This window comes from Lolium perenne, chromosome 2, assembly GCF_019359855.2.
Source record: "Lolium perenne isolate Kyuss_39 chromosome 2, Kyuss_2.0, whole genome shotgun sequence".
Lineage (NCBI taxonomy): Eukaryota > Viridiplantae > Streptophyta > Magnoliopsida > Poales > Poaceae > Lolium > Lolium perenne.
The window spans coordinates 304,988,980-305,061,068 of NC_067245.2; the positions used below are offsets into that span (position 1 = coordinate 304,988,980).

The following is a 72,089-nucleotide window of genomic DNA, read 5'->3' on the forward strand; positions in this document are numbered from 1 at the left end:
CGGGTGGTTCGGTAAGCTTCTTCCAGAATGCGAATCGGCACTTCGCGGTAAGTCAGATCCTTGTTGATATCCACCGATCGGTGATCGATGTTCTTGAACACTTCGGTCTTCTCCGGGACTTCAAGGCACTTCCGGAGGAGTGAGATATGAAACACGTCGTGCACAGCCGACATTTCTTCCGGAAACTCCAGTTGATAAGATACTTCGCCTCGGCGGCTGAGGACTTGGAAAGGTCCGACATACCGGGGTGCAAGCTTTCCTTTCAGCTGGAATCTCTGCATTCCTTTCAAGGGGGATACCTTGAGATAGACAAAGTCTCCGATCTCGAAGGTCATCTCCCGACGTCTCTTGTCGGCGTAGCTCTTCTGTCTGGATTGCGCAGTCTTGAGGTATTCACGAATCTTGTGGACTTTCTCTTCGGCTTCCCGAAGAACATCTGGGGCAAAAACTTGGCTTTCTCCGACTTCCGACCAGTTCAAAGGGGTACGGCATTTCCTTCCGTACAAGGCTTCAAAGGGGGCCATCTGTAGGCTGGCTTGGTAGCTATTGTTGTAAGAGAATTCTGCGTAAGGTAAGCAGTCTTCCCACTTGGATCCGTATTCCAGTACGCATGCTCCAAGCATGTCCTCCAGTATCTGGTTTACTCTCTCAGTCTGTCCGTCGGTCTGAGGGTGATAGGCGGTGCTGAAATTCAGACGGGTTCCTAGTCCTTCGTGCACTTTCTGCCAGAATCTTGAGGTGAACTGTGATCCTCTAACTGACACTATCGATTTGGGGGTTCCGTGCAGGGCGACTATTCTGGAGATGTAGAGTTCAGCTAACTTGGGGCCTTGATATGTGGTCTCGACGGCGATGAAATGGGCGACTTTGGTCAATCTATCGACAACTACCCATATTGAATCATTGCCTTTGCTGGATTTGGGCAGTCCGGTGATAAAGTCCATTCCTACGGAGTCCCATTTCCATTCTGGAATCTGGAGTGGCTGTAACAGTCCGGCGGGTCGTTGATGTTCTGCCTTGACCCTCTGACAGATATCACACTTGGCTATGTAGCTACCGATCTCTCTCTTCATTCCGTGCCACCAAAATTGTTCCTTCAGGTCTTGATACATCTTAGTACCTCCGGGGTGGATTGAATAAAGGGTGTCATGGGCTTCTTGCAGGATGACTTGTTTCAAGTCAGAGTCCGATGGTACGCAGAGACGTTCTTTGTACCAAAGAACTCCGGCTTCGTCTACAGTGAATCCGGGGGCTTTTCCTGCAGCTATCTGCTTCTTGATTCTTTCGATGCTAGCGTTGTCCTTCTGGGCTTCCTTGATTTGACTAACCAAGGTGGGTTGCAGTTCTATGCTGGCTAGGAATCCTTCGCTAACAAGTTCAAGTCTGAACTGTTCAAACTCTTGATATAGGCTGGGCTGTTCGCTTGCGAGCATGGAGTTTAACTGACACGGCAGTCTGCTTAAAGCATCCGCTACCACATTGGCCTTGCCGGGGTGGTAGTGAATCTCCATGTCGTAATCCTTAATCAATTCGATCCATCGACGTTGTCTCATGTTTAGCTCCTTCTGGGTGAATATATATTTGAGGCTTTTGTGGTCGGAGTAGATCTCGCATCGATTACCCATGAGGTAATGACGCCAAACTTTCAAGGCTAAGACCACGGCTGCAAGCTCGAGGTCATGGGTTGGGTAGTTCTGCTCATGTTGCTTTAGCTGTCTTGAAAGGTAGGATACAACCTTGCCTTCTTGCATAAGCACACATCCAAGACCAACCTTGGAGGCGTCGCAATATACATCAAAGGGTTTGGTGATATCAGGCATGATCAGGATTGGGGCTGTGGTCAGTCTACTCTTGAGCTGTTGGAAACTCTCTTCGCATTTGTCGGTCCACTCAAACCTTCTGTCCTTTTTCAGCAATTGGGTCATTGGTCGAGCGATGCTCGAAAAACCTTCTACAAATCTGCGGTAATATCCGGCTAATCCAAGAAAAGCGCGGACCTCGGTTTGGGTGGTTGGGGCTTGCCATTCCATAACAGTTTTGATTTTGGCGGGATCTACGGCAATTCCTCCTGCAGACAAGATGTGTCCCAGGAATCCAACTTCTTCCAACCAAAACTCACACTTGCTGAACTTGGCATACAACTGGTGCTGTCTAAGGGTTTCCAAGACAATCTCCAAGTGCTGTTCATGTTCCTCTTCGGACTTGGAGTAGACGAGAATGTCGTCGATGAAGACAACGACAAACTTGTCCAAAAAGTTCATGAAGATCTTATTCATGAGATTCATGAAATAAGCGGGGGCATTGGTCAGTCCAAACGACATGACGTTGTACTCATACAACCCATATCTGGTGGTAAAGGCAGTTTTTGGAATGTCGGTTGCTCGGATTTTCAGCTGATGGTATCCAGTTCTAAGATCTATCTTGGAGAAAACTCTGGCTCCGGTCAGTTGATCAAACAAGTCTTCTATCTTGGGTAAGGGGTATTTGTTTTTGATGGTGACATCGTTAAGCTTACGATAGTCCGTGCACAAACGATTTGCACCATCCTTCTTGTCCACAAACAAGAAGGGGGATCTCCAGGGGGATGCACTAGGTCGAATCAGACCTTTGGCCAACATATCATCTATCTGCTTCTTCAGCTCCACAAGCTCGGTTGCGTTCATGTTGTAGGCTCTCTGGGCTATGGGTCCAGTTCCGGGGATTAACTCGATGATAAACTCGATATCCCTATCCGGGGGCATACCGGGTAGATCATCCGGAAACACATCAGGGTAGCGACAAACGACCCTGATTTGATCCAGAGTTGGCTTGGATACACTTTGGTTGCAGGTGAATTTTCTGGGTAATCTTTCAGAGACGTGAGTTTGGATCCAGGGTTATCATGATTCCCATGGCCTTGGTTGGCAAGGTTCTACAAGGCTGCGATGTTGGCTTGGCGTTCAGCTCTCTCGGTCTCCCGGTCAGCTAGCAAGGTTTGCAGCAGTTGCATCATGGCGTTGTTGTTGCGATTGGGAGGGGCCATCTGAACATAGAGAAGATCATGAGATAAGGGGGAAATTGCTACGGTTTATTTGTGAGTAAGTTCATAATATTTGAAACTTGAAATCTTTTCATGACAAACATAACATTCATTCATTCATTCAACACACATTACAATCTAACTCTTAACACTTCCAATGGTTTTAAGAACCATTCTCATGCTACGATACAAAGGATGGATACAACTCACACCTACATAAGTGATCTAGTGCAACTACTCTGCAGCGTCGACATCAATCGGATAGAAGACGTCTGGGGCTGCCTCCAGAAACTCGTAGTCCTCCTCCTCAGTGAACTCGTCCTCCTCAAAGTCATCGTCGTCGCTCAGGAAGGCTCCTCCTCCCTGAAGGTCAATACCTCCATCGTCCTCCTCCATCTCCCTCAGCTGGTCCTCCTGGGCCTTGACAGTGGCCTCAAGAGATGCTATCTTGGCGCGAAGGTGCACAATAGTAGCGTCCCTCTTGGCACGCTGCTGGCGGAGTGTCTTGCGGTCGTTGTTGAGCATCTTGATCGCCTCTCCCTGCTCGGCGATGTGAGCGTGGGTCTGGTTCGCGTACACGCGTGAGGCGTCGAGGTCCTTCTGAGTCTGGTAGAGCATGAAGTCCAGGTGCTCAGCGTGGTGCCTCAGCTCGGGGTGGGACTGCAGCTCCATGGGCACTCCCATGGCATCACGCCTCACAAGGTGTGCGAAGCGCGACGCAAGGATGCGCACCACGTTCTGTCCACAGAGACGCGCAATTGCCTCCTGAAGGCCACGTGCGAGTCCGTCGAGCCAGTTGCTCTCACGGAAGGAGAAGAGGATCCTCTCCGAGGTGGGAGGCTCCATCTTGCCCCTCAAGTCAGCGGTGATGATCCACTGCAACTCTCCTCCAGGAGTGTCGTCCACCTGAATCCCGTGGAACTCAGGGTGCGGGCGCTCGAGGAAGTCCGAGAGGGCGTTGAGGTCGTGCTCAAAGATCAGGCTCCCTCCGTTCCCAAGCTGGTAAAACTTGGTGTTGATGGGTTCATTCGGTTCCATCTGAAAGAGAATTGGATGAGTAAGTTAGAGGGTGCAAAGTGTGGCAAAATTTTAAGTTGATTCAAATAAGATAGAACATGATTCAACAAACTTTGAAAAAGTCTCCAAGACAAGAGTGTAAGTAAATTTTCACAAATATTCTCTTCATTTGATTTCAAAGTTAAGTTTTTCAGAACGCCCATTCTAACTAAGGTCTTCTAAGGTCAAACAATGGCTCTGATACCAACTTGTCCAACTTCCGGATTTTTAAGTCCGAATGCCTATTATGTCATACATCGCAATCTGTTATCACCGGAATTTGACCAAGTCAGAGGTGGGCCGCGATCAGAGATGGATTTGAAGATTATTGAAGAATGTACGTGAATCGGCCTTGAATAGCAAGTTTGGGCTAGTTTGCCCTTGTATCTGTAACATAATAGGATACGTGTCGGTTTAGTTAGAGTTGGGTCCGTGCCCGGTTGGGACTATTCCCACGATTAGAGAGTCTACGGACTATAAATATGTATCTAGGGTTTATGGAATAAACAACAACCAACGTTCAACCAACAAATCAATCTCGGCGCATCGCCAACTCCTTCGTCTCGAGGGTTTCTACCGGTAAGTGACATGCTGCCTAGATCGCATCTTGCGATCTAGGCAGCACAAGCTCCACGTTGTTCATGCGTTGCTCGTACTGAAGCCTTTTTGATGGCGAGCAACGTAGTTATCATAGATGTGTTAGGGTTAGCATAGTTCTTCGTATCATATGCTTGCGTAGTGCAACCCCTAGCATATCTCGCCGCCCTTACACCTATCTTAGGTGTAGGTGCACCCCGCTTGATCATGATTTAGTAGATTCGATCCGTTACGGTTGCTCCTTGATTCTTCAAGGATTAGTTTAATATCTGCAATAGTTAGGCCTTATAAGGGGCTGGAGGATCCAGCGGCACGTAGGGTGTCGTTCGCAAGTCCTAGACAGGATGTTCCGGGGATCAACCTCGTGTTGGTTTTTAGGCCTTGTCTAGGATCGGCTTACGATCACCGTGCGTGGCCGCGAGGCCCAATCCTGAGTAGGATGTTCCGATTATGCGGTGAAAACCCCAAATCGTCGTAGATCTTATTAGCTTTATCTTGATCAAGCAGGACCACCATATATTCGTGCACCTCGTACGAATCATGGGTGGATCGGCTCCCATGAGCCGATTCACAGGATAACCTGAGAGCCGATCGAGGCTCGTATTTAATGTTTACGTGTATGCCATGCAGGAAACTAAGCGAGGCATCTCCATCACCTTCCTGACCAGGTATAGGTCAGGTGGCACGCCCTAGCATTAGCATCGGACGTGTGACCAGAAAGCTTTGCGGGCCGTCGCTCGGAGGGACCAGGGCTAGCCGAAGCCCTAAGTTGTTCCCGGCTCTACTGTGTTGCCTGTCGCTACCCGCCGGTGGGTTTCTGACCGCAACACATTCTGGCACGCCCGGTGGGACGAGCTTCTACATCAACCACATCGCCATCTACATCTGAGATGGCAGACGGCACGCCAGTCACATACGAGGATCTGACCGACGAACTCAAGAAGAAGTATGACGAGATCAAAGTCATCCTCGAAGCCGACCTCATCGGCTCATATCGCAGAACCCGTTCACATGGCATCAGGTGGAAGGGGTTCTCACCGGAAGGCGCGCTCGATGGAGTGGACCTATCCGTCCCGTCAGAAGGACGAACCAGGGCCGTGCGCCAGGAGATTAGCGGCATGGTGGCTCACTCGTTGCGCCTCCATTCTGAGAGCCTGGTGAATACTTTGGAGCATGTCGCCGTTCGGATGATCAAGGAGGTCGTGAAGCATCAGCACTCTCTATCAGAGCCGGCTCTCGGGACCTACCAAGGAAAAGTACCTGACGCACCGTCAGGCGCCGTTGACAGGGTTAACGACACTTACCCTGGGAGGTGCCAGTCAGAATACTCATTCAACATCAACATGATAGAACTGGGGCACCCCCTTGATGAGGGTGGAGGCGAGGGCAACTGCTCTCGCAGTGAAGATAAGGAGGAAGCTGCTCCACGCGATTGGCCCACGACTGCAAAGCCGATGTTCCGGCAGAATCCTATCAACAAACCGCAGAGCCGATATCCACAGTTACCTGACAGATTCGGCTCGAGGGGGTACATGAGCAGACAGACACATAGGGGCAATGAAGTATTAGGAGCCGGTGGAAAACCGGCCAGTAAAAAAAAAATTACAACGAGTACAGCCGACCAAGATGAGCCGATACAGATGCACCGCCCTAGAGGTACAAGTCTTTGACAGAGTTCACGCAGGTAGGCTCTACTGAAGAAACGCGCTAAGGGCGTGAAGGGCGTCGGCACGGATGCGACCTACCTCGGCGATCTCAGCCTCGTCGTCTTCGTCTTTGCCTGTCACCAGCTGACTACTCAGGGCACGAATTTCAGCCAGGTCGTTTTTTAGATCGGCTGTGAGGCCCTTGGCTTCCTCTTGAGAATGGGCAATAAGGGCTTCCTTATCTTTGATAAGCTGCTTGGTCACCCGGACCTTCTCTTCGAGGTTCTCCAGTTCCTTACGCAGGGTCTCGAGTTCGGCGTTATTGGCAGAGGTGTCAGTTTTGGTGTCTACAGTAGCCTTCTTCTCGTTGAGCCGTTGACACCTGTCCGCGATATCGGCTCTCAGTGGAAGCTGGGCGTGGCGAAGATTAATCCTCTGACAAGCCGATTGCACCCTTGACTTAAAGGCCGACAGAGTCACAGCTGGCCAAAGCTTCACTTGCAGTGCCATAGGAAGATGGGGCTGGATACCTTCGAAGATACCTTTGACTTCCTCAGAATTTTCAAGCAGGGTCTCAATTGAGGAAGAGAGCAGATCCTTGAGGCGCTGGAGTGTGCCATGGACCGTGCTAGGGCTGGGCTCTGCACTTGCCTTGGCAGTAGTTGGTTCGATGGATTCGGGATCGAACGTCAGCAAGCTCGAGAGATCACAGCCCTGACCAGACGAAACTGTGTTAGTACGCGACGGAGAAGATGATAAAACCAAAGAAGCGGGGCGTACCTGTCCCAACGTAGGAGGAGCAGCCGATGGTGTGGTAATCGGCTTTGTCGTAGACTGAGCCATGTTGGCCACTGGGCCAGCCGCGGTCGTCGGGGCGACTAGGTCTAGCTGGGGAAGCGGCATCAGTACCTCCTCAACGTCGATGCTAGAGATATCATTAATCTGCAGAAGAAAATGGTTAGCCGATCCAAGCGACACTGGATAGCAAGGAATATAAAACCAGAGAGATGGTTACATTTGAAACCTCCTGGCTTGAGAGGGGGGCTTGCGAGCCTTTGCGAGCCCTTTGGACGCATCGGCGCTTCACGCGCGACCCGGACTTGGTCAGGACTTGGGGAGGAGGAGACTCGGGAATCGACTTTTTCTTCGAAGCCGGCGTTGGCGAGGTCGTCTGGCTCTGTGTGGAGGACCTCTCTGAGTTATCCGAGCTCGAATCCCTCTGGCTGGGTTCTGCTTCCCCGCTGGAGTCCTCTTCGGTGGAGGTCTGAAGAATGCAAGCACAGATACGTTGCGGAAAAAAGACAGATAACTGGGAAAACTGAGGAATGTGGACAGGGCAAGCCAACTTACGTGGGAGCTTTCTTGAGCAGGGGCTTTACACTTCAGGGTCTTCCTGGCAGCCACTTTCCTCACTCCCGTCCTCGCCTGAGTCGAGGCTCGGGGGGCAACCGGCCCCGAAGACGCTTTGCTCTTAGGAGCCGATTTCGGCAAAATCGGCTGACCCTGCATTATGACTTTCTTCAAGGGAGGCGAGCTCTGACAGTAGAGAACCACTGGAGCCGGAGGAAGGAATACGAAGGGAGAGCCATCGGCCTGTGCAGGATCCGGGCCGTCTTGTTGCTGCCAGGAAACGGAATCAGAATACGAATAATTACCTGAAGCCATGGTGGAAATTATGGGAAAGGGTACCTGGTCTGCGGGGACGTCATATTCACCATCAAGCTGTCTCAACAGCGGTCCCAGAGCTCGTCTGAAGGCGTGGGTCTTCCACACGAGCCACCAAGCCTCAAAGCCATCGGTAGTGAAGGTGAAACGAAGGTTGTGAGGGATCAGGATGGCCAGATCGTCGAAGAAAGTGTAGCACCTTTGGCCAGTAAGGATATCAGGCAGTTCAGCTCTGCTTGCTGTCAGGTGGTGTAAGAAGAAGTGTGGAGGCACTTGCCCGAGACCAAGCTGCCGGGCTACTACTACCGGTTGGTAAGATTCATAGCCGGGCTTGGTGATCCGGTTGGAAGTACTCATGCCAACTGGAAGAAAACAAGGGCGAAGCATGATAGAGTACAGGTGCCGGGTGCTAGCGTCATCGGCAAAGTTATCCAATCGGAAGGAGACTGGGTTCTCAAAGTTCTCCGATTCAGTGTAAGGAAAGAACAGAGGGTTGTCTAAACCTTGGAAGAAAATCTTGAACCACCCCGCTGCTTCTTTTGGGATTAGCCTGCTGCCTGGGAGGCCATACAAAGCTTGGCCATAGCTGGTGCATCGGATCTCCTTTCCATTAACACCCGGGAAGGTACAGGTGGTCAAAGGTGGGAAGTCTGGGATTTGGTGCTGAAAGTACAGCTGAGCCCATAACTGAATAAACCACCAAGGACCTCCAGTTTTAACTGTCCTCTGAGAGAACAACTTGACAGACATCAATTGAAGAGATCGATAGACCTCTCCAAGAAATAGTTTGCCAAGACCAAGTTGAGTGCCTTTGGCAAGTTCATAAGCCAGGGAGAGGTAGTTCTTGGTGGGGGCGAGTGATGGGCCACAGAATATAAAGTGCTCCAACCAGAAGTTCAGGAAGGCTGTGTGTTCTCTCTCGGTCACAGGGCCTTTGGTTTTCATATAACGATTGAGGTAGGCACCCCAGCTGGTGCATTCTTTTTTAGAGGAAAGGGTGAAAGGAACTTTCGGCAGCTTGAATGCAGAAGGACTGGGGGATGCAATGTCTAGGCCTGTGATCATGGCCACATCCAACAGGGTCGGTGTCATAGGGCCATGACCAAACATGAAGCAATTCAGTGCATCAGACCAGAAGTAGCCGATGGTTTTCAGGATGTTCTCATTCTTCTCAAGAGGAGATAGTGATAATGATAGGGCATCGGCTATCCCTATGGTTTCCCAAGAGGCATAGTGGGTTTTTGATACTCTATGGTACCATGCCACCCAACCCTCAGGAGGATTAGGCCAGGCTCGCAAGCAGTCGGCCCAGGAAGTCAGATCTAGGTTCTGGTTCACGAAGGGGATTCTGTTAGCTTCGCACGAAATTAACAGGGCAGGACTCTCGGAAGAACGAGGACCGAGGCACATCGAATTTGCGAGGGAAGGATGTGGCAGAAGAATGTCTGAAACCTAAATCAGTAGCGGAGCGAGACATCAATTCAGGTGTTTGCCATTAATTCCATGTCAAGTTGAACGGCGAGAGGAGGATGAGGATTACCTTTAGTCCGGAGGCCGGGGTATCGGCGTTGGATGATTCCGCCATGGGATGCGTCGAAGGAGCTGGGGGCGGCGCGGTCAAGATCTGTGTAGAGGGTTGTGGGTTGGAACTGCTCAGGCGGCGATTTGGGGATCTGGGTTGGCCCTTTTCAGATGAAGGTCGCAGGTTACCGTTTGGAAGGGCGGCTAGAGCGACTTTACTCGTGTTTTTATGATAGAGGCCGGTGCGATGCCATCGGCTCTTTTTGGAGATTTTGTGACTTTGACTATCGGCAAAACAATTGACTAGGAATACTTCTTCATTAACGAAGGAGGGTTTTCTTACAGTGAAGAGCCGATTGCTCAAAGAGGAACAGAAGAAGAGCCGATTGCTCGCATACTACTGACGTTTCACTAATCCTCGCTGCCCTCGTCGATAGCGGCGTAGCTGTCACCGGCGTTGCTTCCAGAGAACTCTTTGTCACTGCTGCTCTAGCCTTCGATCAGAGTTTTTTCCTCTGCGTCGTCATCGTCATCTTCACTATCTACCCAAGCAAGGGGTTTGTTAATACCGATATCTAGGACAGAGGAAGGGGATGAAAGAGGCTAGTCAATCGGCACAGTTTAATAAGGAGAAGCATGGTGGGAATTCAATGCCATCGCAGTCCTCGAGAAAGTGATGCCAAGGTCATCATGATGAAGAATACTGCGCCAGGTCTGCTCTGCCACGACATGACCCTTCGAAGGAAAAACAGAGTGGTTTTGAAATTATCATTACCAAAACCAGGGGGGCATGTGTTATCACCGGAATTTGACCAAGTCAGAGGTGGGCCGCGATCAGAGATGGATTTGAAGATTATTGAAGAATGTACGTGAATCGGCCTTGAATAGCAAGTTTGGGCTAGTTTGCCCTTGTATCTGTAACATAATAGGATACGTGTCGGTTTAGTTAGAGTTGGGCCCGTGCCCGGTTGGGACTATTCCCACGATTAGAGAGTCTACGGACTATAAATATGTATCTAGGGTTTATGGAATAAACAACAACCAACGTTCAACCAACAAATCAATCTCGGCGCATCGCCAACTCCTTCGTCTCGAGGGTTTCTACCGGTAAGCGACATGCTGCCTAGATCGCATCTTGCGATCTAGGCAGCACAAGCTCCACGTTGTTCATGCGTTGCTCGTACTGAAGCCTTTTTGATGGCGAGCAACGTAGTTATCATAGATGTGTTAGGGTTAGCATAGTTCTTCGTATCATATGCTTGCGTAGTGCAACCCCTAGCATATCTCGCCGCCCTTACACCTATCTTAGGTGTAGGGGCGGCACCCCGCTTGATCATGATTTAGTAGATTCGATCCGTTACAGTTGCTCCTTGATTCTTCAAGGATTAGTTTAATATCTGCAATAGTTAGGCCTTATAAGGGGCTGGAGGATCCAGCGGCACGTAGGGTGTCGTTCGCAAGTCCTAGACAGGATGTTCCGGGGATCAACCTCGTGTTGGTTTTTAGGCCTTGTCTAGGATCGGCTTACGATCACCGTGCGTGGCCGCGAGGCCCAATCCTGAGTAGGATGTTCCGATTATGCGGTGAAAACCCCAAATCGTCGTAGATCTTATTAGCTTTATCTTGATCAAGCAGGACCACCATATATTCGTGCACCTCGTACGAATCATGGGTGGATCGGCTCCCATGAGCCGATTCACAGGATAACCTGAGAGCCGATCGAGGCTCGTATTTAATGTTTACGTGTATGCCATGCAGGAAACTAAGCGAGGCATCTCCATCACCTTCCTGACCAGGTATAGGTCAGGTGGCACGCCCTAGCATTAGCATCGGACGTGTGACCAGAAAGCTTTGCGGGCCGTCGCTCGGAGGGACCAGGGCCAGCCGAAGCCCTAAGTTGTTCCCGGCTCTACTGTGTTGCGTGTCGCTACCCGCCGGTGGGTTTCTGACCGCAACACAATCCCAGGAATATTGTTGTTGCGAGGCATAATAGCTAAGTATCATAGTCATCATTCATTACAAGCCATAAAGTCTTACAATTTGGAATCACATCATCCATATTACACGAATAGTTGATCTATTGATCAACGAACACACAGAAGTTCATAGCGGAAGCGTAAGATACAAGGACTCTTTAGTCCACAGGCCAACGCTTGACGTCGGAAGACTCCTAGTTGTCGTAGGAGTCCAGCTGGTCATCTCCTTGTTCATCTTCATACTCTGGCCATTTGAATAGCCAGGGACAAAGCCGTGAGTACTTCAAGTACTCGCAAACTAATACTAAAGTAAGTACTAGGCATTTCTAGTAAGGTTTGCTAAGCTCTAGTCTATTTGCAGAAAGCTAGTTTTGGTTCACAAACTTTTGAGAAAGCTTATTCAAATACTAACTAACTCAAGTGGGAACATCAGTGTCATTCCCACCATTCAAGTGGTGATTTCAATTCAATTCACCACAGGTCAATTCACCATCTTCTTTTCACAACATTTTTAAAAGTATGACATCGGACAATTGTATGGCCTTTCCAACCGTCTGTAACCGTGGACGCGGCTATTCGAATAGATTTACACTCTGCAGAGGTTGCACACTTGTGCCACAACATTTGATTTCATCCGTCGGGATTACCCCGAATCATCGTAACTCAGTACGCGGATCATCAACCATAACCTTTCACTTACATACCCTAGTATGAGCACCTCTCCCCATGAGCTTGGCCTCCCAGTGAAGACCAACTGTCAACCTGGGAACTGCACAGGGCTTGGCCGTACAATTCACCTCAATTCACATCTTTTCTCAACAACGGAGGCAGCCTCGGCATAACCCCTATGATGTGTGTTCAGAGGGAACCCATACTAAGATGCATAAATTTCCAGTTAAGCCCTACCCATAATCAGGTATTTGTGGGGGTACTCAAGAATTGGAAAGGTATCGCATCCAAACCAACATCAGTTTTATCAAAAATCACCATCTTCTCTTGGTCATATTCACCTTCAAAAATCATTCAATGGAATGAGTCATCATTCCAAGGTTTCAAATTCCTTTCAAAGTCACAAGTTCCCATCTAGAGTAGTCAGGTTTTATTTCATTAGCAATAGCTCTAAATCATGAGGGGTTCTATCTTGCTTTGCTTGCTGGAGACTAACTTTACTACTCTAGTAAAACTTCTTTACTTTGACCAAAGTTAACTATAAAAATAACTCTTTAAGAAAACAAGTAAAAACTTGTAATGTAAGACTTGGGATAGGCTTATGTAAGAAAAGATAAGATTCATGGTGCCTTGCCCCAAGGGGCTTTGCACTTTGCAAGAATATTAGCTTGCCTTGGTAGTTCTCGAACTGTTCCTCCTCCTCCTCTTGGTAGTAACCTTCTTCTTCGGCGTACTCTCCGGTGCTACCGTCTAAATTTGAATACGAGTATAATTACTCACCAATTCAATGGCTATTCCATACATCACATGTAAACACACAAGCTATTCTATGCACACAAATAATCTACTTAGGGTGCATGGGGTGTGTTGTTTGAGGAGAATTCCCTCCTTTGCATTTAATATGTAAATGATAGTTTCCGTAGGATTCTTGAGAAATAATTTCCTCTCATTGAAATCTTCTTAAGATTTAATTTCTCAAACCATCATATATGAACTTATATTGACCTTAGTCAAATGTTCATCATCATCATTTGAGAAAATGATTTAAATGAGGTAGGCCACCTCATACCATTTAATAATACTACATATGATTTAAATCTCAAGTAATTCATATAAGAGAGTTTGGACCAGGGGTCCAAACATCCCATGAAGTCATGTGAGACAAGTTTAAATGGAGTATAAGACTCCACCAAATTTACTCTAATAGTTTTGGACAATATCAACTAGTCAAACTAGCCATAATATCCATTAATTAAACTAGGGCATGATCATGCAAAGTGACCACACTATTTTATTGCATAAACAATTAGTGTAAGTCAAATGTGAGCTATTAGAGTTGGAATTAACTTAATATCTATTTTGGTTGATTTTTAAGAATTATTTGAATAGGGAAAAGTCCCTATCTTGTTATTTTTATCACATTTATTCTACAAAGAATCTGGCCATGGGACCAGTGGCATGTTGTAGAGAATTTCAGTAGCTTTCTAACCACATAAAATTCACTAAATTTGGTTTAGCCAATTTGGAACTATTTAAATTCAAAGTTTGTACTGTAAGGAAAATGTTTGGGAATTGTTTGAATCGAATTTGAATAAACAGGCCGTCGGGAAAACTAGATGGTCTCACAGGTTTAAAAACGGCCCAAACCAGCCCAGCCACGGTCCAGTGCCGCGCGGGCTGCCTGACAGGGAGGTCCCGCCTGTCAGCGACTCACTAAACCCGAATCGGTACGGGCGAGTCTGGGGCGTTAGATTAGATCGAGGATCTACGGCTCAGGTTCATCGTCCCGCCGGCGAGAGGGGAGTTCACCGGCGGCTCAGGTAGGGGGTGGGAGAGCTAACCAGTGCTCCAGCGAGGGTTGGCAGTATGCGCGGGGAAGTGGTGGTCGACGGCGAGGCTCCAGGTACCGGCGGCGGAGCTCGAGGTGGTCTGGTTCGCCGTCGATTTCTGCAGGGCTTCCGCGGCGGCGATCTTGCAATTGGCCCTTCTCCGGCGTGAATTAGATGAACGGTGGGGTGGTTGAGTGGTTGTGAGAGGTGGGGAGTCTGGTGGTGTGCTTGGATCGACGAGTGGAGTGCTCCTTTTATAGCGACGCGAGGGTGCTGCGGGGCAGGATGGCGGTCGACCATGGCGCGGCGCTTGCGGTGGCTGGTCGAGCTAGGCGAGGGTGTAGCGGTGTTCTACGTGTCTAGGCGAGGCGAATGGCGGCGACAGCTCGGTCGGGGAGGGCCTGGTTGTGTCGCATTGCTTCCATGTCTGTCGCGCCCGCGGCGGAGCAGGGTTGGCTTCTCCGGCGACGGCGGTTGCGGGTCGTGGTCGAGGGCGTGTCCAACGGCGTCGCGGTGTCACGGGGAGGCTCAAGGTGCTCGCAGGGGGTCCGGGGGCTGCATGAGCGCGTGGGGCGGCGCGTGTACTGAGCGTGTCCACGCGCGACACGAGCGGCATACTGGCCGTTCTGGGTGTGTGCTGGGCGCGCGATCTCCGGCCACTGTCATCGTCGAGCTCGACCGTGGAGGTGCTAGGGCGGCGTAGGGGAGCACGGTGGCGAGCTGTGGCAAGGTGGCCAGGGCAGGGGTGCAATGGGAGAGAGGGAGGTGGTCGGGTTGGGCGACATGGCCGGCATGGCCATGTCTAGCCTTGCCCTCTCTCTCCCTAGGTTCTTGTTTGGCATTAAAAAGAACTAAGGGGACCAGGGGACAATGTAGGTTGGGTTTGGGGTAGATTAGGTTGTGTAAATCACTATTTGCAATAGTTGCAAATAGTGCCCAATTTTGTAAATTGCAAAAATATCCAAATTCGAAATAATTCAAAAGGTGAAAGTTTTTGAAATGTGAGTGTTGGTATAAGTTGTAATTGACCAGAGAGGATTTGAGGTGGTGGTGGAAATTTAGAATTTCAAGAATTGGCCAAAATGGCTAAGTGTAGAATGTAGCATATGTGAAAAAGTTGGAACTTTGAATGAGCATGGCTCATGATCCAAGATGATTTTGGCATGGTGATCTTCACCAAAGTTGTTCACCTTGATGTTGACTTTGAAATGGTGCAAAGAGTTAGCAAGCATTGGTTTGGGAAAATTGAGTGGCAAGGGTTCAAAGTGGTGATCAGACTAGAATTGTCAAAATTGACCATTATTCTATGTGAGCTAGATTTGTGTTTGAATTTCATTTTAAAAGTGGAACTTTGATTCCAAAAGTTATAATAATGGTTTAATAACATTATTCAACTAATGGTGAAGACCAAATTGGTCTAGGGTCAAAATTTATAAAAATGCCATAAGGCATATGTGAGGGTGTTTAGGGTTTTACAAATATTGGAATTTCTTCCTCTTTGTTTTATTTGGTTGGTGATCTTCACAAGATCGCAATAGGGTGTTAGAGCATATCAACTACAAGTAATAACAATCATCATGGCATATCAAACAAATGCACAAGTCCTATGCATGGTACTATATGCAATTGAAAAGTTTTTGTTGGTTTTGAAATTTTGCTTTCTGGAATTCTCTAACTTTCTTTTTATTGAAAATTGGGGTGTTACATAACATGCAGCCAACACAATCTTGATCAATTTATTGTAAAGCATTGTAAGCTGGGATCAATGTACTCTAAACATAGGCATGATAGATATAATTCTAACAATAGAACTTAGCAACTATGTTACAACATGAAAAGTAATTTGAACAAAGGATCATGAATAATTATGCACTGAAAGCAACTGTTTATTTTTTAGCATAGAGAAAACATAGCAAAGTGGTACTCAGCTTGTCCTTCATAGAATTGAAAAAACATAAATACCAGGACATCTTTAAAGTTCAAGGGTGACTAGATACAAGTAATTTGAGAACAAGTAATAACATAATCATGAATCAATTAATCAGTCTTGGGACTATGCACATTATACTCAGAATGACAACTATACTCTCTTAATTGGTGCATAAAGTAAAAAGATGAAGACTCAACATAAGTAAAAGAAAGGCCCTGCATGGAGGGAAGCAAGATTACTCATGTGCTAGAGCTTTTTATTTGAATAAACAAAGGTGTTGAAAATGTATTTTGAGATGTATGTATGTCTATGTCAACGACTGATATCAAATGTTCTATCATCCTTTCATATAGTGACTTCAAGAGCGGCTCCCATGTAGTTCTCCTTTTGCACACCATTATTTATGATCTCTCCAGTACATAGTGTGTGGAGCTTTATTTATTTATTTGTTCATTTAAGGTGGACTGGGCATCCAATTGCCTTGCTCTTTCTGCAATACTAATAACTAGCACATTGTTCATGCTAGTCAAGGTATGAGGTCATGAAAAGACAATAAAGCATTCAATACTTCCTCATGAGCTAAAATAGGAACACAAAGCAGGTAACAGTGTTTGAAGGTTTTAAAGGTAGAACACAAGCAATTCGCTTTGGAGTGGCGGTGAAATACCACATATAGGTAGGTATAATGGACACAATTGAAAAACTTTGGTTTTTAGGATTTGGGTCCACGATTAGAGCTCATACTCAGTACAAGTGAAGGCTAGCAAAAGACAGGGACTAACTAAGAGAGCAATAAGGCCATAATCATGCATAGCGACAAAACATTATTAATCAAATCATAAAGTGATATTACAAGTCAAAAACTAAATGATCATAAAGGCTTTAGGTGACTGGTTTGTATTCATAACATGATGTAAACATGTGTCAAGTCAACCCAATAAAGCATCAAAGGAGAATACCACAATATTGTGCTTTTATGATGGAAACAACACATGATTCTTTCAATGGCACATTAAGCACTCTCACCTATTTGAGATAAGTCATGCTACAACAATAACTACTAAGTATATGATAAAAATAACATCCAACATGACATGTCAAAGTCTATGCCACAGTCTAAGCAAGCTTCCTTTTGCATCACTATAAGCATGAAACATTTTACTCTTCTCCAACACCAATCAATTTATTTGAAACAACTCTCATAGATAATAATCAATAAATACTAGAGAGATAATCACACCTCACTAAATAAAACTAACAAGCTCTGAAAAAAATAAGAGTGAAAAAACCAGAGCTAAACGCAGTACTAGCAAACTAGAACACTCGTAGAACAATAAAAGTGAAGACTAGAGTATTCTATGCAATCAAAACGGAGTGTGTCATTCTTCAAAACAAATATGCTGGGATCCAACCATATACTACAACAAACAAAACAAAATAAAACTAAAAACAAAAATAAAGACGCTGATGTGGGCATAACCCTTTGGGTACTCGACATTGCCGTACCCGGTGCAAATTATGAAGCTGGACCAACACGAGGACTCGACAAGCTGGACCTGCCGCGCCTCAACTTGGACTACAAGGAAAGAAGACTCCAACACGAATCCTACTAGGACTCTTGTAAACCCTAGCTTGGATGATATATAAAGCCAGGCAGGGGCACCCCTTAGGGACAATCAGAAACATAATCATAGAGGCGACACGCCTAGAAACCGCAACCCGCGGATTAGAACTAGACTAGATCCAACAACTCCGCCTATGGCGGCCCCCTGTACGCATATTTACATATACTGGATTGCTAGCAGGACGTAGCGATCCTCCACCGCGGGGACGTGAACCTGGGTACGTCGTGTACCGCCTCGCTCCCGGAACTTCCGTCGTCGTCTTTCTCTAAAACCCAAGCCCCTCATGGTGGGCATTGCCGAGGAACCGCCTCATCAATTAGCGCCGTCTGTGGGAAACCGAGAATTGAATTTTGTTATCTGGGCGGGATCCATCATATTCATCAACAACACACTCGGATCACATCCAGGTAGATAATCTGCTTCAACCTCGATCACATGAAGAAGATTCGGCTGCGCGGCCGAGATCAGCATCAACATCGCCCTCTACTCTCGCACGTGCCATCGCAGCGGCTACAACGCAAAAGCCACTGTGGTTCAAGGAATTCAACTGTTATATGCTGCTGCTGAGGAGCTCTAGGCAAGCGTCTGACGGAATCAATCAGAAGATCTGCTAGGTGGAGATCGAATCCGGCGGTCAAGTTGAAGTGAATCAAGCTCGTCATAATCTGATACAGAACGTGATCATCGTTCGAAGGGCACTTTTATTTGCCCCGCGGCAGTCATAGCGTGCGGCCAGACAGACCAGAAGTAGCAAAAAACGTAGAACCGAACAGACCAGGTGCAGCCCAACAAATTCAATAACTATGCGCTGCCATCAAGTTCCAGGAAGAAGACGTGTCCTTCAGATCCGATCGATCTATTACGTGAAAAAGAACAAAAGTCATGGCAGGTGATTGAAGAGAAATCGTGTCCGCTTCAACATAGCAGAAGTTGGCGGATGGAAAAATGATTTTGAGCATACACAAAACAAAGTGGAGTTTTAACGTATACCAGATCTACCGGTCGCGCACCTGACACACTCGGGTACTCTCCAATCGCGGATCTACCTCATCGACTATGTTCGCCTCATCGACTGCTACTTCCCTACATGGATACGACCATCCGATACAAGGACCAGGTGCTATATTTCTAATTATGCAAAATTTATTTTCGCCAAATATTCTTTGGCTCGTACTATTATTTGCGCGCAAGTTTTTGCGCCGTAATATGACTGCAGATCGGAACAAGCTTCGACTGCTTCACCGCGCACAATCGCCACGCTGAGGAGTTCGCTTGCTGCGTCGTGGACTTGATATATTCGGGAGCTCGCCCGTCAACTGCTCTGCTCGGTTGACCGCGCCCGCTATCGCGCACTCTTCTTACTCGGGGGCTCGCCTGCCGCGGACCCGACATTACGGACCCGATATATTCGGATGCTCACCCGCCGTGGATCGGCCATATCGACTGCATCCTCTTCATTGACCATGTTTGCCTGGCGCCCGCCGCATGGACTATCTCTGGCCGCGGAACTATTTCGACTGTGCCTGCCACATGGATTATCTTTGGTGGCGTTTCAATTGCGCCTGCCACGTCAACTATTTCTGGACGGATGATTACTTCGACTGCGCCCACATTGCGACCTTCTTCCATATCGGCCTCGCCGCAGCCGGGCTACTGGATTTATCTTCTTCGGCTCTAGATATAACTTCTCCCGATGCACTCTCGGAGGGAGCGTCGGTTCATTAGAATTTAAGAAGATTTGTGTAAGGGTATTTTACCCTTATCCATTATTTTGGTAACAATGACACCGTGCTAGAGTATTTGACCTAATACGTTTACAAGGATTATCTCAGGTATTAGGCAAAGAGGCATAAATGGTGTATCAAAGGAACAAGAAGGCTAAAGGAGACCCCCCACTTCAACAACAATCGAAAAGGGGCCTACATCAGAAATCCGGTCTGCTGCCCGGTTGGACCGGCCACCAGACCGGCCAGCCCGGCCTGCGGTCCGGTCGACCGGGCGCCAACCGGGCGCCATCCGGGCTCCAAACCAGCACCTGAAGAATCCGGTTTGCCGACCGGTCAGCCGGTCCACAGACCGGGTGGTCCGGCGTACGGTCCGGTCGACCGGGCGCCAACCGGGCGCCAACCGGAGGAGCTCCTGGACGAAGAAAAGTGGGATCCAGCCCAGCATCCGGTCACAACCGGCAGGTCCGGTCACTGGTCTGGTCTGACCGGCCACCAGACCGGACAGTCCGGTCAGGGGTCCGGTTGACCGGATTTGTCGAGAGGAAAGATGAGGTGGCAAGTGACCAACGGCCATATTTCGAAGAACACTATAAATAGGCCTTCTCCTACCTCTGAACAGTTAGGCACCACACTATAAGCTGTTCTTGAGCTCTCTCTCTCTTACTCCATTGCTAGAAACACCAAAAGCCTCCGATCTCCATCCTCCTCCACCCAAACTCAAATCCCTCCGGGAAATCACTAGAGGAGGACCCGATCTACTGTTCTACCAAGCCAAATCTCATTCCCCCTTGTATTCATCGAGTAGCTTGCTTCCTAGGGTTCCTTGGAAACCCTAGGTGGGCAAGAGGAGTCCGGGAGCATCCGGGCTGTGGATTTTCTCCGGGCAAGATTGTGAAGGTTTGGAGGCTACCTCAAAGTCTACCACAAGTGAGTGAGCTATTCCTTCGTGGGATAGGCTCCGGAGAATAGGGTGAGCCTTCGTGGCGTGGGGAATCCTTCGTGGGACCTCCACCCCTCCAAACGTGACGTACCTTGTTGCAAAGCAAGGGAACACGGGAATACATCCTCGTCTCCGCGTGCTATCGGTTATCTCTAACCGAACTCCTTACTTGTGATTTAACTGCATGTGAGAGCCTTCGTGCTCGAGTTAGTTGTATCCTCATATAGGTTGCTTCACCTAGTTTGCATTAGGCTCACCTTTATATTCCGCAAAGCCTAATATTGCAAAGAAAGAATTAAAATTTGTAGAAACCTATTCACCCCCCCTCTAGGTTTACCATCTCTATACTTTCAATTGGTATCAGAGCCTGGACTCTTTTTAAGGGCTTCACCGCCTTAAGAGTGAGATGGATAAACTATTCGAGGGTCTAGATGAAGACTCTAACCTATCGGTTAAAGAGATGAAATCTAGATTCTTGGCATATGATGCCGAGAAGAAGAAAAAGGAGGATGAACTACAAAGACAAATGGCAGAGATGACTGCCATGCTTAAGAACTTGACTAGTGGGACTCCTAGTGCGGCTTCGGCCTCCCTACGGATCTATCATGATGTCAACCATGACTATCCCAAAAATACTTCACCCATGCCTCATATAAACCATAGTGGGAATGTTCCTTATTTTGATGGAACTCACTTTCCTTTTTGGAAATCTGCTATGGAATCTCATATTCGCAGCTGCAGTGTGGAGCTATGGGAGATCATTGTTCATGGATACCGGGAGCCACATGATCCCATTCGGTTGACCTCCACCGAATTCTACAACCGTCAACTCAATGCCTCCGCACGTGACAAGATTAGAAGTGGCATCAACCGCAAGCTCCTTGATCAAGTCAATGACATTGACTCCGCTAAAGAGTTGTGGGATCGAATCATAGTACTCCAAGAGGGAACCGATTTGATCCAATCAGCACTTTATGAGACCGCAAAGCAAGAGGCTCACCAGTTCATGATCCGAGAAGGAGAATCCATGGCCGATGACTATGCAAGGCTTGGCGCTCTTAGAGTAAGGGTCAAGGGACTTGGTGTTGAGAAGTACAACGACGGATTCGAGATGAATGAAGCATTCATAAAGTCCAAGGTGATTGCTATGATTGCCGTCAAGCAAGAAGACACCAACCTTGCACTCAACTTGCAAATCATGACCAAGAGTGCCGATCTAACCTCCGATGATCTAGTCTCCTATGTGGCCGCCAATGAAAACATGGCCAAAGCGGGAAAGAGGCTCATGGCAATGAACCGTGTTGATGAAGCCTCACACAACCATGAAGCGTCACACAGCCTTGCTCTTCAAGCTAGAGCGGACAATGGAAGAGAAGAAGACTATGAAATTGGAGAAGATGAAGAGATGACTTCAACTAGTGACATTGCTACCGACTTTGCCTTCTTTGCCAAGAAGTACAAGGCAAAGTTCCCAATGCTCCTCAATGACAAGAAGAAGAAGAGAACTTGCTACAACTGTGATGAAGATAGCCACTTTGCAAATGAGTGCCCTTATGAGAAAAGGGTAGACAAGCCAAAGTTCATCAAAGGGGTCAAGCCAAGATTGAAGCCAAACCCAATCAACGATCGATACAAGAAGAACAAGGGAAGAGCTTTTGTTGGGGCCGAGTACTTGTCCGATGAAGAAGAGGAAGATGAGGAGAAGGAGGCCGGAGTGGCCGGTTTGGCTTTCTCTAAGCCCGGGTCACTCTTCACTTATGACTACTCCAAGGATTACCCCACGGAGAATGATGTGGGCTCGTCCTTCATGGCAAGAACAACTCAAGATGATGACTCCAATGATTCTCCCTCCTCTACAATCGTCGGCTCTTGTCTTATGGCAAGAGAAACCGAGGTAATGGAACCTCCACCTTCTCTATCTAGTGTCCTTGATGATGAAACTGAAAATCAAGAAGAGTTAATCGTGCTTAAGGAACTTTACAATGTTAGATGCACCCTTCGTGGTGAAGCTCTTGTCAAGTTTGATTTCTTGATGGACTCCCTCAAAGAAAGGATGAGTCCCTTGAGGAATTAGAATATCATATGAATGAAAAAGAACGGAGATTCAATCTCCTAAGACAAGAGCTAAAAACTGAAAGGTGCATATCTCAAGGACTTAAGCAACAAATTGAAACTTATGAACTTGATAAAGTTAAGGACCTAGAAACTATTGATAGGGCTCAATCATTGACCCAAGAGCTCAATGACTCAAAGAAGGAGCTCGAAGTTCCTCATGCTTCTCTCACTAGGGATCTTGACCACCTTGAAAAAGCTAACAAGCTTGTTAAGGATGAGCTCAAGAAACTTGGAGAGAACCATGATCTTCTTCAAGAAACCTACAAGAAGGCTCTTGGATCAATGAAGGATCCCATTGTTGTAGAAAAGCATGCTAGCTCCTCCACTTCCTTTACTAGTGAGCATGCTAAGCTTGTTGAGGAACATGTTCGTTTACAAGAGGAACTCTCTTTGCATGTTGATACCAATGCATATCTTGAATCCTTGGTGACTAAATATGGTCTCAACTATCACCCTAATGAATCTTCTTGTGAGCAAGCATCTATTCTTGAGGAAAATGTTAGGTTAACAAAGGAACTTGCAAAGTTCACCACCGCCAAGAACAAGATGGGATTGGATGACCTCTTGAGTAAGCAAAGGTCAAACAATCAAAAGTTTGGACTTGGATATACTCCCAAGTCCAACAAGAAGAACAACTACAAGAAGGAGAAGCCCGCTCAAGATAAGAACAAGAAGGTTACTAATGATGGCAAAGCCTCAAAGGGCAAAGCCACTAGTGGTGACCGCACGGGGCCAAACAATCACTATGCTTTATTTGTTGATTATTATGGTGATGTTTATGCTAGCTATGTTGGTCCTCGTAATGGCTATGCTTATAGAGAGTACTCAATTTGGGTACCAAAAGATATTGTTGCCATTGCAAAGGAACCCATTAATCGATGGGTTCCTAAATCCTCTACTTGATTTTGTAGGGGTATTCCTCCGGTGGTCCAAAATGGGTGTTTGATAGTGGATGCACCAATCATATGACCGGAGGAAGAGGTGTGCTTGATCAATTCATTGAAGATGTCAACAAGAAGTCAAGCATCACCTTTGGTGACAATTCAAAGGGAAAGGTACTTGGGTATGGCAAGGTGGCAATCTCTAAGGACTTGTGCCTTGAGACGGTCATGCTTGTTGAATCCCTTGGCTATAACTTACTCTCTATATATCATCTTGCCGATGCCGGTTACAATTCATACTTTACTAATTATTGTGTGAAAGTCTTTAGGAGTGACAATCTCAAATTGGTCCTTGTTGGATATGTGGAGAACAACCTTTATGTGGTTGACCTCTCGAAAGAGAGCTCCTCTCCCTCCACATGTCTAATGGCGGCCAAGCATGACGAAGGTTGGTTGTGGCATCGCCGCCTTGGTCATGTTAACATGAGAAATCTTAAACAACTCCTAAAGGGTGAGCACATTGTGGGACTAACCGGCATTTCTTTTGAGAAAGATCGTGTTTGCAGTGCATGTGTAGCCGGAAAGCAACTCAAGAAGAAACATCCTATCAAGAGTATTGTCACCACATCTAGGCCTTTGGAGCTCCTTCATTTGGATCTCTTTGGGCCATCACATTATGATACTCTTGGTGGGAGCAAGTATGAACTTGTCATTGTTGATGATTACTCAAGATACTCTTGGGTCTTTCTCCTTAAGTCTAAGGACGAGATCCATAGAGAGTTCATCACCTTCGCCAAGAAAGCTCAATGTATGTATGAATCCGAGATCAAGGCAATTAGGACCGACAATGGCACCGAGTTCAAGAACTACACCATGCAAGAGTTTGTTGATGATGAGGGCATCAAGCATGAGTTTTCGGCGCCATACACCCCTCAACAAAATGGTGTTGTTGAAAGGAAGAACCGGACTATCATTGAGATGGCAAGAACTATGTTGAGTGAATTCAACTCACCCCACAACTTTTGGGGAGAAGCCATCTATACGGCTATCCACTACTCCAACCGGCTCTTCCTCCGTCCCCTCCACAACAAAACTCCATACGAGCTTCTCACCGGTAACAAGCCTAATGTCATGTACATTCGTGTCTTTGGATGCAAATGTCTTGTTAAGAACAACAAAGGAAAGCTCGGTAAATTTGAAACTAGAACCATAGAGGGTATATTTGTTGGATATGCGGAGAACTCTCACGCCTATAGATACTACAACCGGTCCACGGGGACTATTGAAGTATCTTGTGACGTGGTGTTCTTGGAGGATAATGGCTCCCAAGTGGAGCAAGTTGTTCCATGTGTTGCAGGTAATAATGATGATCCATCTAGTGCCATCAAGCATATGGGCATTGGACACATCCGGCCCATGGAAGTTCATAATGATGATCAAGATGATGGAGTAGATGTATCAAGCACGGCTCAAGTGGAGCCTAGCTCAACTCAAGCCGAACCATCAAGTACAACTCAAGAACCATCCTCTACTCAAGATGGGTCACACTCCGAAGAACAAGAAGAAAGTCCTCATTCCACGGAGCAAGACCATGATGATGATCAAGAAACATCCTCAACTCATGATCAAACTCAAGTGATCCCTCATGATCGAGTACTAGCAAGAGATGAATTCATTGATCATGAAGGAACCATTCGGAAGATTAAGGCCGCTACAAGGGCAAGTGACATGAAAGTAGATCAAGTCCTTGGTAGCATCTCAAGAGGAGTGGTAACTCATAGACACCATGCACTACTTATCACTTATTGTCAACACCATGCTTTTGTGTCTAGTTTTGAACCACTCAAGGTACATGAAGCCTTGGTTGATCCGGATTGGGTAATTGCCATGCAAGAAGAATTGGAGTGTTTCACTCGTAATGAAGTATGGTCTCTAGTTGAGAGACCCAAGGATCATCGCATCAATGTTATTGGGACCAAATGGGTATTCAAGAACAAGCAAGATGAGAATGGCATTGTCATACGAAACAAAGCAAGGTTAGTGGCGCAAGGGTTTGCCCAAATAGAAGGTATGGATTTTGAGGATACCTTTGCGCCGGTAGCCCGTCTTGAAGCTATTCGTCTTTTGCTTGCATTTGCATCTTTCCACAATTTCAAACTATATCAAATGGATGTGAAAAGTGCATTTTTGAATGGTCCCCTAAAAGAAACCGCATATGTGGCTCAACCCCCGGGTTTTGAAGACCCATGCCGACCCAACCACGTGTATTTACTCCATAAGGCACTCTACGGTCTCAAGCAAGCTCCACGTGCTTGGTATGAGTTCCTTAGGGATTTCTTACTACATGATGGGTTTTGCATGGGTACGGTCGATTCCACCCTTTTCACCAAGCGGGTTAAAGGGGGTGGCCTATTTATATGTCAAATATATGTTGATGATATTATCTTTGGTGGAACTAACCCCAATCATAACAAAGCTTTTGAGCTATTGATGACTAGGAAATTTGAGATGTCCATGATGGGGGAGTTGAAGTTCTTCCTAGGCTTCCAAGTGAGGCAACTTGCAAAAGGCACCTTCATCTCTCAAGAAAAGTATGTGAGGGACATGCTCAAGAAATTCAACATGACCAATGCAAGCCCAATGAAGACACCCATGCCCGTAAAGGGGCAACTTGGCTCATGTGACGGTGAGAAGGATGTGGACATAAAGGTATACCGCTCCATGATAGGATCCTTGCTCTACCTTTGTTCCTCTAGGCCGGATATCATGCTAAGTGTAGGGATGTGTGCTCGTTTTCAATCCGCTCCTAAGGAGAGCCATTTAATGGCGGTCAAACGGATTCTAAGGTACCTTGTTCTCACTCCTACTCTCGGGCTATGGTATCCAAAGGGGTCAACCTTTGAACTCATTGGCTATTCGGATTCCGATTGGGCCGGTGATAAGGTTGACCGGAAGTCTACCTCCGGGGCTTGCCAATTCCTTGGCCGGTCATTGGTGAGTTGGTCATCCAAGAAACAAAACTCCACCGCTTTATCCACTGCCGAAGCCGAATACATATCCGCGGCATCTTGTTGCACTCAATTGTTATGGATGAAGCAAACCTTGAAAGACTATGGTGTGTCTCTTGGTACGGTGCCTCTTATTTGTGACAATGAAAGTGCAATTAAGATCGCCAATAACCCGGTTCAACATTGTCGCACCAAACATATTGACATTCGCCATCACTTCCTACGTGATCATGTTGCCAATAAGGATATTGATCTCACTCATGTGGGAACAACCTACCAATTGGCGGATATTTCACTAAGCCTTTGGATGAAGCTCGGTTTGTTAACTTGAGAAGAGAACTTGGTATTCTTGATCCTAAAAACTTGGATTGATTAACTTCTTGCACTATATTCTTGCATTTATCTTGCTATCTAGCTTAGAGGTATAGCACATATGGGGATAGTCATCTTACCATGTCTTGGTATGATGCATACCTATGTGTGCAACATAAATAGACCCAATGTCATTATATGGACCCAAGCATGTCTCTTCGAGGTCTCATGACATTTGCGCTTTCACATAGGGGGAGTAATCCCCCGCCCCTCATTGAGCCTCAATTACAACTTGATTTGACTATATAAGGCTAAATGATCTTATTGCAAAAACTATTTCAAAATGTATTATGGTTCTTGATATACTTCGAATCATGCCCATTGTTGCTATTTGTATCTTGTTTGGATTTTCACTCCAATGGGCATGCCTAGAGAACTTTGTGTTTTCCAACCCCATGTCTATGCTCATCTCATCATCGTCCATCTATCTATATGTACATGTCATCATCTGAGCATTCATACACATTTACATGAATAATAGGGGCAAAATGAGGCAAAACTAGGCAAAACGAGTCAAAACTGGGCGAAAATGCCCTGGCCGGTCTCTGGCCCGGTCGGACCGGCCTCTGCGCCGGGCCAGCCGGCGCCAGGCCCGGTCGACCGGGCGCCCAACCGGCCGCGCGACCTGTTATGAGTTGGGAGGGGATACCCCTTGGGGTCATCTTCCTCATTATCCCCCAACTCCCAAACCTCCATGGTCGGCGCCCTCATCTCCTCCACCACGATCTAGGCACTTCCCACCACAAGAATCCCCCCAAACTCCACCAAACCATAGATCGGGCCCCTTGGAACATCTCCACCGAAGGATTTGGTCCCTCTCCAGCTAGTTTGGGAATTTTTGGAGTTCTTGGTTTTCAAGCCCTACCTCGTGTTCTTCTTGCTCTCTTGATCAAGGAGGACAATGTCTTCGGAAAGTTGGAGTGGTGAACCATGGGGCACTGTTGCCAAGAGAGGACAGACTACTGAGAATCCACCCCGCCGGTCTAGTGGTCGCGTTCCTCCTACAGCTCATCAGACTACTGACACCAACGGAGAGGAGAAGAACCAAGTCAGTTGGTGGTAAGCAAAAGGATAAGCATGCCGCCCAAGGGGATGATGAAGAAGTGCCAGCTTTCAATCTTGCGGATGCACACCGTCACCAGTGGCGGGAAGTGAGGATGGTGGATCCATACCGCTATGAGCACCGGACTTACACGGGTGGGGACAAGTTCTTCTGGACCAAGACACAAGCAACCCTATGGCATGGTTTCTATGATACTCAAGAATGTATGAAGAATGGGGCTGTTGTGATGCCCAAGGCCATCAATCATCAAGAGCTTGCCTTGCTTGAAGCCACAAAGTACCGCCTTGTGGTTGACACCTTGAAGGGTATGGGACTATATGATCTTGTGTGCCTCAAGCCCGATGATGCACAAGAGGATCTCACCTATTGTCCTCTCCTAGTCCGTCAGTTTCATTGCACTGTCTACTTCCATGATGATGCGGACCGCACCATGACTTGGATGACTGGCAGGGAGAAGTACTCCTGCACCTACACACAGTTCTGTGCGGCCTTGGGTTGTGGTGGTGACCGTGCTCCAGAGTACAGAATCCACTCTCGGTCTAAGATGACTAGAGGTGACATCTCCTTTTGCTACCCCACTAACCCCACAGCTGGGCCTCCCACTATCTCCGGGATGTACTACTCATACCTTGTCCTTGCCAAGCTATTCCGTGAGAGCCTCATCAGCAAGTCAGGAGATACTAGTGAAGTCAGAAACTATCATCTGAATCTGATGTACTATTGCAACCCTGCCAAGATAAGGAAGATTGATGGGTGTGATCTTATCTACTGTGAGCTGAAGCGTGCAGTTATGGACCGCATGACTCCAAACTATACTCAGTATGTTCAGCGGCTCATCAACTACATTGTTCCTGCTCCTCTCAACATTCTTGATGAAAAGGTCATCATGGAACCATTCAGATTTCCTACTCTGGACGGTCGTCCGGAAGTCCCTTCCATGATGCCTTCTGAGCGCCGTTCCAAGGAACGCCATGACCCTGCAGCTAGCTCTAGCTATTCTCGGCGCCCCAAGCGCGGTGCAGCTCGCTTCCTCTCAAGCCTATGGCAAATGTGCAAGCGTACCAGTGATGTTGCGCATCAGAGTCTCGCCTTGAGCCAGGAGACAAGGAGGCGACAGAATGAGTTCATAGCTTCACGGAATGTTCCTCTTCCTCCTGCTGGTCCTGAGATGGAGTCTGTGATTGCACCTGATTGGGAGATGCCTCCCATTCATGATGAGATGTTCCAGAACTTCGACTTCTCCATGTACGCTCATGGTGGTCTTCCTCCCAGGGCTGCTCGTGCTCCTGCTGCTGATGATATTGAAGAGGATGCCGGTGATGAGGATGATGACGGGGATGATGATGAGGATGATGGTGGCGACGGCTCAGACTCCTCTGGGCATCAGTTCTACTGATGGGGGCGGTAGCACCTCTCCTCTTTTCTTTGCCTTTTTGGTGTTCCAAAGGGGGAGAAGAGAGTAGAGTCTAGGACCACGGGGTTCCTTGATTGTCACAAGCCATGGGAGTTGCTTTATTTGGATCTTATATGGCTTGTGCTTATTTGTTTCGATTTCTCGAGAATCATTTGCTACTTTGAATAATTTGTGTATGGACGTGTATGGACGACTATGTTTATGCTTATTCACTCTATTAGGATAATCATGCTTTATGCTTATATATCTTGATATACTTGTCCATACCATGCTTGTTTCCTAAAGATATTGGGGGAGCTTCTCATATTACACAAATGGTGCACTTTGCATTCAAACGCAAATTCTCCAAGTGCACACATTATGGGGGAGCTATCGTAATATCTTATATGGAATCAAGGTTTAGAGCTTATCATAATATCCATATGTGACTCTAGCTCGGTTTGTCATCGTATACCAAAAAGGGGGAGATTGTAAGGGTATTTTACCCTTATCCATTATTTTGGTAACAATGACACCGTGCTAGAGTATTTGACCTAATACGTTTACAAGGATTATCTCAGGTATTAGGCAAAGAGGCATAAATGGTGTATCAAAGGAACAAGAAGGCTAAAGGAGACCCCCCACTTCAACAACAATCGAAAAGGGGCCTACAGCAGAAATCCGGTCTGCTGCCCGGTTGGACCGGCCACCAGACCGGCCAGTCCGGCCTGCGGTCCGGTCGACCGGGTGCCAACCGGGCGCCAACCGGGCGCCATCCGGGCTCCAAACCAACACCTGAAGAATCCGGTTTGCCGACCGGTCAGCCGGTCCACAGACCGGGTGGTCCGGCGTACGGTCCGGTCGACCGGGCGCCAACCGGGCGCCAACCGGAGGAGCTCCTGGACGAAGAAAAGTGGGATCCGGCCCAGTATCCGTTCACAACCGGCAGGTCCGGTCACTGGTCCGGTCTGACCGGCCACCAGACCGGACAGTCCGGTCAGGGGTCCGGTTGACCGGATTTGTCAAGAGGAAAGATGAGGTGGCAAGTGACCAACGGCCATATTTCGAAGAACACTATAAATAGGCCTTCTCCTACCTCTGAACAGTTAGGCACCACACTATAAGCTGTTCTTGAGCTCTCTCTCTCTTACTCCATTGCTAGAAACACCAAAAGCCTCCGATCTCCCTCCTCCTCCACACAAACTCAAATCCCTCCGGGGAATCACTAGAGGAGGACCCGATCTACTATTCTACCAAGCCAAATCTCATTCCCCCTTGTATTCATCGAGTAGCTTGCTTCCTAGGGTTCCTTGGAAACCCTAGGTGGGCAAGAGAAGTCCGGAAGCATCCGGGCTGTGGATTTGCTCCGGGCAAGATTGTGAAGGTTTGGAGGCTACCTCAAAGTCTACCACAAGTGAGTGAGCTATTCCTTCGTGGGATAGGCTCCGGAGAATAGGGTGAGCCTTCGTGGCGTGGGGAATCCTTCGTGGGATCTCCACCCCTCCAAACGTGACGTACCTTTTTGCAAAGCAAGGGAACACGGGAATACATCCTCGTCTCCGCGTGCTATCGGTTATCTCTAACCGAACTCCTTACTTGTGATTTAACTGCATGTGAGAGCCTTCGTGCTCGAGTTAGTTGTATCCTCATATAGGTTGCTTCACCTAGTTTGCATTAGGCTCACCTTTATATTCCGCAAAGCCTAATATTGCAAAGAAAGAATTAAAATTTGTAGAAACCTATTCACCCCCCCTCTAGGTTTACCATCTCTATACTTTCAATTTGAAGGCTCCTTACTCCCATCGGGAGAGCCGGTGCATTGGAATTCAAGCAAGATTTGAAAGACTCTTCATACCTAATATTGCCATCTAAATGCCTTTGAAGATTCGATTGTGCTCACGGTCCCTTGAAGATTCGACTGTGCTCACGGTCCCTTGAAGATTCGATTGTGCTCACGGTCCCTTGAAGATTCGACTGGGCTCACGGTCCCTTGAAGATTTGACTGTGCTCACAGTCCCTTGAAGATTTGACTATGCTCACGATCCCCTGAAGATTATTTCGGGGACCTTGCTCTTTTCCTTTGCTATAGATGCCTCAACAAGTGCCGCAAATAGCAAGGATCATGAAGCAACGAAGACCTTGCTCTTTTGCTATAGATGCCTCAAAGAGTGCCGCAGATAGCAAGGATCATGAAGCAACGAAGACCTTGCTCTTTTCCTTTTCTATAGATGCCTCAACGAGTGCCGCAAATAGCAAGGATCATGAAGCAACGAAGACCTTGCTCTTTTCATTTGCTATAGATGCCTCAACGAGTGCCGCAAATAGCAAGGATCATGAAGCAACGAAGACCTTGCTATTTTCCTTTTCTATAGATGCCTCAAAGAGTGCCGCAAATAGCAAAGATCATGAAGCAACGGGGACCTTCCTCTTTTCCTTTGCTATAGACACCTCAAAGAGTGCCGCAAATAGCAAGGATCATGAAACACGTACGAAAATGACCCACGGTCAAGACATGCATCGATTGAAAGCAAAGTTGCACATACAACGGGTTTAGCAAGACCTGCAACACAAGCTGATCACTCAAATAATTTGTTGCCGATAAACTTACAAACAATGGCATCAATGCTCAAGGTGTCATTAATTAAATACTCTCAGCGGGAGCTAAGATTAATGACACACAAAACAACCAATCCAAACCTCGAGAAAATACGCGAGTGCTACAGTCGATGGTTATACTATCACAAAATAAGGCTCAAACCGGTGCACCGCGTGACGAAGCCAAGCGTTTAATTCCCTCGATTAAGTCGACGGGTATCGCTCCTACAAAACTTACATATCGACTTCGCAATAAATTTGCAAATTACAACAAAGTCGTTGCTAGCGCACAGTTGACGTGGGCGTAGTAGCTTCCTTGTGATGGTAAAGCACTCGTCCGTTGGGAACCCCAAGAGGAAGGTATGATGTGTACAGCAGCAAGTTTTCCCTCAGTAAGAAACCAAGGTTTATCGAACCAGTAGGAGCCAAGAAGCACGTTGAAGGTTGATGGCGGCGGAGTGTAGTGCGGCGCAACACCAGGGATTCCGGCGCCAACGTGGAACCTGCACAACACAACCAAATTACTTTGCCCTAACGTGACAGTGAGGTTGTCAATCTCACCGGATTGCTGTAACAAAGGATTAGATGTATAGTGTGGAAGATGATTGTTTGCAGAAAACAGTAGAACAAGTATTGCAGTAGATTGTATTCGATGTAAAAGAATGGACCGGAGTCCACAGTTCACTAGAGGTGTCTCTCCCATAAGAAATAGCATATTGGGTAAACAAATTACAGTTGGGCAATTGACAAATAAGGAGAGCATAACAATGCACATACATGATATGATGAGTAGTGTGAGATTTAATTGGGCATTACGACAAAGTACATAGACCGCTATCCAGCATGCATCTATGCCTAAAAAGTCCACCTTCAGGTTATCATCCGAACCCCTTCCAGTATTAAGTTGCAAACAACAGACAATTGCATTAAGTATGGTGCGTAATGTAATCAACAAATACATCCTTAGACATAGCATTGATGTTTTATCCCTAGTGGCAACAGCACATCCACAACCTTAGAACTTTCATCACATCGTCCTGCATTTAATGGAGTCATGAACCCACTATCGAGCATAAGTACCCCCTCTTGGAGTTACAAGCAATGACTTGGCCAGAGCCTCTACTAGCAACGGAGAGCATGAAAGATCATAAACAACACATAAATAGATTGATAATCAACATAGCATAGTATTCATTATCCATCGGATCCCAACAAACGCACATGTAGCTTTACAGATAGATGATCTTGATCATGTTAGGCAGCTCACAAGATCAGACAATGATAGCACAATGAGGAGAAGACGACCATCTAGCTACTTCTATGGACCCATAGTCCAGGGTGAACTACTCACACATCAATCCGGAGGCGACCATGGCGGTGTAGAGTCCTCCGGGAGATGATTCCCCTCTCCGGCAGGGTGCCGGAGGCGATCTCCTGAATCCCCCGAGATGGGATTGGCAGCGGCGTCTCTGGAAGGTTTTCCGTATCGTGGCTCTCGGTACTGGAACTATCTTCGATGGAGGGTTAAGTAGGCGGAAGGGCAGAGTCGGGAGGCTCACGGGGGCCCCACACGCTAGGGCCGCACGGGCCCCCCGTGGGCCGCGCCGCCCTAGTGTGGCGGCGCCCCGTGGCCCCACTTCGTCTCCCCCTAGGTCTTCTGGAAGCTTCGTGGAAAAATAGGACCCTGGGCGTTGATTTCGTCCAATTCCGAGAATATTTCCTTACTAGGATTTCTGAAACCAAAAACAGCAGAAAACAAAGAATCGGCTCTTCGGCATCTCGTTAATAGGTTAGTGCCGGAAAATGCATAATAATGACATATAATGTGTATAAAACATGTGAGTATCATCATAAAAGTAGCATGGAACATAAGAAATTATAGATACGTTTGAGACGTATCAAGCATCCCCAAGCTTAGTTCCTACTCGTCCCGAGTAGGTAAACGATAACAAAGATAATTTCTTAGTGACAATGCTACCAACATAATCTTGATCAATACTATTGTAAGCACATGTAATGAATGCAGCAATTTGAAACAATGGTAAATGTAATGAGTAAACAAATGAATCATATAGCAAAGACTTTTCATGAATAGTACTTTCAATACAAGCATCAATAAGTCTTGCATAAGAGTTAACTCATAAGGCAATAGATTCATAGTAAAGGTATTGAAGCAACACAAAGGAGGATTAAGTTTTAGCGGTTGCTTTCAACTTATAACATGTATATCTCATGGATATTGTCAACATAAAGTAATATAACAAGTGCAATATGCAAGTATGTAGGAATCAATGCACAGTTAACACAAGTGTTTGCTTTTTAAGATAGAAGGAAATGGGTAAACTGACTCAACAATAAAAGTAGAAGAAAGGCCCTTCACAGAGGGAAGCATGGATTGCTATATTTGTGCTAGAGCTTTTATTTTGAAAACAAGAAACAATTTTGTCAACGGTAGTAATAAAGCATATGAGTTATGTAAATTATATCCTACAAGTTGCAAGCCTCATGCATAGTATACCAATAGTGCCCGCACCTTGTCCTAATTAGCTTGGATTTACATGGATTATCATAGCATAGCACATGTTTCAACCAAGTGTCACAAAGGGGTACCTCTATGCCGCCTGTACAAAGGTCTAAGGAGAAAGCTCGCATTGGATTTCTCGCTTTTGATTATTCTCAACTTAGACATCCATACCGGGACAACATAGACAACAGATAATGGACTCCTCTTTAATGCATAAGCATTCAACAACTGATAATATTCTCATAAGAGATTGAGGTTTGTTGTCCAAACTGAAACTTCCACCATGGATCATGGCTTTAGTTAGCGGCCCAATGTTCTTCTCTAACAATATGCATACTCAAACCATTTGATCATGATAAATCACTCTTACTTCAGACAAGACGAACATGCATAGCAACTCACATGATATTCAACAAAGAAATAGTTGATGGCGTCCCCAGGAACATGGTTATCGCTCAACAAGCAACTTATAAGAGATAAGATGCATAAGTACATATTCAATACCACGATAGTTTTTAAGCTATTTGTCCCATGAGCTATATATTGCAAAGATAAAGAATGGAAATTTTAAAGGTAGCACTCAAGCAATTTACTTTGGAATGGCGGAGAAATACCATGTGGTAGGTAGGTATGGTGGACACAAGTGGCATAGTATTTGGCTCAAGGATTTTGGATGCATGAGAAGTATTCCCTCTCGATACATGGTTTAGGCTAGCAAGGTTGTTTGAAGCAAACTCAAGTATGAACCGGTACAGCAAAACTCACATAAAAGACATATTGAAAGCATTATAAGACTCTATACCATCTTCCTTGTTGTTCAAACTCTCACCAGAAAATATCTAGACTTAGAGAAACCAAACATGCAAACCAGATTTTAGCAAGCTCTATGTATTTCTTCATTAATAGGTGCAAAGTATATGATGCAAGAGCTTAAACATGAGCACAACAATTGCCAAGTATCACATTATTCAAGATATTATACCAATTACCACATATAGCATTTTCCGTTTCCAACCATATAACAATTTAACGAAGCAGTTCAACCTTCGCCGTGAATATTATGAGTAAAGCTAAGGACATACGTGTCCATATGCAACAGCGGAGCGTGTCAACAGCGGAGCGTGTCTCTCTCCCACACAATGAATGCTAGGATCCAACTTTATTCAAACAAAACAAAAATAAAAACAAACAGACGCTCCAAGTAAAGCACATAAGATGTGATGGAATAAAAATATAGTTTCACTAGAGGAACCTGATAATGTTGTCGATGAAGAAGGGGATGCCTTGGGCATCCCCAAGCTTAGACGCTTGAGTCTTCTTGAAATATGCAGAGGTGAACCACCGGGACATCCCCAAGCTTAGAGCTTTCACTCTCCTTGATCATATTGTATCATCCTCCTCTCTTGACCCTTGAAAACTTCCTCCACACCAAACTCGAAACAAACTCATTAGAGGGTTAGTGCATAATTAAAAATTTCACATGTTCAGAGGTGACACAATCATTCTTAACACTTCTGGACATTGCACAAAGCTACTGAAAGTTAATGGAACAAAGAAATCCATCTAACATAGCAAAACAGGCAATGTGAAATAAAAGACAGAATCTGTCAAAACAGAACAGTCCGTAAAGACATATTTTTTAGAGGCACCAGACTTGCTCAAATGAGAAAACTCAAAACTAATGAAAGTTGCGTACATATCTGAGGATCACGCACGTAAATTGGCATAATTTTCTGAGTTACCTACAGAGAATTCAACCCAAATTCGTGACAGCAAGAAAATCTGTTTCTGCGCAGTAATCCAAATCTAGTATCATCCTTCTATTAGAGACTTTACTTGGCACAACAATGCAATAAAACTAAGATAAGGAGAGGTTGCTACAGTAGTAACAACTTCCAAGACTCAAATATAAAATAAAAGTACTGTAGTAAAATGATGGGTTGTCTCTCATAAGCGATTTTCTTTAACGCCTTTCAGCTAGGCGCAGAAAGTGTGAATCAAGTATTATCAAGTGGTGGAGCATCAACAGCGGTGTTCGGGGTTTTCTCAACTATGCATTGTATCTTATCTATGTAAGTTTCAGAGGCTCCCTTTTCATTAGTCTTAGGCTTGCTATTTTCATCAAACAAATTTTCAGGAACAAGCCAGGCATAGTTATTTTCTAGTGCCTCACACATCCCTAAGAGCTTACAAAGTATTGATGTTTTAATATCCCCCTCATAATTAACTTGATTAGTGTACTTTTGTCTATCTTTTTCCATCTTTTCAAGGATACTAGCAAAGTTGGTATAAGATCCAAGCATATTATATTTAGTAAAAACCTTTCTAGCTTCTCTTGCAATACCCCCAAATTCTTTGAGAAGGGTTTCTAATACAAAATCTTTCTTTTCTCCTTCTTCCATATCACTTAGTGTAAGAAACATATGTTGAATCACGGGATTAAGATTAACAAATCTAGCTTCTAATGCGTGTACTAAAGAAGCAACAGCAATTTCATAAGTAGGAGCAAGTTCTACCAAGTGTCTATCTTCAAAATCTTCAACCGTACTAATATGAGTGAAAAAATCTTCTATATTATCTTTCCCAATGATAGATCCTCGGCCTACCGGTACATCTTTAAGAATAAAATTAGGAGGAAACATGATGAACTAAGTAAAGTAATTGCAAGTAACTAATTTTTTTGTGTTTTGTTTTAGTGCAGCAAACAAAGTAGTAAATAAAAGTAAAGCAAGACAAAAACAAAGTAAAGAGATTGGAGGTGGAGACTCCCCTTGCAGCGTGTCTTGATCTCCCCGGCAACGGTGCCAGAAAATATGCTGCTAGCGCACAGTTGACGTGGGCGTAGTAGCTTCCTTGTGACGGTAAAGCACTCGTCCGTTGGGAACCCCAAGAGGAAGGTATGATGTGTACAGCAGCAAGTTTTCCCTCAGTAAGAAACCAAGGTTTATCGAACCAGTAGGAGCCAAGAAGCACGTTGAAGGTTGATGGCGGCGGAGTGTAGTGCAGCGCAACACCAGGGATTCCGGCGCCAACGTGAAACCTGCACAACACAACCAAATTACTTTGCCCCAACGTGACAGTGAGGTTGTCAATCTTACCGGCTTGCTATAACAAAGGATTAGATGTATAGTGTGGAAGATAATTGTTTGCAGAAAACAGTAGAACAAGTATTGCAGTAGATTGTATTCGATGTAAAAGAATGGACCGGGGTCCACAGTTCACTAGACGTGTCTCTCCCATAAGAAATAGCATATTGGGTAAATAAATTACAGTTGGGCAATTGAAAAATAAGGAGAGCATAATAATGCACATACATGATATGATGAGTAGTGTGAGATTTAATTGGGCATTACAACATAGTACATAGACCGCTATCCAGCATGCATCTATGCCTAAAAAGTCCACCTTCAGGTTATCATCCGAACCCCTTCCAGTATTAAGTTGCAAACAACAGACAATTGCATTAAGTATGGTGCGTAATGTAATCAACAAATACATCCTTAGACATAGCATTGATGTTTTATCCCTAGTGGCAACAGCACATCCACAACCTTAGAACTTTCTGTCACTGTCCCAGATTTAATGGAGGCATGAACCCACTATAGAGCATAAGTACCCCCTCTTGGAGTTACAAGAAATGACTTGGCCAGAGCCTCTACTAGCAACGGAGAGCATGCAAGATCATAAACAACACATAAATAGATTGATAATCAACATAGCATAGTATTCATTATCCATCGGATCCCAACAAACGCACATGTAGCTTTACAGATAGATGATCTTGATCATGTTAGGCAGCTCACAAGATCAGACAATGATAGCACAATGAGGAGAAGACGCCCATCTAGCTACTGCTATGGACCCATAGTCCAGGGGTGAACTACTCACACATCAATCCGGAGGCGACCATGGCGGTGTAGAGTCCTCCGGGAGATGATTCCCCTCTCCGGCAGGGTGCCGGAGGCGATCTCCTGAATCCCCCGAGATGGGATTGGCGGCGGTGGCGTCTCTGGAAGGTTTTTCGTATTGTGGCTCTCGGTACTGGAACTATCTTCGACGGAGGCTTAAGTAGGCGGAAGGGCAGAGTCGGGAGGCTCACGGGGGCCCCACACGCTAGGGCCGCGCGGGCCCCCCTTGGGCCGCGCCGCCCTAGTGTGGCGGCGCCCCGTGGCCCCACTTCGTCTCCCCTAGGTCTTCTGGAAGCTTCGTGGAAAAATAGGACCCTGGGCGTTGATTTCGTCCAATTCCGAGAATATTTCCTTACTAGGATTTCTAAAACCAAAAACAGCAGAAAAAAGCAACTGGCTCTTCGGCATCTCGTTAATAGGTTAGTGCCGGAAAATGCATAATAATGACATATAATGTGTATAAAACATGTGAGTATCATCATAAAAGTAGCATGGAACATAAGAAATTATAGATACGTTTGAGACGTATCAGTCGTCAGGAGAGCAGGTTGAATTGATCACTCAGCCGCCCTCAACAATAAATTAAGAATTGCCCCTTGAAATAAACAAACAATGTGTCAACGGCACCTGAAGAAAACTAAAAATATCAGGTTGCTCGACTTGAGTCTATTCACGGTTGCAAGCATCAGTGCCCAGGCTCGGGGGCTACTTCCATCGAGAGCGCTGGACGCGCACCCGATAAAATTATCGGCTCCTCTAGGCCATCATCCAAATCATCGGATCCTCTGGGCCATCATCCGAATCATCGGCTTCTCCTGGGTATCATCTGAATTATCGGCTCCTCCAGGATATTGCCCAAATCATCGGCTCCTCCTGGGTATCATCCAAATCATCAGCTCCTCTGGACCATCATCCAAATCATCGGCTCCTCTGGGCCATCATCCAAATCATCGGCTCCTCTGGGCCATCATCCAAATCATTGGATCCTCCAAGACATCTACGGTATTTGACTTAGCATTTTTTACACCCTATACATAACTATTTCATATTTATCTACAGGCTCGGGGGCTACTCCCATCGGGAGCGCTGGTCGCGCACCCGATAAAAAAAATGATGAACCCGAAGACAATCAACATCAAGATCTTCGAGTAGTACAACTTGAGTCTATGCGTGGCTGCAAGCACCCGCCCATAGACTCGGCGGCTACTCCCATCGGGAGCGTTTCGCGCACCCGACAGAGCAACTTTGACTCTACATCAAGCACAAGATTCAACAGATGATCAAGACATTCGGCGAAGACAACTTTAGTCCCTGCCCGAAGCTTCACTTCGGCCAAGCACTCGGGGGCTACTGACGTGGGCATAACCCTTCGGGTACTCGACATTGCTGTACCCGGTGCAAATTATGAAGCTGGACCAACACGAGGACTCGACAAGCTGGACCTGCCGCGGCTCAACTTGGACTACAAGGAAAGAAGACTCCAACACGAATCCTACTAGGACTCTTGTAAACCCTAGCTTGGCTGATATATAAAGCCAGGCAGGGGCACCCCTTAGGGACAATCAGAAACATAATCATAGAGGCGACACGCCTAGAAACCGCAACCCGCGGATTAGAACTATACTAGATCCAATAACTCCGCCTATGGCGGCCCCCTGTACTCATATTTACATATACTGGATTGCTAGCAGGACGTAGCGATCCTCCACCGCGAGGACGTGAACCTGGGTACGACGTGTACCACCTCGCTCCCGGAACTTCGTCGTCGCCTTTCTCTAAAACCCAAGCCCCTCATGGTGGGCATTGCCGAGGAACCGCCTCGTCAGACGCTCCAAGAACAACACATAGCATATGAAGGAATAAAAATATAGTGTCTTGAAAGATGACCTGATACTTTGTTGATGAAGAAGGGGATGCCTTGGGCATCCCAAGCTTTGACGCTTGTAACTCTTGGATATTTGTTGGGGTGATATGGGCATCTCCAAGCTTAAGCTTTTTTCCATCCTTCATCTCATCACATCATTCTTCTCTCCCTGCACTTGAAAACTTCCTTCTTACAAAACTTCACACAATTCTCATTAGCAGCATTAGTTCAATCAAAATAACAAATCCATTTGGGTTCAGTTCTAACATATATAAAACATCTATTAAAACATTATATACTGTAGCAACTATTTCAAAAAGATCTTTCTGTCAAAATAACTCAAAAAGAAAAAGATTAAGATGCAAATGCAAATAGTGGCAGAAATCTGTCAAAACAGAAGAGCAGGTAAATATCGATTTTTTTGAAAATCCTCTATTGCTCAAATCGAAAAGTACAAACTAACAAAAGTTATATAATAACCTGGGGAATATGCTCATTAATTATCAGCTCATAATTACGTTCTGTCTGGGAATACGAATATTTTTGGTAACAACACAGAATCTGTTTCAGGACAACAACTTCCTCAAATTTTCTCTTCTTCCTATTAAAGGTTATTCTTGGCACAAAAATAAAATAAAAATGGTAAGGAGAGGTTGTTACAGATTTAACAACTTCCAAGACTCAACAAAATAAAAATTATGGAAATAAAACATGGGTTATCTGCCAAGAATGTTTTTCTTTAACGCCTTTTAGCTAGGCGCATAAAAAGAGTTCGTATCAAGTATTTTCAAGTGAAGAAGCATCAAGATCAATTACTTCATCTAAAACACAATTTTTCAAAGTAGGCACTTTAGATACCTCTGTAGATGATTCAACATGTAAATCACTCTTAGTTGTACTAAAAAATTTATCAATTTTAAACATATTATGGGGTTTTGGTTTAAGTACCATGGGAACATACATGATTTTTTGCTCTTTTCTCGCAAAAACTTTCTCCTTTTTAAACCCGAGAGAAGAAAAAGTTGAAGTTAAAGTTTCCATAGTCTCCTCTAGTTTACCAATCCTAAGGTCTCTATTATCATGAGTATTGCTAGCCTCTAAGCCAGTGATTCTTTTATTGATACTTTCTATTGATTCATTAATTTAGCTATGTTTGCTTCACTTTGTTTTTCAGGAGGTTGCCACATATCATCGCTTGACACTCGAGTTCCTTAGCACCCTAAAGCATACTGTGGTAAGTACCACAACTCGGTGGAGAATCAACCAGAGTCGACCGGATATCATTCTGTTTGACGAATCGTGAATATGAGCTGACTCTAGATGAGTGGTGCAACTACTTTGGCTTTGAGAATAGCACCACCACCAACCGCTATGCATGCTTTACTTTAAATCCGTCTCCTCCTAGATATTTTAATAGGATGAGCGTATCTAGCACACTCCCTCAGGGGAATACTATTGAGTGCCCTATTATTCGCTATTTATACTATGTTATTGCTAACACCTTGCAGACACGTGGTGATTTCACAAGACCAAATGAAGAGGAAATGATGATCCTCACAAAGGTTATGTTCCTAGACAGCAACATCCGTCCAAATCTGGATGCCCTTCTCATCATCTACCTGAACCACCAAGCACTTGAAGCTTGGGGCCCCATATGTGGAGGAGGAGTCATCACCATCTTGGCAAGAGGACTTAACATCAATGTAAGTAATTTACGAGCATTAGAAGGCCCTCACCACCTTGGATTTACTACTATGAATGCATGTGGTATGGCTAGAAAGATAAATGTTAGATTTTACTTCAACATACCGGGAGATGATCACTTGATCGATGCCCCTCCGCCTAAGGCCTATTCTCTATCGAGGATGGGAATTTGCACTATAATGCGCAGATTGAGGCGAGTCTACCACAATAGCAGAATGAACCCGAAGGAGAAGATGAAGTTGAGCAATGCAGGACCAGAAAAGGAGCAGCAGCCACTCCACGACTTTACCACCTATCAGGACATGTACGTGCTCGAAGGAAGCATTGAGAACCTGACCAACCTTGCCATCAACCTTCGAGACACCACCAATGATCTCAATTTCCAGTTCACTCATTGGAGCAGCCAAGAAAACTTTGGGAATTATCCTCCACCACCACAATAAGATCAACAAGAGGGCTTGCAAAAACCTAATCTTGGAGATTTGTTCTTCAAGCATTTTTATTTGTGTTTAATAAGTTTGTACTCTAGCTCTTCGAAAGAGCTTTGAAACATTCGTGTTGGTTTGTTCCAACACTTTGCTTTTTATTTGCTTTTCATTTTTAGTTTCTTTTCCTTATTATTTGTTTTTAGTTCCTTACTTTGTCGCCAATCTCTTTCTTTTTCCCTCTCAATCTCAATTCAAAAAAATAGAAAAATATTTTTCCTTTTATCCTTGTTCTTGAAAAATCTGAATTGCATTTGCCTCTTTCCTTTGATATTATTAATGAGAGAGATTTACCAAGAGTTCTGAATGAACACATCATAAGGAAGAGAAATATGAAGTCACCTACAAGAGGTATGTCCTATGTATCCCATTTTAGAAGTTTGAAATTGTTTATGCTAGTCTTTAAACTTGTTAAGATATGCAGTGGGAGTGATTTGACGCAATTAGAGTAGAGTTTTAATTTTTATGTATAATTAATTGTGAAAGCTCTTACTCTAGTTTATTTAGTTAACCGAGTTTTGCCTTTGAAATAATACTGCCAAATAAGTACAACAAGAAAAAGTCTAGAATTATGACTTATATGATGACCGATTGTCTTAAGGGTTTAACTTTGAAGATACTTAACTCCATAGATATTGGGATACACTTGATAGCAATCTTGATAGAAGTTGTTTGATTTAATTGAAACATAGTGGTAGGTGAGACGCATGCCAAGTTGTAATGCTGTGAATCAAGTATGATGATGCTTTAAGCTTGTCTACAAACTGTGGTGCACACTCTTGGGATGCTAGCAACTTCGCTGGCTTATGAACGATTCGAGTTATAAATCCCAATTTCGGCTATGAGTTGAAGGCATGGGTAGCAAGCTAGTCGTGTGTACTACTAGCCCCTTGAGTGTTGCAAATTTTTCTAAAAGGTCATTCATAACTCTTGTTTGGAAACTATCATTGGAATCCAAAAATATCACTTCTCAAATCTTGGCATATCCATGGCTACGCCTATGTAACATCCCAAAAATTTAAAACAAAGAAGAAATGCAAATTCCCTTATTCCAAAAATTGGAGCCAACAAAAACTTGAATTGAATTATTTGTGTGCTTATTGTTCATGCATGAATGTTGTGATGTTGCCATGATGTTTGTTTGAAGTGCTTGACAATGTTTCTAAACCCTAACCATGCCTATTTGGATCCAAGAGAAACAAAGAAAAATAAAATAGAATAAAAATAGAATTATATGTGAGCTTATGGCCATTTTTGCAAATAGTGGCCTATGCCATATTTACTTTACCTAAATGGTTGGAAACCATTAATAAACTCAACCTAACACTCAATCAACCCAAAAGAGTACAATTTGGTCAAAGAAAATGAAAACAAATAAAATGAAAATGAAAATCCCTTGCACATGTGATAATGGTCATATGTGACAATTTTAACATGATGCCCACTTTGAACCCCTGTGGTTATTATTTTCAAAACCAAACCTTCTAATCTTTTTGTCCAGATCTATATTACTCATAAAGGTGAACAAATTGGTGTTGGCCAATCTTGCTGATTCAAACTCAAATGATTTTGAACGACATCCGAAGTAGCAACATTGAAACAGATTCTAGATCATCCCATTTTGGAATTTCACCAAACCAACTCCAATTTTCAAACCAAGGACATCAATAGGTGCCAAACATTATTTGAATCCCACCCATAAAATATTTTGGCAAAATTCAAATTTGAATCTCTTTCGGCCATTACATCAAACACTTAGTGTGCACCATTTGACTTTGAGCATACACTCTAAAATCCATTGGACTTTAGCCTAAACCAGCCATGATTTGGTCATCCATCACTCCTCCTTGAATCCTCTGGACCAAGCCATGCCCTTGCACCACTGTTCAAAGGAGAAAAATGACCTTGCCAAGCTCATGTCATGCACATGCCACTCACCATGCCAACCCCTCTCTCCACTCCTCTCTGGTTGACCTCAGCATGTCCTGGAGCTTCCCCTATCTCTACTGAGCACGCTGGTACCAGCCCTTGGCCAAGGAGACCCCCGCACAGCCCTGGCCAGTACACGCCCATGTCACCCAGTGACGCCATGACCGGCATGGTCGCGACGCACGGGCACGCCAGAGCACGTGCTCGCCCCGTCGACTCCGTCCTCGCCTTGACCCCTGCGTCCGCCCGACACCAGGAACACGCCAGAGATGCCCCCTCTCTCTCCCGTGCCCTGTCGCCGTCGTCCACGTCGCCGACGACCGCCACGGTATCGCCAGACATGTCACGCTCCTGATCGCGTTTGACCTCCGTTTTCTGTGCAATCAAGCTCATGATGATCGCCATGACGCCAGGAACAGCGCCGCGTCCTCGCCCACACCCTTAGTCGCCCGTAGCGTCACCTCACCGTCTGCCACCTTGACCTTCCGTAGCTGCTCGCCACGCTATAAAAGGAGCACTCCCCTGCTCAAACTCTTCACACCATTCCTCTTCCCTCTCCTCACTAAGCCTCCTCGAGCACTGCCTCTTCCCAATTCCACCCACGGAGCGCCAATTGCACGCCGGAGCTCCGCCAGCATCACTGCAAGCTCGCCGACGATTGGAGCCACCCCAGGAACTGCCGCCGGTACCAGTAGCCTCGCCGTCGTCGGCAACGCCGATCTACCTCATCGCCGATGATCGCCGGACCTCTGGTGAGCCTCCGACCCCCTAGGTCCGCTGTAGCCAGGGTTTGATCCCGTCGATGACGACGACGAGCCTCGGCCGTTGATCTGATTTCTAATCCTGCGGCCCTCGTTCACTCATACCGCTTCGGCGTTTGAGAGTCGCTGACGCGTGGGACCTGTTGTCAGGCCGCCCGCGCGTGCGAGATGCGCTGCTGGGCCGGCCTGTTAACCCTGTCTCTGGCCCAAGTTCGTTTTCCCGCCGAAGCCCACAAGTTTGAATTCTGTTAATTAGTTTAATCCAAATTCAAATACTGGTGCTATGTTCAAAATTGAATAAAAACAAATCTACAAATCCAATTTGGATGATTCAAATTTTGTGTGAAAGTAGATGAAATTATCTATCCAACCCAACTGGTCTCAAACCTTAAATAATTATAGAGCAATTTCAACAAAAATAACAAGGCAGTACCTTTTCAAAATTCAAATATTTATTAAAAATAATCCATAATGAATTTTGAGGTGATTCTAATTCTCATAATTCACATTTCAAAAACTCTAATTGATTATGCAAAAATATGTCATAGTTGTTTCATATTATCATGGGCTAGATTCAAATAATGGCTATGTAGTCATTTCTAGCTCATTTAAACTAGTTTAAAAATAGTAGTTAAATCTTATGAGGTATAGCCTCCCTTTTAAATCACTTTCCCAAGTAATTCAATGTGAGGTGATGACATTAGTCTTCATGACCTCATATGTTATTACTTGAGGATATTAAAGCATTCCCAAAGTAGTATTTAAATTCTATGAGATGTAGTATCTCATTTAAATCACTTTCCCAAATAAATAAATATGAAGTGGTGACTTTGGTCCCCATGAGTTCATATTCTATTATTTGAGGATCTTAAATCTTAGTAATTTTCAATGAGAGAAAATTATTTTCCCAACACTAAATAAAGAAAACCCTAGTATGATGTTGAGTGATGATTGTGATGATGATAGATCATCTTGTGTGAGCCATTATGGCCAAATAGTCTCCTTAAGTATTGCTTGGTGATTGTATCCTCGTATCCGTTTACAGACGCTAGTACCGAAGGCTACGAGGAGGAGGAGGTCTTCTACAAAGAAGAGGATGAACACTTTGATCACTGTACCAACCAAGGCAAGCTATTACCAATGCAAGCTCTACTAATGCAAGCAATACTAGTGCAAGCTACCCTTGCAATACTCTTTTGTTTAAGGATTTGTCCAAACCCAAGTTTTTATCTTGCAATATTTTACTTTGTTTACCAAGGCTTTTTTTATTGTTGATATTGGTCTAGAGATAGAATACTACAAGAGCATCAAACTTAGCCTAGAGAGCAAAAATTTAGTTAGCACCCCTCATGACTAGTTGCTAGTGCTAAAACTAAAATTGACTACTCTAGATGGGAACTTGTGAATCAAATGACTTTGAAAACCTTGGAATGATGAGTCATTCTATTGAAAATTTTGAAGGTGAATATGACCTTTGAGTGACAAGGTGAACTTGACCCAAAAACTGATGGTTGGGTTCGGATGCGATACCATTCCAACTTTAGAGTACCCCCACAATACCTGATAATGGGTAGGGTCTAACTGGAAATTTATGTATTTTAGTATGGGTTCCCTCTGAACAAGCGTCATAGAGGTTATGCCGAGGCTGCCTCCGTGAAAAGTGAAATAACGTGAAATAGAGGTGAATGTCCTACCCAAACCCTGTGCAGTTCCTAGGAGGGCAGATTGCCATCACTAGGAGGCCAAGCTTATAGGGGAGGTGCCTATACTAGGGTATGTAAATGAAAGGTTAATGGTTGATGATCCGCATACTGAGTATGATTATCCAGGGCTATCCCTGACGGATGTAATCAAAAGTTGTGTCACAAGTGTACAACCTCTGCAGAGTGTTAAACTATTCGAATAGCCGCGTCCGCGGTCATGGACGGTTGGATGGACATACTGTTCCGTTATCAGATGTTTTCTAAAAATGACTTGTGACTTGAAAGGTGAATTTGGCTTGATCACAACAGAGTTGTGGGAATGACACTAATATTCCCACTTGAGTAAACTTAGACAACTAAAGAGTCTTTGACTATTAAGTGTTTATGAAATAAAACTAGCTTTGTGCAAATAAACCTAGAAGTTTAGAACCATGATTAGAGCTACTAGTACTTCTATTAGTGGTAGTTTGCGAGTACTTTAAAAGTACTCATGGCTTTGTCTCTGGCTATTCAAATGACCAGACTATGAAGAGGAGCACCAGTACCAGGAGGATGGACAGCAGAATGTCTATGATAACTAGGACTACCTCCCAACGTCAAGCGTTGCCTGTGGAACAGATGGACCGCTACTACGTTTCTTTCGCTATGTGTTTTGTATCTGATCTTTAGATCAACTGTTGTTTTAAGATTGGATCATGAGATCCCATGTTATAAGACGATTATGGTTTGTAATGAATAATGTTCTGTGATATCAACTATTATGTCTCGCAAAACTAATATTCGTGGGATTGCGATGTATGGTATAATAGGCGTATGAAATTAAAAATCCGGGTGTTGACAGCCTATCTATGGCTCCTCTCTAGAAGAAACATTAAAAAGACTATAATGAGCTTCACTAATTGTGACAACCACACAAACACTTGCTCCCTTGAATTACTCCATTTCATCTCATATTACTTTACTGCACTTTACTATCGTTTCATTAGTTTTACTTCTTGCATTTTAATTTAAGTACATATAGTTTATAAAAGAAACTTCTTCACGCGCACACACCACATCTCCTAGCTTTGCATAGAAGGACATATAAGTGAGTTACAGGGCTTTAAAGAATAGATAGTTACCTTCAGCTTCTCGTGAGTTCGATACTCAAATACTTATCGAATTGTACTACGGTGATCCCCTGCACTTGAGGATTATCAATTGACTATGGCTATTGGGGGAATAAGAGAGGAAGAACAAGGGAGAAAATCCATAAAATACTTCAAGATCTAGATCTACAAAGATTTCCTCAAAAGAAGGGGATTTTGATTGGTAAGATTGTAGATCTAGATTTTCTCTCTCTTTTTTCTTTTAAAAGATTCAAGAAACATAGTGAGGTTGAGGAGAATAGGAAACCACGAGGTCAAGAATGAAGGAGAAAAACGTGCTCAAGAACTTTCTAGGACACGAGGTAGGACACACCGGAAATAGGACACGAGACCAGAGACAAATAGAATTGAATCGAGTGGATGAAATGAGCTATTCCTCCCTTCCAATGAATCAACACTTGATTACATTTGCACATGGTCCTTGCAATTCCAAACGAATCGAATCAAATCGAACAACCGTACGCAAAACAACTCCTCCCCAATCCCCACTACTCCCCGTTGGGGGAGCCCCTAAATTATTTCTTAACCAATTCCCACGACCCATATTTTTTTCCATCGAATTCTATCATCCCTACCAAATGAAATCGCATTTTGGATCAAACCCGTAGGTTCATGGTGTGCTTGAGGTCGCCGACGTGCAGCGTGTGGCCGCCGAGGGCCACCTTGCGCCGGCCCAGCTCGTCCACCACGCTGAGGTCCCTGCACACGTCCACCCTGAATGCCACCGTGCCAGCCTCCCCGGGTGCGAGCGACACCTTCTCGAACCCGAGCAGGTGCTTCGTCGGCGCGCCGTGCACCGATGGCGGCGACGAGAACAGGAGCACCGAGTGCGCGCCGGCCACCGCGCCCGCGTTCTCCACCCGGAGGTGCACGTCGTACGCCAGGCCCTCGCAGTGGTCGCCCGCGGCCTCCACCGACGCGCACTCCTCCGCACGGCACGGATGGTCCTCGGCGAGCCGCACAGGCACCTCCGATGGCGGTGCGGACATGAGGCTGTGCGACATCGTGGTGTAGCTCAGCCCGTCCCCGAACGCGAACACCGTCTCCCCCGTGTAGAACCGGTACGTCCGGCCCGGGTACCCCGTCGACGTGTCCGGCCGCATCCGCATGTCCGTCATCTCCACCGTGTCGGCGTAGGACGCCGGGTACCACGTCACCGGCAACCTCCCGCCTGTATCCATGACAAAACATAGTGGGCGCTCGCTTGTCAGATGGTGCTCGACATAATGTGGTGACAAGTAATTGAGTGATGAAATGCAGCTTACTTGGGTTGTAGTGTCCGAAGACGATGTCGGCGAGGGCGGCGCCACCGGCTTCGCCGGGGTAGCCGACCCAAAGAATGGCGGAGATCTTGTCGCTAGCCTTGGCGAAGGAGATGTCGAACGGCCCACCGGACATGACGACGAGGATGACAGGGCCACTGGAGGCGTTCGCGACCGCGGAGATGAGCTGCGTCTGCTGCCCTGGCAACAGGAGGCTCGTCCTGTCCAGGCTCTCGCGCTCAATGGACTGGTCAGCGCCAACAACGAGCACCGTCACGTCGGCGCTGGCTGCGGCCGCCACAGCGGTGCTGAGCTGGAGGCTGTTCCCGCTGCACCCGACGTTGCTGCACCCCGGCTGGTAAACAGTGTCCACGTTGGCGCCCAGGCCCTGGAGCGGCGTCGTGTACTTGCACGGCGTGCCTGATGGGCAATGTCAGCATACAAACACTTATTCCACAACTTCTCTGCTTAACTGACAAATCAAAGTTCATGGCCAGCAATGAGAAGCTTGACTGATACCTTCGTAGTTGCCGATCATGGTGAAGCTGGCATTGGCGTTGGGCCCAATGACGGCCATGGACTTGATGGACTTGGCAGTGAGTGGGAGGGCGCCGCTGTTCTTGAGCAGCACGATGCCCTGGCGCGCTGTCTCGCGGGCCAGCTCCTGGTTGGAGGACGTGCACACGTCACTGGGGCCGAGGCTGCCGAAGGCGAGCTTCCTCGGGTCACCGTCGAAGAAGCCCAGCCGCATCAGCATGATGAAGTTGTTGGTGATCGCCCGGTCGACGTCCTCCTCCGACACCAAGCCGGCCTTCACCGCCGCCACCGTGTGCTCCGCCAGGAAGGTGCCGCAGTTCAAATCCAGCCCTGCCATAGCGCAATTCAGCAATGTCAGGTGTGAATGCGTCTGAACAAATAATTTTGTGCAACAGAAAAGTTCTGAAATTCTATGATAGTGTCAACTGATCTGCTTCCCAACAATGTCTTGCTTTTTTTTCTTTCTTTATTTCTGCTTCACCAACAATTGTCAAAAGTAATATGAATTTGACAGTCAATACAAGACAGTACTGATATTATGGCATGCACACTTGAACAAGATTTAATTGCATGGACCATGGATGTCTTGAACACCTAACAGACAATGTAGATGTGCTATGAAAGTAGCTGATAATTGCGTGGGCACACCGACGCTAACCGGGGATGCTTTTGTCAGGTCAGATTGCGGGTTGTCAAGGTCCCCAAAGCTTAAAAGGATGTCCCCAATACCCCATCAATTACACCGGACGCCCTAACAACTTGATGGCTACAACTAGCCAAGCTAATCTTGGCCTCAACTAATTTCCCATAGCTTCTAGCTGTTACGCTCAAAAATCATCAACCATCACCTGACGGTTTGTCGAAGATTAAAGAAGAAACTGAACAGTCTGATCGAGCCATCAAATGCAGCAACTGCACACTGTCTATCTGTACTTCATTCGGGATGCATATACAGCTCAGAAGTTTTTTTAGTGTAACAGATGAACGAACCTGATTTGATGGTGATGGCGGCTGCTTCCTCCGGCGTCTTGGTGTAGTGCTGCTTATTGTAGAGCACGTCGACGGAGTCACAGTCCGAAGAGATGTATCTGCAGTCCGAACCAAACGAGGACATCATCAGAATTTCAAAATGTGCGTCATTCTCTGAACTAGCTAGTACTAAACAGTTTACACAATCCAAGCAAGGGTGCAGAAGCTAGGGCAAGAGGAGAGACCCATTGAGGTTCCAGTCCCCTCTGATGACACCGGAGAGGAGGTCCTTGTCGGCGCAGGTGGGCTTCCCATTCACCTTGTTGTAGGAGCACATGACGCTGGCCACATTGCCGTCCACCACGCAGCTCTTGAAGGGCGGTTGGAACGTGTCGTCAAGGTCCTGCTGCGACACCTGAATTCACACGGTAACAAGGTGTTACAGGTCTGCTTTTTCTGCTAATTGTTTCTTTTTTCTTATTGTAAAGGTTTTTTGTTCGCTGAGGTATGTATATTCAGAAACTTGGCATGTTGCTTCTCCCACAATAATGTTGGAGTGACATACACTAGTGACAATCTTTTGAGTGCTGGTTGCTGGAGCATGCCCAGATGCACGATGTCGAATACGACACCAATGATTAGGCGTACTAAAGGTTTTAGCGTTTTTATAATCTTATCTGCTTAGTGTTCATCAGTCACGCACACTGAAACAAAATGCCGCTCTCCTGTATCTGTCCAAACATGGACACCGCACTACCCTTGATGCATAGGACTCCAAATGTTTATACAATGGGAGGTGAATTGGCAGGATTGTTTATACAACTCCAAATGTGTTTTAGGCAATGGGCATGACTGGGAGCTGCAACCAGCGGAATCTGAGGCGATTAATTAACAGTACTCTGCCTCTTTGTATCCATCTACACGTGTCCACACATTCCCTAATCATTAGCTAAGTACTCTAGGGTATCACTAACTTGGAAATTTCATGTCTAAATTAAGTTTGCAGTGGAGTGGACGAGGGTGCAAAGTGCAAACTGAAACTAGGAGTAGAAACCTGCAAGTTACTGTCGCACCAAGAAGTAGCAGCATAGTTTTACTTCCACGGAACCAAGCAGGAGAAATCGGCAATGCTGTTGTCGGTGTCGTGCGGCGTCGCAAGAAACGGATCTACTAATTCAGAACGCACGCCACCGAGTGCTTGACATTGATTCGAGCTAGCTATCTATCTGTCTATATAAAAAATGGTGATGGATCGATTAAATTAGTCGAAAGGGAAAGGCTAGTTGCTGCCACATGGGTGAATCAAAACTGCTTATCTTGGACGCGATTCCGTCAGTACTTGTGCAGTGCTACAGCTTGCAAGCTGGGGCAAGCTAGCACACTCAATTACTCTCACATACTCCACCAGGCATCAGCTACGAGCATGTCCGGCAGAGACGCAGAGTCCATTGAATATGTGCAGAGACGCAAGCAAGAAAGTAAAAGAGCACAACGCATTCAAGCTCAAGCCACGAGCACCACCTCACCTCTCACATCGCCATCAAGCAAATCATGACAGCCTACCAATGGAAAAATAACGTACTAGCAAGCTACACTTAGCAGAAGAAGAAGTGAGCAACACTAGTGCGAGTTAGTTATAGTGTACCTTGGCGTCGAATGTGTATCGCTCGACGCCCTTCCAGTTGTCGACGTCGTAGGCGGTGTAGTGCTTGCAGCAGGCGGCGACCTTGAGCGCGCCGTCGGTGGCGTTTCCGGCGCCGGCGTCCTGGAGCCCTGTGACGTAGCCGACGGCGTACCTGCTGGCCAGCAGCGGGTCCTCGCCGGGGGTCTCCTGCCCGCGGCCCCACCGTGGGTCCCGGAAAATGTTGATGTTGGGGCTCCAGAACGTGAGGCCCGCCAGGCCCACGTTGTGCATCGCGCGCGCCTCGTTCGACACCACCTGTTGCACCATCACACATGAAACAAAAGCTTCAGAATTTCGTTTTATCAGATCAAATTTGAATGTTAGGTTGTCTGTGTGACACACGCAAGATGTGCACTGCATCATCACAGTACTGTGAAGTGGTAGTAGCTGTGCATTAGTCAATCAGTATGGTAGGTGCAACTGATCGAAGAAACAAGATGGCCGACAGACAGGAGTCCGTGAAGTGGTCAGTGCCTGCTGGACTCTTGCGACTTATGAGAACCTTAATATGGTAGGTAGGCACTATGCAGGCTGTTCGATTCCAGTCTAATTCTCCAAGGAAATCCAGTGACTAGTCCCACATCTAGCTTAGCTTAGGTTATTCAACTTGTCAATTTTCCAAATGCAATCAAATTCCTAGCCATTAGTCCATTATGAGGACCTTAACACGGCCGGTCACGCACACAGGTCGTTCAAATCTGTGATTAGTCAATTTTAGCTTAGCCTCCTTAGCCAGCCTCTTAATCTGTTTCCTAAATTTCTAGAAGCAGAAGCAGCATCGTCTGCTACAAGTAGTTGGAACGCCGCTTTTTCCAAACTGGACGAGGACAAGAGCTAGACGATGATCGAGGGACAGGTGGAGTCGACGACGATTCGCACTTTGGCAAAAGTGGCACGGAGCCGGGCATGGACCTGAGATACCGGTACTATCAAATTTTGATCATGGATCAGCTTTTGGGCACCCGTTTCTGAATCAATTCCCATGGGACAACGACGCCTCAACAACGGACGATGGGGAGAAGAAAAAAGAGTATAGATGCTTTGTTCCTGACAGGCGAGGTGCTCACTGTTAGCTAGGATCCAACCAATGCAGTCCACGGTGAGACATGATCAGTGTATCGTCTCGGGTTCAGGAAATAATCAGTGTCCATGTTCATGCACTGTGCGTACACATGTGGTGGGGAAGACTGTTGTGCGGGCGAAGTGATGCCTGGACTAATCAGGTATTCCAATGTGGTCCTCCGTGTTACCTCGGATTTGGTAAGATGTGAGTGTTTTACTGAATATCACATGTGTAAAGCACCGGAATGATAAATTCTAGCTTGGGGCCATGGCGGCAGCCTGCCGCCGGTGGAACACCCACTTGCGGCTGCGGCGCTGCTTGCTACGTACAAATTCCCGTGACACATTATCACGTCGTAGTTGGTGAACCGCCGCGCGCAGGGGTGGAAACCTTGCACGGTTGCCATTTTTAACACTTGGGAGTTACCCTGCTGTCCATGATCTAGTACTGCAATTGCTCTTGATGGAGCTGGGGCAATGCAGCATGCTGATTTTGTTCAGACCGCACAGCTGCTGGACAAAGGATGTCCACCCCTTTCTAAACTTTGACATGTTTTGGACGGTCAGAATCTTCTGATTTCTCATTAGTGTTCTTTCAAATTTAGTGGTTGAGAGCTGGGAGGGGAACGCCGGAGTACACCTCGGATTTGCATCTGTTCTTTCTAGATGGGTCAAATTTGTGTACTCCTTTTTGTTGAATACTTCTTAAACGGTTGTGTGCATCTTAGCTATGTAAAGGCTGAGTGTAATATTTGAAACTTTGAGTTATAAAGCGTCTTTTATCGAAAAAGATGGGTGAAATAATGGTTGCCGTGCAAGTACTACTTCATTCTTTCAACAAAGGATATCTTAAATTTATCTGAATTTAGATGTAAAGACATTTTTGGTAGATAAATCAGCGGGTGTTCTCGGCATGTCGGCATTGATTAAGAGTAACAAAATTGTGCAAATTTCACTATGAGAGAAAAAAAGAAGTGTACTATAGTACTATAACATGAGTATCTCCATGGCAACGAAGAAGCAAAAACGCATGCATACTCATGCAAGTATTGTTCTAGCCTAGCTAGATTAAGAACAAAAAAAAAGATAGAAAATGCATGCTACGGCGCCGGCGCTTCTTTTAACACGGCGCGCGGTAGGTTAGCATTAACAGCAGCGTTTAACCGCATGCCGCGCGTCGCCAATGGCAAGCCGCCGCCGGAAAGTAATCCAGAGACCATGTCGCGAATCCAATGCACTGTGCTGCTGCACTAGGCGCTTTAGCGGCTTTTCACCGCATCGCACGGACGAACAGGGGAGGAGCAAAAGCAAAGCACAACATTCTCTGCCGAGACTTTGCACTTGCACGGATCGAATCGAATCTCCATTCCCCAATCCACCAAGAACTCGCACTCACCGTGAGAAAGCTCAGCGAGGGAAGGAATCAATCACAATGCGGCGGCAATGGAGATCGAAATGAATAAACAGAGTAGGGGGGATGGCAGGCAGGCTGACTGACCTCGCCGATGGCGCGGAAGAGGGATGCGTTGAAGGAGGCGGCGGTGAGGATGGGCTGCGGGAAGCTGGTGGCGCCGGGGACGAGCGGCGAGAAGTGGGTGCCGGGGCCGACGTAGGAGACCCCGTGCAGCGCCTCGGACCACCACTCGTACTCCGGGATGCCCAGCCGCGGCAGCGCCGCCTGCTTGTCCACCAGGAACCCCACCTTCTCCGGCAGCGTCAGCCGCGAGGTCAGGTCCTTGGCCCGCGCCGACGCCGACGCCTTGCGGTTGCAGAACCCGTAAGACGCCAGGGTCGCGTTCGACGCGTCGCACGCGAACACCGGCGTCTGGGCGAGTGCATTGCCGCTGCAGAAGGCGAGGACGAGCAGCGCGGTGGCCAGGAACGGAGGCGCCGCCATGGCCATTGCTTGGTGCTGCTCGCAGTCCTCTGCCTACGAAGTACTGATGGCAGCGCAGGGTAGGACTGGTGATATATAGAGTGGTGGTTGCGAGAGAGAGCGCGGCCCGTGACGGGGACGGCGGTGTGACGACGAGGGCTCTGTTTTCGCCGTCCCTTGGCCTCAATCAACTGTGTTTGCACTTTGTACTCTACCGTGTCCGTGATACTACCATTCTTGGAGCCATCCCCTTCGACACACAAATCACTTCTCCCCCTGCCCTACGTACGTACGACTGAGTCGGTGCCGTCGAGTTGTGCACACAAATGTTCTGACCTGTGTGTGTGCCAGCCAAACCCAAGAAAACCCGTCCCTGCGTGCCAAAATTGACGATGAGTTTGCCCTTTGAAAGGTGTAAGAGTAGTTCAGATCAAGTACAGATACTTTGCAGTTATTCTCAAGACAATGCGTCTTAGATCAGATGTGTAAAGAAAAACTCAAAAGCGGCGTCGGAACTTCCTCAACGTGGCATAGTCTGGTCGATGATGGGTGCCGGTGGTTCACCAAAAGCGACGGTGGAAAGCTGCTTTGCCGTGAACGCGCGCAGATGCGATCTCGTTTAGTTTACCACGGGGGTTGTCAATTCTTTTTCTACATAGATACATTATTATTTTAAAGGTTTAAAACATTACACATGCCTCTGCGTACGTCCAGCGGATATGGATGACTGGGCAGCGGTCTTGGACTTCTTTGACAACCTTGCCGATCGTTGTGGCTGCAAGGGCAGCACGATGCCTAGGTCGCCGGGGGGGGGGGGGGGGGCTCGATACTGCTCAGCCCCTCATCTTCGTGCGGTGTGGGTGGTGGTGGCGGTGCCCGCTGAGATCTCCGGTCTACTATTGGGACCCCCGCATGCGGCGGTGTGGGGGCCTACCGATCTGTTTAATAAAGGAGGCGGTCATCTCGCGCCAAGACGGTGTTCTGCTTGATGTCCGCCTTCACTGATCTTGCCGGTGACAAGTTTCAAAAGGCTCTACTAGCGATCTCCATTGGGCGTCGGATGCTTGCAGATTGCTGGATCGGATGGGATTCTGTCGTGTGCACCCATATTTGTGGTCGTGTGGCTTCAGGATGGAGTGATACGAAGATTCGATGGATGTTGCCATCATGGAACATGTCGGTGATTGTTTCCCATCCAGAAGACAATGGCGTAGAATGTCCTAGCGGCTGAGGTCTAGTAATGGCGGACCGAGTCTTCATGGCGATGAGGACTTTGCTTGGTGTTTCTTGACTTGGAGCAGCGACATTGGTAAGCGGGGGCTGCAGGACATATGAGGAGCACATAGTTTTATCTTTCAGGGTGAAAATCCAAGGTCCAGCATTGATTGGTTGTGCCTGGCAATGGCTTTGTTGAAGGAATTGCTTTGTAAGAACGTACTCCGGGTGCTATCTTAGAAGTGGTTTGTGCTGTAGCTAGAAGGTTTTGATCACCAGAGCAAGATCTTTTGTTTATATTCTTTTTTCTTTTTTTGTAGTTGGTTGTGTGCATCCGTAATTTCTTTAGGACATTCTATTGTTGTATAGGCTAGGTGCAATTGGTATCTTCGCTATATTAATATATCTCCTTTGTCCAAAAAAGGATACTAGAACTAGAACACCTATTTTTTCTAAATGGAGGTTGAAACCCGGACATCTTCATGCACACAACATTTTTTATTTAGATTATTCAACATACTTTATATGTTCTTAAATACAAGGACACTTTGCTTTTTAAGGCAAACTTTGACTAATAATTGGGCTAACTATATCATCGGATGTACATATAAATGAACTTTTCAAAGGTATATTGTTGAATGATATATAACTTATATTTTGTTAACTCAATCATTAGTTAAAGTCTGACACGAAAAACGATGTGGCCTTGTATTAATGAACAGAGGGAGTAGCTTACGAAATAAAAGAAAAAGGGTATCTTCCCCAACCTATCGTTCCTCTCCCCAGTAGCTCCGTAGGTGCCCACCCAATCCTAGAACTCCCCCTCCCCGATCTCGGCTTCACATGGTGACGCTGTTGTTGACACTCGCAGCGGTGGTGGTGCTCATCCCAATAAAGGCGGAGGGCTGAAGAGGCGCTCCACGATGGTGCTCCACAGGCAAGGGTCAACGGCAACACGACCATGGCATCCGGAACTCGATATCCTCCGACGGAGTGGCGATGTGGAGGTGGTAACGCGCAGCCGGTGGACGTGGTGCTCCGGTCTTGTAAGATCCTAAGTTTACATGCTACAAAAAGAAGGGAGACATGTGTGCATCGCATTCATGAATATAATTAAATTCTGGGAAAAATTTGGACTTTTTGATAGAGCTTGTTAAAGTGCTTTAAGTTATACTTTAGCAGATGATTTAGGACTAGCTCATCGAGCTAAGTGTTCAAAATTTGAAATAATCTTTGGTAAAACTCTATGTTAGGAATGTAGGATAACGTTGCATAGAAAACAAAAAATTTCCTACCGCAAACACGAAATCCAAGCCAAGATGCAATCTAGAAGACGGTAGCAACGAGGGGATTATCGAGTCTCACCCTTGAAGAGATTCCAAAGCCTACAAGATGAGGCTCTTGTTGCTGCGGTAGATGTTCACTTGCCGCTTGCAAAAGCGCGTAGAAGATCTTGATCACGATCGGTTCCGGCGCTACGAACGGGCAGCACCTCCGTACTCGGTCACACGTTCGGTTGTTGATGAAGACGACGTCCACCTCCCCGTTCCAGCGGGCAGCGGAAGTAGTAGCTCCTCTTGAATCCGACAGCACGACGGCGTGGTGTCAGTGGCGGTGAAGAAGTCCGGCGGAGCTTCGCTAAGCTACGCGGGCAATATGGAGGAGAGGGGGCGGCTAGGGTTTGGGAGGGGTGGCCGGCCACTCTATGGGGGGCGGCCAGCTTGTGGTCTTGGGGTGGCCGGCCCCCTCCCCTTGGCCCCTCATTATATAGGTGGATCCCCAAGAGTTGGTCTCCAAGTCTTCGAATAAGACCCGAACCAAAAACCTTCCATATGGTGGGGAAACCTAGCCCAACTAGGACTCCCACCCAAAGGTGGGATTTCCACCTCCCATGTGGGGGGTGGCCGGCCCCCTATGGGGGAGTCCACTTGGGACTCCTCCCCACCTAGGGCTGGCCGGCCATGGAGGTGGAGTCCCATGTGGACTCCACCTTCCTTGGTGGTTTCTTCCGGACTTTTCTAGAACCTTCTAGAACCTTCCATAGAACCTTCCGCGACATTTTATTTCACATAAAATGACATCCTATATATGAATCTTATTCTCCGGACCATTCCGGAACTCCTCGTGATGTCCGGGATCTCATCCGGGACTCCGAACAAATATTCGAACTCCATTCCATATTCAAGTACTACCATTTCAACATCCAACTTTAAGTGTGTCACCCTACGGTTCGTGAACTATGCGGACATGGTTGAGTACTCACTCCGACCAATAACCAATAGCGGGATCTGGAGATCCATAATGGCTCCCACATATTCAACGATGACTTTAGTGATCGAATGAACCATTCACATATATTACCAATTCCCTTTGTCTCGCGATATTTTACTTGTCCGAGGTTTGATCTTCGGTATCACTCTATACCTTGTTCAACCTCGTCTCCTGACAAGTACTCTTTACTCGTACCGTGGTATGTGGTCTCTTATGAACTCATTCATATGCTTGCAAGACATTTAGACGACATTCCACCGAGAGGGCCCAGAGTATATCTATCCGTCAACGGGATGGACAAATCCCACTGTTGATCCATATGCCTCAACTCATACTTTCCGGATACTTAATCCCACCTTTATAGCCACCCATTTACGCAGTGGTGGTTGGTGTCATCAAAGTACCTTTCGGTATAAGTGATTTACATGATCTCATGGTCATAAGGACTAGGTAACTATGTATCGAAAGCTTATAGCAAATAACTTAATGACGAGATCTTATGCTACGATTAATTGGGTGTGTCCATTACATCATTCACACAATGACATAACCTTGTTATTAATAACATCCAATGTTCATGATTATGAAACTAATCATCCATTAATCAACAAGCTAGTTTAAGAGGCATACTAGGGACTTCTTGTTTGTCTACATATCACACATGTACTAATGTTTCGGTTAATACAATTCTAGCATGATATATAAACATTTATCATAAACATAAAGATATAAATAATAACCACTTTATTATTGCCTCTAGGGCATATCTCCTTAAGACTCCCACTTGCACTAGAGTCAATAATCTAGATTACATTCTAATATACCTAACACCCATGGCATTCTCGGTGTTGGTCATGCTTTGCCCTAGGGAGAGCTTTAGTCAACGGATCTGCTACATTCGGATCGGTGTGTACTTTGCAAATCTTTACTTCTCCATCTTCGATGTACTCGCGAATCGAGTGGTAACGCAGCTTGATATGCTTCAGCCTCTTGTGTGACCTTGGCTCTTGTGCATTGGCGATGGCACCCATGTTATCACAGTAAATGATTAATGGGTCCAATGCACTAGGAACCACACCGAGCTCTACAATGAACCTCTTCATCCATACCGCTTCCGATGAAGCCTCCGAAGCCGCTTATGTACTACGATTCTGTTGAAGACTTCGCCACCGTGCACCGCTTCGAGCTTGCCCAGACATCGCACACCATTCATTATAAACACGTACCCAGATTGTGACTTAGAGTCATCGGGATCGGTGTTCCAACTTGCATCGGTGTAACCGTTTACAACGAGCTCTTGGTCACCTCCATAACAAAGAAACATATCCTTAGTTCTTTTCAAGTACTTCAGGATATTCTTGACCGCTGTCCAGTGTTCCATTCCTGGATCACTTTGATATCTGCTAGTCAAACTAACAGCATGTGCTATATCCGGTCTAGTACATAGCATGGCATACATGATAGATCCTATCGCCGAGGCATAGGGGATGTTACTCATCCTTTCTCTTTCTTCTGTAGTAGCCGGTCCTTGAGTCTTACTCAATACCTTGCACAGTAACATAGGTAAGAACCCTTTCTTACTTTCGTCCATTCTAAACTTCTTTAGAATCTTGTCCAGATATGTACTCTGTGATAGCCCTATTAGGCGTCTTGATCTATCTCTATAAATCTTGATGCCTAATATATATGATGCTTCACCAAGGTCTTTCATTGAAAAACTATTATTCAAATAACGCTTAACAACGCTTAATAGTTCTATATCATTCCCGATCAATAATATGTCATCTACATATAATATCGGGAATGCTACAGAGCTCCCACTCACTTTCTTGTAAATACAGGCCTCTCCATGACATCGTATAAACCCGAAGTCTTTGATCACCTTATCAAAGCGTCGGTTCTAACTTCTTGATGCTTGCTTAGGTCCATAGATTGAACGCTGAAGTTTGCATACTTTGTCGCATTTTTAGGATCGACAAAACCTTTGGGTTGTACCATATACAACTCTTCCTCAATGTCTCCATTAAGGAACGCCGTTTTGACATCCATCTGCCAAATCTCATAATCAAAAAATGCAGCTATTGCTAACAAAATCCTCACAGATTTTAGCTTCGCTACAGGTGAGAAAGTCTCATCGTAGTCAACTCCTTGAATTTGTCGGAAACCCTTTGCGACAAGTCGAGCTTTATAGACGATAATATTACCATCAGCATCTGTTTTTCTCTTGAAGATCCATTTATTCTCGACAGCCTTTCGGCTATCGTGTAAGTCTACCAAAGTCCATACTTTGTTATCATACATGGATCCCATTTCGGATTTCATGGCTTCTTGCCATTTGTTGGAATCTGGGCTCATCATTGCTTCTTCATACGTCGCAGGTCCTCATCATTGTTATCTACAATCATGACATTTAGACAAGGATCATACCAATCAGAGTGGCACGTTCCCTTGTCGATCTGCGAGGTTCAGTAGTTTCCTCGTTCGAAGTTTCATGATCATTATCATTAGCTTCCTCTCGTTGCCGGTGTAGGCGGTGCAGTACAATTTCCTGTGATCGCGCTACTCGATCAACGAGTATAGATTCATCAATCTCATCGAGTTCTACTTTTCTTCCAGTCACTTCTTTAGTGAGAAATTCTTTCTCAAGAAAGGTTCCGTTCTTAGCAACAAAGATTTTGCCTTCGGATCTGTGATAGAAAGTGTACCCTATAGTTTCCTTAGGGTATCCTATGAAGACGCATTTCTCCGCTTTGGGTTCTAGCTTGTCCGGTTGTAACTTCTTTACATAGGCTTCGCAACCCCAAACTTTCAGAACGACGACTTAGGTTTCTTATTAAACCATAATTCATACGGTGTCGTTTCAACGGATTTTGATGGTGCTCTATTTAAAGTGAATGCGGCTGTCTCTAATGCATAACTCCAAAATGATAATGGTAAATCAGTAAGAGACATCATAGAACGAACCATATCTAAGAGAGTTCGATTACGACGTTCGGACACACCGTTTCGTTGAGGTGTTCCTGGCGGAGTCAATTGTGAAAGTATTCCGCATTTCTTTAAATGCATGCCAAACTCATAACTCAGATATTCACCTCCGCGATCAGATCGTAGAAATTTGATCTTCTTGTTACGTTGATTTTCTACTTCACTTTGGAATTCCTTAAACTTCTCGAAAGTTTCGGATTTATGTTTCATGAAATAGATATACCCATATCTACTCAGATCATCTGTGAAGGTTAGAACATAATGATAACCACCGCGCGATGCTACGCTCATTGGTCCACATACATCGGTATGTATGATTTCCAATAAGTCAGTAGCTCGCTCCATTATACCAGAAAATGGAGTCTTTGTCATTTTTCCCATTAGACATGCTTCGCATCTATCAAGTGACTCAAAGTCAAGTGATTCAAGTAATCCATCAGTATGGAGTTTCTTCATGCGTTTCACTCCAATATGACCAAGACGACAGTGCCACATATAAGTAGAATTATCATTAAGTTTAATTCGCTTAGCATCAATGTTATGTATATGCGTATCACTACTATCGAGATCTAACAGAAATAAGCCATTCTTTTGTGGTGCTCGACCATAAAAGATATTATTCATAAAAATAGAACAACCATTATTCTCAGACTTGAATGAATAACCGTCTTGCATTAAACAAGATCCAGATATAATGTTCATGCTCAACGCAGGTACATAATAGCAATTATTTAGGCTTAAAACTAATCCCGAAGGTAGATGTAGAGGAAGTGTGCCGACTGCGATCACATTGACCTTGGATCCGTTTCCAACGCGCATCGTCACTTCATCTTTCAGCGAGTTGTCGTTTATTCTTTAGTTCCTGTTTGAGTTACAAATATGAGCAACCGAACCGGTATCAAATACCAGTGTACTAGAACGAGAACCGATGAAATGAACATCTATAACATGTATATCGGATATACCTTCTTTCTTCTTCTTGACAAGGCCGCTCTTCGGATCAGCCGGATACTTGGAGCAATTACGCTTCCGGTGTCCCTTCTCCTTGCGAATAGCACTCAGCATCAGGCTTAGGGTCGTTCTTAGGTTTCATAGGAGGCGTGGCAGCTTTCTTGCCACCCTTCTTGAATTTTCCCTTAGACTTGCCCTGTTTCTTGAAACTGGTGGTCTTGTTGACCATCAACATTTGGTGCTCTTTCTTGATCTCAATCTCAGCAGCTTTAAGCATGGCAAAGAGTTCAGGTAACTCTTTGTTCATGTTCTGCATATTGTAGTTCATCACAAAGTTCTTGTAACTAGGTGGTAGTGATTGAAGGATACGATTAATCCCCAGTCTGTTAGGAATAACTATTTCCAAGTCACTGAGTTTCTTCGCATGCCCGGTCATGGCGAGCATGTGCTCACTAAGGGAGCTACCTTCTTCCATCATGCAACTGAAAAATTGTTTCGATGCTTCATAGCATTCCACGGCCGCATGAGTTTCAAAAATAGTCTTCAACTCTTTTATCAACTCATGAGGATCGTGGTGCTCAAAACGTTTTTGAAGATCGGATTCCAGCATCGCATAGGATGGCACATCGAACTTGAGAGTACCGAGTTTTCCGAGTCGCGTAAACATTCTTTACTTCATCGGTTTCTGTTTCTGCTGGAGGGTCACCTAGCGGTGCATCAAGCACATATTGCAGATTTCCGCCAGAGAGGAAGATCCTCACATGACGGAACCAGTCGGTGAAGTTGCTACCGTTGCTCTTAAGTTTCTCTTTCTCTAGGAACTGATTAAAATTGATTGGGGACACCATATCTACAACATATTTGCAATAGTTTAGACTAATGTTTATGACAAATTGAGTTCAAATTTTAATTCAACATAATTAAAAATCTAAGTGAACTCCCACTCAAAACAATATCCCTCGCATTGTCTTAGTTATCACACGAACCAAATCCACCGCACCTAAACCCGATCATCACGAGAAAAGGTGTGATTTCAATGGCGAACACTCAAAGTGTTCATCATATCAACCATATGATTCATGCTCTACCTTTCGGTATCATGTGTTCCGAGACCATGTCTGTACATGCTAGGCTCGTCAAGGCCACCTTAGTATCCGCATGTGCAAAACTGTCTTGCACCCGTTGTATGTACTTATTGAATCTATCACACCCGATCATCACGAGATGCTTCGAAACGACAAGACTTGATAACGGTGCTACTAAGGATGAACACTTTATTATCTTGAGATTTTAGTGAGGGATCATCTTATAATGCTACCGTCGTGATCTAAGCAAAATAAGATGCATAAAAGGATTAACATCACATGCAGTTCATATGTGATATGATATGGCCCTTTTGTCTTTGCGCCTTTGATCTTCATCTCCAAAGCACGGACATGATCTCCATCATCTTCGGGCATGATCTCCATCATCGTCGGCGTAGCGTCAAGGTCAATGGCGCCGTCTTCATGATTGTTCTCCATGTAGCAACTATTACAACTACTTTGAAATACTACTCAACATGAAATTTAAAGACAACCATAAGGCTCCTGCCGGTTGCCACAATACAATAATGATCATCTCATACATATTCATCATCATATCATGGCCATATCACATCACCAAACCCTGCAAAAACAAGTTAGACGTCTCTAATTTGGTTTGCATATTTTACGTGGTTTAGGGTTTTCGAGAGAGATCTAATCTACCTACGAACATGAACCACAACGTTGATACTAATGTTGTCAATAGAAGAGTAAATTGAATCTTCACTATAGTAGGAGAGACAGACACCCGCAAAGCCTCTTATGCAATACAAGTTGCATGTCGAACGAGGAACAAGTCTCATGAACGCGGTCATGTAAAGTTAGTCCGAGCCGCTTCATCCCACTATGCCACAAAGATGCAAAGTACTCAAACTAAAGATAACAAGAGCATCAACGCCCACAAACCATTGTGTTCTACTCGTGCAACCATCTATGCATAGACACGGCTCTGATACCACTGTAGGATAACGTTGCATAGAAAACAAAAATTTTCCTACCGCAAACACGAAATCCAAGCCAAGATGCAATCTAGAAGACGGTAGCAACGAGGGGATTATCGAGTCTCACCCTTGAAGAGATTCCAAAGCCTACAAGATGAGGCTCTTGTTGCTGCGGTAGATGTTCACTTGCCGCTTGCAAAAGCGCGTAGAAGATCTTGATCACGATCGGTTCCGGCGCTACGAACGGGCAGCACCTCCGTACTCGGTCACACGTTCGGTTGTTGATGAAGACGACGTCCACCTCCCCGTTCCAGCGGGCAGCGGAAGTAGTAGCTCCTCTTGAATCCGACAGCACGATGGCATGGTGTCGGTGGCGGTGAAGAAGTCCGGCGGAGCTTCGCTAAGCTACGCGGGCAATATGGAGGAGAGGGGGCGGCTAGGGTTTGGGAGGGGTGGCCGGCCACTCTATGGGGGGCGGCCAGCTTGTGGTCTTGGGGTGGCCGGCCCCCTCCCCTTGGCCCCTCATTATATAGGTGGATCCCCAAGAGTTGGTCTCCAAGTCTTCGAATAAGACCCGAACCAAAAACCTTCCATATGGTGGGGAAACCTAGCCCAACTAGGACTCCCACCCAAAGGTGGGATTTCCACCTCCCATGTGGGGGGTGGCCGGCCCCCTATGGGGGAGTCCACTTGGGACTCCTCCCCACCTAGGGCTGGCCGGCCATGGAGGTGGAGTCCCATGTGGACTCCACCTTCCTTGGTGGTTTCTTCCGGACTTTTCTAGAACCTTCTAGAACCTTCCATAGAACCTTCCGCGACATTTTATTTCACATAAAATGACATCCTATATATGAATCTTATTCTCCGGACCATTCCGGAACTCCTCGTGATGTCCGGGATCTCATCCGGGACTCCGAACAAATATTCGAACTCCATTCCATATTCAAGTACTACCATTTCAACATCCAACTTTAAGTGTGTCACCCTACGGTTCGTGAACTATGCGGACATGGTTGAGTACTCACTCCGACCAATAACCAATAGCGGGATCTGGAGATCCATAATGGCTCCCACATATTCAACGATGACTTTAGTGATCGAATGAACCATTCACATATATTACCAATTCCCTTTGTCTCGCGATATTTTACTTGTCCGAGGTTTGATCTTCGGTATCACTCTATACCTTGTTCAACCTCGTCTCCTGACAAGTACTCTTTACTCGTACCGTGGTATGTGGTCTCTTATGAACTCATTCATATGCTTGCAAGACATTTAGACGACATTCCACCGAGAGGGCCCAGAGTATATCTATCCGTCAACGGGATGGACAAATCCCACTGTTGATCCATATGCCTCAACTCATACTTTCCGGATACTTAATCCCACCTTTATAGCCACCCATTTACGCAGTGGTGTTTGGTGTAATCAAAGTACCTTTCCGGTATAAGTGATTTACATGATCTCATGGTCATAAGGACTAGGTAACTATGTATCGAAAGCTTATAGCAAATAACTTAATGACGAGATCTTATGCTACGCTTAATTGGGTGTGTCCATTACATCATTCACACAATGACATAACCTTGTTATTAATAACATCCAATGTTCATGATTATGAAACTAATCATCCATTAATCAACAAGCTAGTTTAAGAGGCATACTAGGGACTTCTTGTTTGTCTACATATCACACATGTACTAATGTTTCGGTTAATACAATTCTAGCATGATATATAAACATTTATCATAAACATAAAGATATAAATAATAACCACTTTATTATTGCCTCTAGGGCATATCTCCTTCAAGGAAGAAATAAGAATCATAAATAGAAGCGAATCAACACACAACACATTATTAATGAATAGGTAATAAATTAGTGCACCTCTGTAGTCATGGTGATACAACAGATGCCATAGGGTGGCCTTAAGTTGGGGATGATGTGTACCGAGGGAACCGGAGGAGGGGAGGATGGAGACGAAACTCACACTCACACACACACACGAACAGGGTGATGTACCCAGGTTTAGGGCCCTCGTGAGGAGGTAAAACCGCTACTCCTGCATGCTTCTACTATATGATCTCAACAAGGAGCTAGAGGGTGTTTCACTTAGCCTTTGGCCAGAGGTAGAAGAAGCGTACGGCTTAGAACTAGCAGATGAGCTCTCTCGCACAAGGGAAGTGCCCCTCTCCTTATATAGGGGAGAGGAGGCTTACAAGGGAAGGAACCCCCCACGGAATCTATGCCTACCTAAGCTAACTTTATAAAGCTTCCTTGGTTCAGGCCATGGCGCTTGCTCCTGCGGCCCTTGTCTGGTGACACCTCTTGGTCGGCCTATGGCTGCTTTGTTTGTCAGCATCCTGCTTTGGCTCCAGGGCTTCGTTTAAAGATGATTTGCTTACCGATAGGTAGCCGTTGAGGCTATGTCGGACCTAATAGGGTTTAGCCAGAGTAAACCGGACCCCTGTCTTTCTCTCCACCTAGACCTTGAAGAGATGTTTCCGGCTTAACCATCATCGGTTCCTCTAGCTCCGGCACACTACAAGAAAAGTTCTGATACTCAACGTCAAATTTTCGTCAGGTATGGCTCCTTTTTCGTCGCCTATGGGCCTAAGCCGACGATATGGGTTATGTGGTCCAGACTGCGTCAGGAAAAGTCCTACCACGGATTTTTTGGTGCGTCGCGTTTGGGCGCCTTGTGGCCACGGAAAATCGGACCGTTGCAGAAGAGTTTTCGGGAGGCAGTTATCTGCTGACGTCATGCAAACTGACACGTGGCATACGCTGTTAACTGTCAGTTAACGCTGTTAACCGACTGAAACCCTGTGGTAGATGGTAGGCCCACACAAGGCCTGCCACGCCTTAAGCGGGACGGCCCATTTAGTTTGCGGGCCGGGGATCAAAAGAAAAAATAAACCAAAAATCAGTTGGTAAAAAAACCAAGAAAACAAACATTTATCGTTCTGAGAGGATGACATGCGGGACCCTTGAGGCAACAGCATCCTCAACGTTTCCAAGACGGCACGGTATCAAAAAAAGGCAAAATAGCCATAAATTAGGGGTCAAAATAACTCCAAGAAAGGAAAGGTTTATTGTTCATAGAGGCTGACATGTGGGACCCATGAGCCAGCAGAGTCCTCAATGTTTCAAAGGCGGCCGGGGATCAGAAAAAAGGAAGTAGCCAGAAATTAGAGATCAAAAATAACTCCAAGAAAGGAAACTTTTATTGTTCATAGAGGATGACATGCGGAACCCATGAGCCAGCAGCTTCCTCAACGTTTCAAAGGCGGCATGAGATCGAAAGAAAAAGGCAAGTGACCAAATATCAGGAGCCAAAAATAATCCAAGAAAATAAACTTTATTGCACATAGAGGATGACATGCGGGTCCCATTTTGCGGTCTCAACTTTTTAAATGCGGCTTGAGATCAAAATAAAAATAAAATAGCCAGAAATTAGGGGGTCAAAAAAAACCTCCAAGAAAAGAAAGTTGATTGTACATAGAGGATGACATGCGGGTCCCATGAGTCAGCAGCTTACTCAACGTTTTCAAGGCGGCAGGGGATCAAAAGAAAAAGAAAATAGCCAAAAATCAGAGGGTTGAAAAAATCCAAGAAAAAAAACTTTTATACTACATAGAGGATGACATGCGGGTCCCATGAGCCAGCAGGTTCCTCAACGTTGCAAAGTCGGCATGAGATCGAAAGAAAAATGCAAGTGACCAAATATCAGGAGCCAAAAATAATCCAAGAAAAGGAACTTTTATTGTACATAGAGGATGACATGCGGGTCCCATTTTGCAGCAGCGGTCTCAACGTCTCAAAGGCGGCATGAGATCGAAAGAAAAAAGGCAAGTGACCAAATATCAGTAGCCAAAATTAATCCAAGAAAAGAAATTTTATTGTACATAGAGTATGACGTGCGGGTCCCATTTTACAGCAGCGGTCTCAATGTTTCAAACGTGGCACTGGATCGAAAGAAAAAAGGCAAGTGACCAAATATCAGGTGCAAAAAATAACACCAAGAAAAAAACTATATTGTACATAGAGGATGACATGCGGGCACCATTTTGCAGCAACGGTCTCAACGTTTCAGAGGCGGCACGGGATTCGAAAGAAAAATGCAAGTGACCAAATATCAGGCGCCAAAAATAACTCCAAGAAAATAAACTTTATTGTACATAGAGGATAACATGCGGGTCCCATTTTGCAGCAGCGGTCTCAACGTTTCAAATGCGGCATGAGATCGAAAGAAAAAAGGCAAGTGGCAAAATATCAGGAGCCAAAAATAATCAAAAAAAAGAAACTTTTATTGTACATAGAGGATAACATGCGGATCCCATTTTGCAGCAGCTTACACAACGTTTGAGAGGCGGCAAGAGATCGAAAGAAAAAGGCAAGTGACCAAATATCAGGAGCCAAAAATAATCCAAAAAAAAACTTTTATTGTACATAGAGGATGACATCCGGGTCCCATTTGCAGCAACGATCTCAACGTATCAAAGGCGGCATGAGATCGAAAGAAAAATGCAAGTGACTAAATATCAGGAGCCAAAAATGATCCAAGAAAAGAAACTTTTATTGTACATAGAGGATGGCATGCGGATCCCATTTTGCAGCAGCGGTATCAACGTTTCCAAGGCGGCACGGGATCGAAAGAAAAAGGCAAGTGACCAAATATCAGGTGCCAAAAATAACTCCAAGAAAGGAAAGGTTTGTTGTTCATAGAGGATGACATACGGGTCCCATTTTGTAGCAGCGGTCTCAACGTTTCAAAGGCGGCACGGGATCAAAAGAAAAAGGAAGTAGCCAGAAATCAGGGGATCAAAAAATCCAAGAAAAGAAAAAAAATTGTTCATAGAGGATGACATGCGGGACCCATGATCCTGCATCGTAAACGGCTCGATCGGAGAGCGTTGAACGAGATGGCGCGATCGAGAAAAAAATGCTAGAGAAGCTGCCATCTGGGTCCTACATCCCTGGGCAGTGCGGATTTGCGTTGACTCGGCTGGCGCAACCGAGAATTCATCATGCACCACGTCCCGGGCCACCATAAGCGATGTTTTCCACGTTTTCGTCGGGCTAGGTGGCCTCAAAAACGAGAAAAAAAAGTTTTGACATGCACCACGAAGAGAGCAAAAATCGTCGGTCATGGTGCATCAGCAACCACGGCGCGACTTTCAATTCGTCGGCTATGGCAACTTTTCTTGTAGTGGCATACCCTTTTCCGGTATACCAGACCGTATCAATTAGGTGACCTGTTAATCCGGTCTCTCCTATCCGGATTATCCCTCAATCCGGTTTATAAGTATGTTACTTAGGCATATTTGCCATATATACTCTTGACCTACCGGGGGTCATCCCCCCGACAACCTCCACATTGCGAGGTACAACAGATTATGGTCAGACCTTGGATTTTCACCCTGAAAAGTAAGATTTTAAACTTCTCCTATTTTTTCGCTCCACTTGCATCCCACTACTACGAATGCCAAAATCACCAAGAAAGTTTCTCATCGCCGCAAAAATTTGAACCATCATTAGTTGTCCTTAGATCTCAACGTTTATTCCCCGCCTCTGACTTCACCATCGAACGAGAAAGACATGTTCCATGATGGCAACAGATAGAAGAGTTGTGCGCCGCTCCATCATGAAACCAAACGGTCTGAAAAAACATGGTGCTCACGACTGATGGAGCTAACCAACACCAGCAAAAACGCTTGAAACATTGGGACTCCAAATGCACAGTGTGTAGTCTAGGAAGCAATTTTCCCCACAAGGGTGACTCGAGGATTACTATCAAACTCTCGGGGAATTGAGCAAAGAGTTGTCTCTCCCTCTCTTCTTCTAGCAATCCTGCAAAGTAAAGTAAAGCTTTATGTCCCCAACTTCACCGTGTGGTTGTCAAGCACAAGGTTTCGCGCAAGCAAATAAAACACAATTAGTAATAAAACAAGTAAACTAGATAAAATAAAGTAACTAAGTAAAAAAAGTAAAACGGTTGATTGTTTTTGCTGTTTTGGATGCAAATAGGCAAAAACATTTTTGTATTTTCGGATTAAAATAATGCATCAAATAGAAAACAAGATAAAAGCAAGATAATGTGTTTCTTATGATAAAAAGTGGACCGGGGTTCATGGGTTCACTTCACTATTATCTCTTTTAAGTTGTAGTGAACAATATCAATTCATCAATGTGATATGAAGATGCAAAATAATAACATGTGAAAGATACACATTCATATGGACATCACGTCCTAACATAGAGATGATGCAACACATCTCTCTTGTACTCCAAAATAAAGGGAAAACTCCATGCAATCTTGTATTAAGAATTAACAGAGCATAGTCATAAGTACTTTGACATGATGTTTGAATGTCAAATATGATACCTTGAACAAACAAGATCATCACTTTTGTCACGTGACGAACATAGCACATGCATTCACTTTATCCTTAGTGAGGTAGCAAAAGAAAATGAAAAACCCATAATAAATCATGAAGTTATTGTCACTATTCAATCGTTAAAATCATGCTACTCCATCTCATACACACATCACCCCACACACGCTCTTCCATATAAGTTGGATCAAAACAAATACTTAAAAACGGAGTACATAATATGCATCTATCAATACATCTTGTACATAATATGATCAGATCTCATAGCACAATATCAAAGAATAAGGATCCAACACATAGGTATTACAAATATTGCCATAATCATGTAAGGCAGCTCATATGATACTAAGAACTATGAATAACATGAGAGAAATATATCAAGCTACTGCCACAAACCCGTAGTCCAGAGGTGGACTACCCCCCTTGATTATGGTGATGATGATGATGACGTTTGAGAAGGTGGATATCCTTCCGGCGGTGATCCCGGCGGAGTTTCTCCTTCCAGTCTTTGTTGCTCCAGCCTATGTTTTCGTGTTTTTGTCTTCTGCGGTGCTCTCCTCCCGAGAACTCTTCGGGACCATATATATATAGTGATTTTTTGGTCAAAATACGTCGGTGGGCGAAAGAATCAAGTGAATTGGATGATCGACGGTCGAAAGACCTCGGGTGGCGCGCCCTACATGTTTGGGCGCGCCAGCTGGTGTCTCTTGGGCCTCAGGCCCATCCATGTGTGCTTCCAGGTTCCAGGGTGCTTCTCCCGATGAAAAAATAACGCTCAAAAAATCTCAAGTCAATTTGACCCCGTATAGGTCTCTGAAAGTGAAAAATACGCGAAATAGAGAATTCTTATTCTGCAGAGTTATAAACCAAATAAATGGTATCATTAGTAAATCCCCATAAATCAATGTAAAACATGGTATTATCATCATATATGTTATAAATATGTGGGAAGTCAAAATAATAAAGAACAAAGTTCATGTATGCATTTTACATGCATCAACGACCGAATTATCTAATCTAGCTATATCATACATGAGGCTCCCAAGAGAGTTCACCGGCGAGCCTTCCGAAACTCGACACTCCACACAGATCAAGGAGGACAAGCATCAAGCAGATCTTCATCTTGGCGCATATTAGATTTTAGATTTTTCTATAAATCTCGAAGCCCACATTTGTGGCAGCTGATGTCTATGTTCCCCC

At 45.5% G+C, this 72,089-nt stretch overlaps 1 protein-coding gene across 1 annotated transcript; it reads right to left on the reverse strand.

Moving 5' to 3' along the window:
* Nucleotides 1-47,997: 47,997 nt before the first annotated feature.
* Nucleotides 47,998-55,200, reverse strand: LOC127336959 (beta-D-xylosidase 4). Its single transcript, XM_051363825.2, has 7 exons — nucleotides 54,666-55,200; nucleotides 52,067-52,360; nucleotides 50,667-50,836; nucleotides 50,443-50,540; nucleotides 49,435-49,782; nucleotides 48,919-49,335; nucleotides 47,998-48,824 (listed from the first exon to the last, which is right to left on the reverse strand). Exons 1-7 carry the CDS (start codon nucleotides 55,068-55,070, stop codon nucleotides 48,250-48,252), a joined length of 2,307 nt encoding a protein of 768 aa, XP_051219785.1. The 5' UTR covers nucleotides 55,071-55,200; the 3' UTR covers nucleotides 47,998-48,249.
* Nucleotides 55,201-72,089: the final 16,889 nt, after the last annotated feature.

Coding starts and splice junctions, on each gene's coding strand:
- LOC127336959 (XM_051363825.2), bottom strand. CDS start 55,070: ATGGCCATGGCGGCGCCTCCGTTCCTGGCCACCGCGCTGCTCGTCCTC. Junction 52,361..54,665: donor TCTTCCGCGCCATCGGCGAG/GTCAGTCAGCCT, acceptor ATGGTGCAACAG/GTGGTGTCGAACGAGGCGCG. Junction 48,825..48,918: donor CTTCGGACACTACAACCCAA/GTAAGCTGCATT, acceptor TCATGGATACAG/GCGGGAGGTTGCCGGTGACG.